Raw genomic sequence first — 72089 nt, forward strand, 5'->3', positions numbered from 1 at the left:
CACTATTGGAAGCCTGTAGACCCCACTGTGGAGCATACAATTTACTTTTTGAGGGGCAAGTCAAAGCTAAATAGACCCCACTGGCTCCGAAAAGTTCTAGCAGAGGAGCCAGGAAACACCTTCATAAATGTGTCATACTTGTCATCTTTTATGCTTACAGTATTTTAACTACAGTATTACAATCAATTTTAAAGGCAGAATAAGGTGTTGGCAGATGTCTACATTAAATCTAAATTCTAAATTGTGGAATTATCATTGAGTTGCCGTTTTTCTCCTGCCACCTTATTCTTTGTTTTCTGGATTCTTCTACCACAGTTAGTAAGACTAATGCAACAGAGAAGAGAAAGTAAGGGGGAAAAAACCTGAAAAAAAATATATATATATAAAAAGCTACAGCCAAGCTAAATACAAAAGCTGCACACAGATTACTAATAAATATATTAACAAAATAAAAAAATTTGTTAAAAAACAATTGACAACACCATCATAAAAAATGAAAAAGTTTAAAGTATGTGTATTTTTGTAGATATATGAAGCATATCCATTACGCAATCAAAGCCAAACTTTTGCAATTATTATTATTGTTATGCAGCATACGAGGTTTCTGAGGTGCACGGTTTATTACTCAAATCTACCCTGGAGGAATGCTCACCAAAGCCAAGGAGGGCTAACATGGCTTCTTCCCACAATCAAAACAAATAAAAAAATAAGCGACACCAAAAAAACATAATGTAAGCATCACTTTTCTGCTTTAGGTCTTCTGGATAAAGGTCAACTTAAATTCACGGTATTCTCTCTCTCCCCACCAGATCCCTCCGCCAAGTCAGACTTCGCAAGCTCCTTTCCATAAAGGGTCAACTGGCTCATTACACACCTTTAAATATAGACACCCCACTTGTCTGTCATTGTTTCCCCAACGCAGAAAGGAAACAGAAAGGAGGCTTCTTCACCTACTTCTAGGTTTCTGCCAGGGCCTCAGAGGTGCCTGACCCACGCTCCAAATAATTTTGAGAGCTGGAGATGTCAAAGTCTGTTTCACCTGTTCCCTACACCTGAATCAAAATTTGGGGGAGTTTGCTGTCAGAAGGACAACCTTGCCTCCCCGCCTAAGCAGCCTTCCTTGAAAAGAGTTTTCACTAATAGCTACGGCTAGACAACTGTGTCCGAACCAGAAAGGGCCCAGCTGTGCTCGAAAGGACAAGAGGTAGACTGTGACGCACAATTCCCGGCCGGCCATTTTTCCCTTCAGGTTCTTGCCCCTGCTCTCCGATAAGTCACGATCCTGCCCAAACATTCAGCTGTTTAATCGTTGTAAGCCTTAAATATGGGGACTCACTGGCCCAGACACAACATAAAACTGCAAGGAGTTACTTCTGCCAAACCCCTCAGCTGAGCGACTGCAAGCTGACACACTGAATTGGGTTATCGTACCCCAAAATATCCCCTAACTAGAAAATGAACAACCCCTCCCACCCCCCCACCCACTACCAAACTTTCCTCGGGCCTGATTCAGAGAAACTACTGTTTAACAGGACCTAAGTGACAAGGTCAGACTCTTAGCGTTGTCACATAATTTTTCCTTCAAATTTTCAGCCGCGTACTCTGAAAATAAAATGCTACAGCACCATCTTCTGAAAAGGCACTTTCTGAGGGCAGTCTTGCTTTAAGAGGGGGGAAAAAAAAAGACAGGGCTAGCTTTTACAATCCCTCCAAATTCTAACATCTGAGCTACTCCAACTAGCAGAATTAGGATTTGGTTATTACACACAGTACTTTCGCAAAGGATGGGGCACACAGCTAGAAAGGGAATATGTCTGAGAGTCGAGGTTTACAACCGATGGATCCAAAAACCATTCCTCTGGGGATTTCTCTTGCTCTCCTCACTCCACAAGCTTGGCCTTCCTGCCACAATACCATTTTTTGACCTTCCAGGGTAAGAATTCTTGAGACTTTACTAACTAGCCCCCCACCATTACCACCCTCCCCCCCCCCCAAAAAAAAAATCATCTTAAGGTCCTATCAAGCCCGGGTAAAGTTAACTAAGAACTAAGATTCCCTTGCAGAAATCATTTCAACTAACACAAGCCTTAACTAGGTCGGTTATATAAAAAAATATTTAAGCAAGCTAATTTGCTGATGAGTGAAGGTTTGAACTACAGATCCACTCCATGTTTGAGAGTAGCAGAAGCAACTTCAATTCTGAGTACCGTTTTTTGAGGCAGAAGGCAAGGCAGAAGAAATGTTTTCCTTTGCCCGTCAACTTCGTCGGTCGGGGGAGGCCGCAAACACTCCACAGTGGCAGTGACGGACGGAATCCGCCACTGGCCCAAAGAGAGAACCAGACGATAATTTACAAGTTTAAAAAAGGAATCACTTTGCCTTGAATTCTGTGGCTTGTGGCTTTTAAAGATGCACTCCAGGCTTGTTTCCTGACAACTGCAGGGTTACCCACAGTGCTCTGCTTATGTCCCAATGTCAAAAGATGTACACGCTTTATGGCAAGTCCTAGCCATGGAACTCAAAAAGGATTTCTATCCAAGGGAAGACTTCTATCTACCGCCGACGTTCGGGAATTCTATGAATCTCAGAACTCCAAGGAAACAACAGAACAGTTCAGAAAAGGGGCATCATTCACAACAGATAACTGATGTCTAAATATTCCTATTTCCCAAAAGTATGTTGCGCTGACAGTACAAAAAGCAGCATGGCCTGCTGGAAAGAGCACAGGCCTGGGAATCAGAAGGACCTGGGGTTCTAATCCTGGCTCTGCCACCTGTCTGCTCTGTGACCTTGGGCAAATGACTTCACTTCTCCGGGCCTCAGTCACCTCATCTGTAAAATGGAGATTAAGACGGTGAGTCCCATGTGGGACATGGATTGCATCCAACCTGATGACCTTGTATCTACCCCAGCGCTTGGAACAGTGCTTGGCACATAGTGAGTGCTTAACAAATACCATAATTTTTATTATTAAAATAAACAACCAAAAAAAGGAAAGGAACATAGGGTCAATGATATCCTGAAACAGCTTGCCTGATGACTCACAGGGACCCATTTTAAACTGGAATGGTTCAGCAGGAACTCACTGCTCTCCCGCCAAAGTAGCCCAGAGCAAAGAAGTGGAAAAAGGAGTTGCTGCAGCAAATGTTTAAGACCGGTCTAGAATCCTGAGTAAAAACGCAACCGTGCAGAGTTGTCAGTTTAGCTGGTGGGCAAAACGTTATTCCCAGGTTTAACACAAAACTCCCACCAACATTCTCATTCATTTTCTTTCTCAGATTGGACCGACTAGCCTTGCCTCAAGTCAGAATACTACCATAAAAATCCAACCCCTTTCGACCCCATTTGCTCTTAAAGGGAATCCCTGGCTCCTCTGTTACTAGGAATATGGGTCTCCACGCTGGCTCCTCTGGATTTTTATGACTAGGCCCATCATCCCTTCTCCTTTCCTCTTTCAAGAAAAGCTGCACTCCTCTGAACCCCTCTGATTAACTAGCCAGCGCTTAGGACAGTGCTTGACACACAGTAAACACTTCAATACCACAATAAGAATAATGATAATAATAATAACCACCTCTGATTCCCCTAGGGGCATTCTGATCCATAGCGTGGACCAGACGGTTCTGGGTGTCAGCAGACCAGGGACTCCTACGGAATATTCACAAAAACGGGAGACAACAGATAGAAAAGAGGTTTTTAGTTTAGAAAACTGGGAGAGCTTCTCTGAAGGCGGGGGGATGACCCCGTTCTAGAAAGCGAGGATGAGCCGATCAGGTAAAACTCTCCACCCTGGCTGGCATGCCTCCCTGACTACATCCAAGATAACTCCCAGAAAGGGAAAGAGATGCCCTGTATTGCCTTAAAGAAAATTCTCACAAAGGTACATTTAAAAATCTCAAGCGACTTCTCTTTAAAGGAGAGCCAGTATAAAAATAAAAAGAACCCATGTAGTCTTGTGAAAACATACTGCAAACTCCCACTGCTGATGAGGTACCTTTTTTTCCCAATTGGCCAACAGCAAAAATGCATGTCTTCACGGGTCTTTAAATCAAAGGAAGAATCTCTGGATAGTTAATATCGGCTAAAATGGCAGCACCCTTTGTTACATTTGCTATTTCATCCCAACAATTTTCATTTTAAAAAAGAGAAGAAAGAAGAGATACCATTTCTAACACTAAGCCATGATTCCTGCTCATCTCCTCATTCCCTAGTGCATTAACTGTCCATCTCCGTTTAAATAAATATAGCAGCTACGGTATTATAAATGTGTGGCCTTTAATGCCAGTAACTTGATACTGTAATACAAATATGTGTATCGGCACTTCTGACATATTTGCTAAACCAAGTATATATACTCACTCCCGACTCCCCTTCCCCTGAAAACCAATTACACTTTGGAGCTGACATTTTAAAAATTGCTTTTCCAGTGGAAAAATGCTTTAAAAAATATTTTTGATGAAAGCAGCAGACAAATTTAGGAGCATTAAAAAATAATAACGAGTCAACGAGTGTGGGCCAAGGAAGCGTGGAGGGTCTAAGGGACAATATTGAAAAGCATTTAAAAAAAAAACAAAAAACTCAATGGTGAGAAACGCCTCCCCCAAAGGGCTGCGGTAAATGAACTAAGTTTCCAAAAAAGACTTGCCACCTGGCCTAGCAATTTAAAACACTCAGCTTGATCTTCATCAAGTTTCCGAAGTCGTCACCTGTCTGGAAAGCGAAACGCGAACAAGTATGCTAGAGGAGCATGGTCCTGACTTTTCCCCACCTCTTGACCCTGGGGCCGAAACTGCATCCGATCTGACCATCCTGTATCTACGCCAACGCTCAGCACAGTGCTTGATAGATTACCTCGTCGTTCTTATTACTGAACGCATGGATTCGGGAGTCTCCTTGAGTGACGGATCTCGAGCCGGCAGCGGCACGAAGGGCGAGAGCACCTCTTAAGGGAATTATTCAGAAGGCAAAGATCGTGTGGGGGGAAAAAAAATAATCCCAAAACCCCGACTTCCAGAATAGAAATGTGCTTCCAATCGATTGAGAACGGCCAGCAGCTCTATGCTGAGAGACTGAGGGCAAAGAAAGTGAAACGAAAAGCTCCTCTCATATCGACCCCTTCACCCAGGAACCTAGAGGTCACAGGGGTGCAACTATCACTGATACGGAGGAAAGCGAGTCAGCCCCGGAGGAAAGGAAGGAACCCTTCCCACTTGACCATTTCAACCGTCTGCTTCCTTGCTCGCCCTCTCTGTGCTGCCCGCTATCCTGACTAAAAATCCAGTGCAGTTTCAAATCCTACGAAGAGAAAATAAAAACCAATTTATTTGCCGTATATATTTTTCTGGGAAAATGGGAGAAAAATATATAGGTATATAATGTATATACACCACCTGTTCCGTGAAGCGCTTTGACACAGTGTTGTGAAGAGCACTACATATATTTCTTACAATATACAAATGCACAAATACAGTACTTTCTTGGTTCTCCGGCAGAAAAGAGGGCCAAAGGATTTTACACCTGTTGGAGCAAAACGGGCTCAGATTTTAAGCTCAAAATACAGTAAATTGGCAAATATAGTGGATTTTGTGGAAATGAGAAGAGAGACAAAACGGCTAAACCCATCGGTTTTCATGTGGAGAACGGGTGGGATTCATAAGGACTGGGATAACAGCAATGCCCATGATCGACAATCTGCAGCAGACTTTGAACCAGTGCAAATAAAACAGTCAAAAATGCAGTTTTCATGAGTTACAAAGTGCAAGGCTCCCCTGACTCCCTGTTATTACTGAATAAATGCTCCGCTCTGACAGCTCTAAAGTACTCTGTTCATTTTAAAGTGGAATGAATGTACTAAGGTTCATTACTTTTCTTTTTATTTTCACATTTCAGTGATTTAACTTGTTTAATATCCCAGCCCTCACTTCCTATGCATTCCGTAAAGTGAAATGAAGGGTTTAAGTTACCGACACCTTAATTTTAAAAGGAAAGTGGCACAATAAATAAGCAAAATACGCTTTGGAAACGATCGCCTCGCTAAGACGCTGTCACCATTCCTTTCGGCTAAATGAAAACGGGCACCTGGAAACCCAATTCCGCCCTAAGAGTTTCCCATCTTCAGACAAGTTCAGCGTCTTCGAAACCAGAAATGCTCACGGTCCTCTGTTAGCCCGAAGCATCGCCTCATTTCTAATCTTAAAGCTCAAAGCAGGGCAGCTCAGACAATTCCATTACCTTTCGCTGCCATCTTGATTTAAAAGAGGAACATCCTCTAGACCCCTTGTGGATTACAAAACTTTCCTTTTGAAATTAAGGCTTTTTTTTTTTTTTTTTTTGACTTGGTCTCTTAAAACCATAGAGGTGCCCGTTCTCCCACTGCCAGTGGGACAGGTGCTGCTTCTGTTCAGCTAAACGGACACAGCTCTCCTTTAGAACGGCTTATTGCACTAAAAGATAGCAAAAACAAGTTGTCAGTCCTTAAAATAAACATGGTTACCTTTCTAAAAACAAAAAGATGTTGCCAACATGGTCTGTAATTATTAAATTAAAGCATTATTATTACTCTAATAAATATAAAAGAAAAGGAAGCTAAACTTCAAAACAGACATATATATTTGTATATACACACACACATATATATAAAAATATATATGAAAATCACATTAAGGTGAGCGGCAGCAAGTAAACTAGCAAAAAAAACCAAACAAAAAAACAAAAAAAAACCCAAACCCAAAAACCTCCCCATTTTGGAGATCTCAACTCTAGAGTTCTGAATGTTTTAAATACTTGCTCGGAAAATGCTTCCAAAGATTTTCATGTGAAACTCACAAACGCACACAAAAAATGTGTTCTTACAAGAAGCTCCCAAATACCATTTGTCAGACAGAAACCGTTTCAAATTCTGACACGGTAAAACAGCAGCTTTAGTAAATTTACTAATGAGAAAGGACAGTTTCAATTGCTACTGCTTATATGCCTACTTTGCATCACTGGCAAATGTAAATTTATATATATATATACATATACATATATATGTATACAGATATACACACTCACAGAATCATATATGGAAATAGATATAAAAATCACTTTTATCCCCTCTAAAAGAGCAATTTCTAGAGTTGAGGGCTCCAAGCGGTGTAGAAAGATACGAAAACAGTGGTTGGCTAACCCAATGGAGTAGGGAGTGCAAAAGAAATGTAGTTAGCCATGCTGCACATTCAAATGCACGGGATATGTGAACATTTGAATATCACTGATAGCATCTGGAAGTGAAAAAGGCAACAAAGGGAAGAAGAAAACGAGTGAGGGAAATTAAGAGAGAGAGAAAAGGAGAGAAGAGGCAAGCCAGCGGGAGAGTGAGCAAAATAAAGAGATAATTCTCTAATGGAGTGGGTTATAAAAATATATATACACAGACAGGTATATATCTATTATCTCTTTAGATACAGATATATACTCAGGTACATAAAGTATGCATGTGTATATTTCGGAATATATACATGCACATTTTATACAACAGGTACACTCATCCGCGCACTTTTTTGCACACTTTTTACCAACAATCGTCGATTGTTCCTATAGGTGTTGTGTTTTTTTTTTTTAAACCATCTTTAAATTTACTTTTTTTTTTTTTTGCAAAGATAGTTGTGCTGCCAAGCAACTTGAGGTAAAGGCATTAAAAGGGTTCAACTACAAGAAATAAAAATAATCAAATAAAATGACTGCGATACTTCCTACAGGAGACCGCACAAAAAAGCAGTTGGCTGGTTTCATATTGCATAATAGTGCTGTGTTCCTCGATGAAGTAAACAATCTTCCTTGTATCAATTTAGGATAAGCCCCTGGCCTCCGCACAGTGTTGGATTCTGCATGGCTGGAGGCATGCCCCCTAAACTGACCCCACTGGAAACATACGTTGTATGTGGATTTGTTTTTCAGTTCTTCCTTAAGTGTATTCAGGCTTTTTTTTTTTTTTAAGCGAAGTACATCGTGCGTAAGGTGTCTTGGTGAATCTGTACGGCCTTGGCAAGAGCTTGTGGGTCTCGCCCATTACTCTGTCCTGAAACGTGACTTCCTTCAGCACTGAAAGAAAAAAAAGTTAAAATATAAATGCCGTCCAGAAATTGGCTTGCCAGAGATGATCGCGTTCAACATGGTAAGCCTCTTCCTGGTTAGATCTGCTATGGTAGAGTCCTGTATATTTTTCCAGGATAAATTACGTACCCCACATTCATGTGGTACAAATACCAATTATTTGTATTCCAACCCACAAGACATCAACTGTCCGTCTAAATTAAGTATTTAATTGTCCATTCATTTTGAAGGGCAACAGGGAAGACAAGCAGAGAAAGGTGATAAAACGATTTCTGATAAAAGGAGTAGTAACCTCTCCAATCAACTTATTCTGGCCTTTACAGAACTGTAGAAGACCTCAAAATGAACACTCCAACACATACTGGTTATAGATTTTTACAGGTAGGAGTTTCCAATCTGCTTTCTTGAAACCATTTTATCTATATTTTACAAGTCCCCAGCCTTCAATGGTATTCACCTTCTCTCCTGCCCAGAGAGCAGGCCAAGAATCAAATCAGTGGAATTTAGTGAGTGCTTACAGAGTAGTGAGAGTACACAAGAGTTGGTAGACATGATCCCTGCCCACAAGGAGCTTAAAGTTTAGAGGGAGAGGTTACGTCAAAGATTTGGGAAACGGGAAAGAATAAGGATACTTTCATTAGGGCCGTGGGGCTGAGGGTGGGGTGAATATCAAGTGCTTAAGGGGAACAGCTCCAAATGCTTGGGAGGTGCAACGGGGAAGAAGGGGAAGGGAAATGAGGCCTCTTGGAGCAAAAGAGCACAGCTGGATCTTACCAAGAGCCGCTTGTACTGTCATTTTTTTTTTACCTGTCATGCTCTTTGTCCACAAGATGGTACCTTGCTCTGAATGCTACTAGGTGAGCGTAATACGCTGGTGCGGGTATAGAAACAGATCGTGTGCAGCGCACATACGTGTGGCAGAGCTGGTAGGTCAGCAGCTGAAGTTCATCAGCTGTAAAGCAGTTATCATCCCACAAAACGTGATAGTGCGAGGGTCGGCTGGTACCCTAGGAGGAAGGGGACAGCGATTCCTTTGGTTTCTTGTCTTCTGGATTAACCTCTCCAATATACGTGTAAACTGCAGCAGAAACCACCTGCCTGCCTTGTTTGAGAGCAGATTTACAGCCACTTTGACCACTCCAACTAACTTTATGTTTCCAGCAGGTTTACCCTGGCTTGAGAACAGAAATTTAACCACACCTTCCCCGGAATGAATAAGAAAACCATCTTCAGAGTGTTTAAAAGAGAACGGCACAGTAAGCTGAAGAAAAAATAGACTGCTTTTGTGTGAGTGTGTGGTTTTTTTGTAAGGTATTTGTTAAGCACTTACTATGTAACAGGCACTATATTAAGCGCTGGGGTAGATGGCAAGGTTGTTAGTTTGGACACAGTCCCTGTCCTGTATGGACACCGTCTTAACCCCTCGTATGAGGGAACCGAAGCACAAAGAGGTGAAGTCATTTGCCGAGTCACACAGCAGACAAGTGCAGAGATGGGATTCGAACCCAGGACCTACTGACTCCCAGGCCTGTGCTTTATCCACTAGGCTGCTTCTCTGAGTAGATGTCATCACACCTCTTGTAAAAGCAAGCTCTCTAAGAATCACAGCCATCAAGGTCTCACACTTTGAGACTGAAAGGGGTAATTACAAGTCCGCATCAAACCACTTTTGGTTTGGGCAAGTTTGGGCACTGTGGGCAAGTCACTTAACTTCTCTGTGCCTCAGTTACCTCATCTGTAAAATGGGGATTAAGACTGTGAGCCCCACGTGGGACATCCTGATTCCCCTGTGTCTACCCCAGGGCTTAGAACAGTGCTCGGCACATAGTAAGCGCTTAACAAATACCAACATTATTATTATTATTACTTTTGTACTATTGCCAAAACAAGGTTTAAACCCCAAATTTCCAACAGGTGCTTTTCAGACCCCAACTGAGGTTTTGTATATCTTTTTCTCAGAATTAAGACAGTAAAACATGCTCCGCATAAACACCCCTATGTGGTTGCCTTTTTGAGAGGTGTAAATAACCTGTTACTTGGACTAATAGTACATCCTTAAGGGGATGTTTATTTAGTGGGTGTTAAGCATCTTAACCGCCTGGGCACTACCTACACAGAATGGGAGAGAGAATTCCTGGGCCCTTATTTTACTGTAGCTTTTTTGGTTCATCTCAATCTGTAGGTGAGTGAAGGCGAAGAGATTTCTGTCGATAAAATTCTGTCACACAAAATCAACTGGATCCACACAGGAACGGAAAACTCACCTGTATTCCAGCATGGCTACAGAGGTAAAAATCAAACTCGTAGGGGTGCGTAATGTCTGTATCTACTGTGGTTCCAGCTGGGATATTGCCGCTCCTTCCCACCTAATGTTTTTTCGGGGAGCGGTGGAAACAGACGAAATGTCAAATTCAGGTGACACCATTGATACATTACAGATCAAATGCATTTGTCTGACTGCCTTCCAAAGCCAATCGAAATGCCATTACCCCCTGGACTACATACCCCCACACGGACAATGACCTAAGAGACGTCCCTGCCTTTGAAGACAAGCACCGTTCGGGAAACGGTCTGAATATACTGCCTTTTTCTCCAAGAGGCTGAACAGGTTTTAAGAGTAGTCGGATTCTAAGACTGTCGATCTATTCTTATTTCATCCTCTTGAAAAGTCGAAATAAACTTGGACTTGTAACATTTTTCTGGGAATGTTGAACTTGGAAAATAAAAACTGCTCCTTATTTTCTTGTCCCCAAAGTGTCTTTGGCTAGCTTGGTCACCATCCGGCCTGTCATTTAATAGGCCTCTGCCCTCACTCAAGCAGCTGCCTGAATAGGAGTCCATCTGTTACAGGTGTGTGTGTGTTGGGGGGGGGTGGCGCAGGAGGGGAAAGGGAAGAGGAGAAGGGGAGGAGGGGATCAATCACAGCTCCTAAAACAATGACTGGGGTCCCACCAACCCCTCCCCGGACCCCCCGCCCGTTATTTTGGGAGCCATGAGTGGTCTTTTGGCAGGTGGGCCTCATTTATAGTATTGCAGTGGACTGAGGATTACCCTTTCGGTTCGGTCGGCACAAAAGAGTCGAGTGTGATGTCGTTTCTGCACCACTATATAAGTTATTCCGGGTTGGTAGTCTTTCTCCAAACTGATGCAGGCCTCCCGAATTGCCAGCAGTTCATAATACAGTACCTACAATGAATGAAATGGACAGAGCATAGAATTCAAATTTTTTGGATGCTTTTTTGTTTTTTTGGTATTCATTAAAATCCATCAAATTTATTAAAGTCTAAGATACTCAGGTGGGATTCAGTCCAAGACCCACATGCTCACAGTAGTAACCCCCATTTTACAGATCAGGTAACTGAGGCACACAGAAGTTAACTGACCTGCCCAAGGTCACAGAGCAGACAGTGATGTTGCCAGGATCAGAATCCAGGTCTTCTGACTCCCAGGCCTGTGCTCTATCCACTAGGCCACACTGCTGAGCCCACTGGGTAGGGATTGTCTCTCTCTGTTGCCTAATTGTACTTTCCAAGTGCTTAGTACAGTGCTCTGCACAAAGTAAGCACTCAATAAATAAATAAATACAATTGAATGAACAGTTCTCAGTATATTCTCTGAACATACACCCTGGCATGTTAAGAGTTCCTCATCATCCCAATCCACTTTATATTCTTCTACCGTCTTGCTTTTTCCTCTCTCAGTTTATTTCTACTGTCTCACTTTAATTACATTTACCACACTCATTCAATCAGTGGAATTTATTGAGAGCTTACTGAGTGCAGAGCACCAAAGGAAGTGCTTGGGAGAACACAAAAAAGTTGGTAGACACGTTCCCTGTCCACAAGGCGTTTACAGTTTAGAGGGAGAGCCAGACAGTAAAATCACAGATGTACATAAGGGCTCTGCGGCTAAGGTTGGGGTGAATTTTGAAAGCTTAAAGGGTACAGATTCAAGTGCATAGGGGACAAAGAAGGGAGGGGTAAGGGAAATGAGGGCTTAGCCAGGGAAGGCTTCTTGGAGGAGATGTGATTTTAAGGACTTGAGAGTGGTGGTCTGGAATATATGAAGGGAGAGGGAGTTCAGTCATATTTCCTGAGTGCTAACAGTATTGTAAGCATTGTACTAAACACTTGGGAGAGTACAATATGAAAGTTGGTAGATATGTTCCCTACCCACAAGGAGCTTACAGTCTACACAGCGGGAAGGAGGCAGACATTAAAACAAATTATATATAAATATATATATAACATATAAATATTGTGGGGCTGAGAGTGGGAAGAATAAAGGGTGCAAATCCAAGAGCAAGGATGATGCAGAAGGGAGAGAGAGTAGAGGAAATGAAGGCTTAGTGGGGGAAGATCTCTTAGAGAGATGTGATTTTAGTAAGGCGTTGTGGGTGAGAAGAGTGACTGTCTGTTGGATATGAAGGGAGATGGAGTTCCAGGCCAGAGGTAGGGTGTGGGCAAGAGTGGGCTGAGAGCCCGAATAGATCGAGGTACAGTAAGTAGGTTGGCATGGGCGGGGTGATGTGTGCAGGCTGGGTTGTGGTAGGAAATCAACAAGGCAAGACAGAAGTGGGCGAGCTGACTGAGTGCCGGTCATTGTACATTCCAAGTGCTTAGTACAGTGCTCTGCACATAGCAAGCACTCAATAAACACTACTGAATGAATATCAATCCATACCTCAACACCTGGTTAGGTGGTGCTAATGAGGCTGTATACACCTCTAAGTAGTTGAGAGACCCAATTTTAAAACCCACCATTCCAACTGGATCCTTTTCACAAAAGGGAAATGAACAAAACTACAAAGGAATTGGATTCGCCAAGCGCTCTTCTGAATGCAGCCCTTGAGAGGCAACATGGCACAGTGGATAAAACATGGGCTTTGGTGTCAGTCGTGGGTTCCAATCCTGGCTCCACCACTTGCCTGCTGTGTGACCTTGGGCAACTCACTTCACTTCTCTGTGGCTCAGTTACCTCATGTGGAAAACGGGGATTGAGACCGTAATCCCCATCGAGACTGTGTCCAACCTGATTTGCTTGCATCCATCCTAGTCTGGCACAAAGTAAGTGCTTAACAAATACCACAGTTATTATTATCATTACTACATCACAAGCCACACTGACCTGCCGGAACTGCCCTTCGGAAACGCCATCCCGATAGAAGATGATCCGTGTGGGTTTGAACCTTGTCGATTTATAGAACTGGATGAGGAGTTCGCGAACCATGGAGGCCAGATCCTGGATGATCTCCTGCCGGGGTCTCTGGACCCTTACTGTGGCACAGTATCTGCTTGGATGGGCATCCATACTACCTACAACCTAGAGGAAGGATATGAAAGAGAAACTGGCGAGGAGTGTTTTCCAAAACTCTGACAAATTGTGACAAATGAATCCTGTACCATGACAGATGTCAGTTTTTCTGTTAGAAGCAAAATCAAATCACTTCCACTGGACTGGAAAAGCAACGGACTAACTACAGGGAGAGAGTCTAGCTGGTTGTACATTGGCTGGACTTTGTTTCTCTACAAGCCTACATGGTAGAATCAAATTTTTATTCCTAATGGTGTTAACATCACTTGGCCCTTCCTGTCCACCAGTTTACATTTAAAAGAGGTCCTTTAGATCTACTACTTTAGAATTTAAAAATAAATTTTTAAAAAACCCCAAAAAACTCACAAAATTCTCTGCTTCCTACTTTGTTGGGTTTGGTCCAGCTAAAATGACCTCAAATGGACTTCTTGCATCATCCCTCACTTCCACTTGGGGAATTTTTTTTTTTTGGATTCCCTTTCACACATCTTCTGACAATGTTCCCTAAACAGGACTTCCTAAAATGTGGTAGAAGAGGGCAACAGTTCTCCAAAGAGTCATCCAGAGTTCTAAATACTCATGCTTTCCCAAATTAGGGTGATAAACCCAGAAGCAATAGTTGCCATTTACCTTTTCCTCGCTGCCAAGTTGTCTGGAGAATGGGTGCGACAGATCAGATCTAACAGATATAACTTCTGAAATGTAAATCACCAGAGTGCACTATAACATTTTAATTGTTTTTCAAAAAAGAAATATCACTTACCAGCATAAATGACAATTCACGTCACGTCTGCTAATGAAAATGCTTTTAGAAGCATTAAGCAGATAGCTCAAATGTCACCCCCCCGCCCAACTTTTAAATGTGTGTAAGATTTATCTGGCAATTAAAACTTTAGGGCAGAACCCAGATGACCAGAATGTATGGTTGAAATTAATGTGAAAGTAAGACAAGTCTTGCACGGTTTCTGAAATGTATCGCGTCTGCCTGTAAATTTTGAGACTTCGATCTTTCTAAAATGCTGGAAAGGGGGAAACTTACAGCAGCAATAGAAGGCTTCTTTCCATCCCCAGCGGGTGGATGAGTGACATCTGCTCCCAAAAAGATCACTGGTTGCTGGAACACAGACGGTCTTAAAAAAAAAAAGAAAGAAAGAAAGAAAAAAGAGTACAAAACTGACACGTTTCACCAAGCAACCTTCTTCATGCCTGAATCAATGGTGGGCTGGTGCTGTTCCCAAAACTCATACTGGAGCCCAGTCCTCAATCGACCTGCAGTAGTTGGGAGGGCCTGCTCAAAAAAATTGACAGTCAAATGTCTTGCAGGACTGATCTACTGACTTGAGGTGCTCAAAACTACACGTGATTAAGCCACATTCAATTACTGAGGGCAGAAAAAACACCACTCCACCAGATGCAATAACCGCCAATTCTGAAAATCAATCCAGGCTGCCTACTATCTAGAGTTTTAACTTGATTCTTAGGGAGGCAGTATGGCCTAGTGGAAAAAGCACCTGTATGGAGAGTCGGGGGTATATAGTTGCACGTTATATAGTTGCACATTCCAGCTTTGCCACTGGTCTCCAGTGAGACCGTGGATAAGACACTAAACCCTGCTAGGCCTCAACTTCCTCATTTATAAAACAGATCATCAGTCCCTTGTGGGACAGGGACAGTGCCCAATCTCATAACTCTGTACTTAGCATATGGGAAGAATTTAATGCAATAACTACCATCCCTCTAAATTTCACTGGCTCCCTCCCCATCCTCTCAAAATTAAGAAAAAATTATCTCTTCAAAAATCAAATGGACAGGACATCTAGACTGTGAGCCCCATGTGGGACAGGCACTGTGTCCAACCTGATCAACCTGCAACTACCCCAGTGTTTAAAACAGTGCTTGGCACATAAGAGCTTACCAAATATTATAATTAGATAAAACCGGCAAGAGTTTCCGTAAAATGTTTTTTGCACGAGGGAAAGGTTCCACGATCATTTAACTCGCTGGAAAAAAAACTTCCCAATAGAGAAATTATCTTCAGCACTTATACAGAGCTCTGAAATACGCATGTCCGGACCAGAAGCAGGAAGCAAGAGGGTTTTTTTGTACACCAGAATAGAGGAAAAAAAAATTTCCGGGTGTTATCCTCCAAAACATCTGTCATACTATTAGATATCTGAAACCAGTGTCTGAGTAGGGACGCCAGCTCAGGGAAATAGTGTGCCAGGGAGGGCTGGGGGGAATCAACCTACAAAATTTGGAATTCTGGAGGCAGGATTAAGTTCAGCCCCCCACAGGCTTTGGGGCTTCCTGTACTACACTGTTCAGCAAAAGGGCCCCCAAGAACCTGGAACTGCCACCAAATGCCTCAGAGAGGAAGGTGGGCTCCTGGTCTGACATGGCCCCGGGGTCTTGACATGTCCTGCCCATGATCCCTTTGTCACCCGAGCCCTCTGGTACCTGTCCCCAGCCCCACACGTGCCCATGCCGATGGCTTTCCCCGAGTCCTCTCCCATGGACCCTCCCCGCCCTTGGGAGGCCCACCCCAATTTTGCCCCCGTCCTCAAAATGAAAAATTAGTACTCCTGAATGAGTTACTACTGATGCCTTTGGAATCAAATGAGGCGAGATGCTCAGTCCAGTATAAAACCAATGCCTAACAATGTCTGGCACCTGACGCGGCAATACGCTCCAAACGGGGGGATGACAAGACAGAAACAAAATCAACGGGCTTTTTCTTGTTGTAAATGGTGAGGGTGTCTTACCTTTGATGAGGTACAAGGATATTATTGATTCCCCCTAATTTAACATTAATCTTTAGGCACAGGTTTGAGAGGGTTTGAGGAGACGTCTTTATTACGTTCTTCACTTGAACACATTGAGTCGCCATCCCCAACAGTGTGTCTCCTACGCGTTTCACCTCCGCTGGGGAGCAAATGCAAAACACTTTTACTTTGGGAAAACCTTCAGGCTCGAAAACTCACGCTGAGATTAGGCTAGGCCATAAGCTCATTGTGGGCAGGGAATGCGTCTGCTTATTGTCATATTGGACCCTCCCAAGTGCTTAGTTCAGTGCTCTGCACATAGTAAGCATTCAATAAATATGATCGATTGCTAGTCAGTGCTATCCAGGCAGCGGACATTTTTGTGTTCTATTCCTGATTACCCCGATGGGATGGCGGTCCTGCTCCATATTATCTGTTACAATTTCAAATTCATTCAATCATTCAATTGCATTTATTGAGAGCTTACTGGGTGCAAAGCACTGTAGTAAGCATTTGGGAGAGTACATTATAAGGACACATTCCTGCCCACACCAGGCTCACAGTCTAAAGCTCTTGATTGTAGATCCCTCAAGCTATTACCCCGCCTCATCAGCAACATTTTAGGGGAACCCGAAAGGGTCAAGCATCCTTAGCAAAACTTTTACTTCTGATATAAGCTGCTCACCGTAGACGGGGGTTTTCCCCGGAAGGATGACAATGATGAGCTGGAGGCCCGAATAGGTGTTCTTTAGATGGCGGAACATGGGCTCCACGCTGTCGGCGCCCTGGGCGTATTTGCAGAAGCACGGCTGGCCCTGGATGGGCATCCCCGCGTCCTTGGAGATCTTGCGCAGCTGGTCCGTGAAACCCCTAGGAGGAGACCCTGATAAGAACACTTCTCTGGGCCTCAGTTCCCTCATCTGCAAAATGGGGATTCTATACCTGTTCTCTCCTACTTATGCTGTGAGCCCCATGTGGGACAGGGACTGTGCCTGACCTTTTTGATTTGTAGCTATGTCAGTGCTTGCTTGCAACAGTGTTGACACATAAAAAGCGCATCGCAAACGCCATAAAACAACAAAAATACAAACCAACCAACCAAAAAAAAACAAGCCCAGAGACTGTCTCCAGCCCTGATATCCTGGAAGGGGACCGAGATGGAGGGAGGGGGAAGTAAAATATTATCTGCTCTGCGAGCACTAACTGTGGGACTTGTTGAGCGCTTACTTTGTGCCAGGCACTGCACTAAGCGCTGAGGTAGATACAAGCTAAACAGGTTGGACACAGTCCACTTCCCACATGGGGCTCATCCATTTTACAGATGAGGCAACAGGCAAAGAGAAGTTAAATGACTCGCCCAAAGTCACACAGCTTCAAAGAGAACTAAAGAAAAGGCCCCAAACCTAAACTAGAACATGCCTTACTTCAGTATTTCTTCTCGGCACTGCCTCTGGGTGGCAAAACACGCAATAGCCCACATCTTGATTTCCACTCCAGTGTGGAATTGCTTTCCTCGCATATCCCATACTCCATGGCTTGGGGTGGCTACTGTTCGATTCTACAGAGAGAGAGAAAACAGGCCCATTTGGACAGAGCAAAGAAGAAAACGTCCCTCCTCCGCCCTACCCTCCATCTCTGCCCCAAAATCATATAGTGAGCTTCTGCTAGACGGTTCATGAGCATATCTGGAGAATACCATTGAAATGGGGAAGGGAGAGGGGGAGGGAGAAAGAACAACATGAGGCCCAGAGAAGTAAAATGAGTTGTCCTGGGTCACACGGCAGACAAGTGGTGGATCTGGGATTAGAACCCAGGTCCTTCTGACTCCCAGACCTGTGCTCATCCGCTAGGCCACGCCACTCTTAGTGGGCTCAGAACAGGTCTACTGACTTCATTGTGTTGTTCTCTCCCAAGAGCTTAGTACAGTGCTCTGTGACCATTAAGTGCTCAATGACTGAGCTGGGGAAAAGCCATCTGCGTGGATTCTAAGCTGGCAGTGCTCCAGGAGTACTGCAGCTGGCCTGACTCCCACTCCACTCGACACGCCCCTCTCCAGTACGCTGTCACAGCCCCTCCGGTTGCCAGGCAGCCGCGGCAGAGTGGTTAGAAGCTCAGTGTGATGCTTAAAGGACTCCAGATCTCCACCAGCCCAGGCGAGGCAAAACGGACTCTGGGCCCAGAAGCTGTTCCCTCATTCCTTGCACTTCATTCTTCCCCCCTGCCTCCGGGGCAGTGCCAAGGAGGGAGTGAGGCAGCGAGGTTGAGTCAGACGAGAGGTGAGGGTTCTGGGGAGAGGAGCCAAATGTACCGGCCTGCCGACTGATCTCCTTCCCTGCAGTCCATACTTCATTCTGTTGTCCGGATCATTTTAGACGCTCTAGAACGTCATCTCCCCCTTTTCTCAGGAGCCTCCATTGGCTGCCTGTTCTTTGAATCATACAGAAATTTCTCCTCATTGGCTTTCAGGCACTCCATCAGCCCTCTCCCCACTACTTACCCTTACCCCGCTCCCACGACACCCCGGCCCTCTCAAGTCAGCCTAACTCACTGTGCCTCATTTTCATCTCTCTCACCGCCGACCCTTTCGAAGTCACATTCCCTAAGGAGCCCTTCCCTCACTAATTTCTCATCTCTCTACCTGCTTTATCCAACCCTCCACATCACCTGAGAACTTTGATACATCTCCCACAGCCTCGTCACTGTACCTATGTACACACCTTTGTACTCTATGGCTTCCTTTGCCTCTCCGATTAGATTGTTCACTCCTTGAAGGCGGCAAATGTGTCTACTACTACAGTCTCCCAAGTGTTTACGGCTGAGCTCTGCACAGAGTAAGCATTCGAATACCATAGATTGAGTGACCACTTGGAATGCACTAAACTGGGATGTCCTGTCCTAATGATTTCTACATCTTGGGTCAAGGATAGGTATTTCTGTTTAAAAGAAATATTTCTTCTTTCTGACCGCAGGTGGAAAGACAAACCTTTAAACTCCTTTTAAAGATATTCTAAGAATCACCATTTTACCGTTTCAATATGCTAAATCTAAATATTTCTTCCCAAACAAGACCAAGCCCGTCCCCCTCCTTACCTATCTACCCTCTTCCCTTGTTACCCCTCTAACTTGCACTCTTGGCTTCTCCCAAGCTAGTCTAACTGTACTTCGTTCCTGACTCTCCCAATGCCTACCTTTCCCACTGCGTGGAATTCCCTCCCTCCCCAATGTCTGCCAAACCACACCAATCCCAATCTTCAAAGGTCCCTCGAAAAGCCACCTCCTTCAATTACACCCCACCCTCCTTGGACAGCTCAATCCAGCCGGGATCCTCAGCATCTGTGTGGGTCCTCAAATCCCGCTGAAGATGGAGAACCCCACGCCCCAGCCGATAAGTATCTCAATATAGAATATGAGAAGAAAGAGGATTTCTTACCCGCCCTCCATACTGCAGCATGGGAGCTGGAAGTACACGTCCTGTCACATGAGCCATTTCATCCCGAACCTTAAACTGAAACTCCTGAACAAAAGGGTCTGCATCGTAATTTGCACTTCTTACCTAAAGACACAGGAAAGAATGTTTAGTTACTAAAAAAAACCTAATTGCCCATTTAGTCTTTTGGCTCTCCCTCTGGAGTCAACTTTATTTGCTTTCGCTACGCTCACCACACTTTCACTGTATCTTGCTTTAAAAAATAGAACTGCACAGCCTAACAATTTATTTGCATTATTGATGCTTAACAATTGTAGGCTTTCGCTACAATCAGGTGTTCATTGTATCTTGCTTTAAAAATAATATAATTACACAGTCCACTGACAATTTAATTGCATTATTGAGGCTTAAGAACTGTAAATAGATGCCCTCATGCAACTGCTGTTCATAACTCTATCCAACCTCCAAGAATTCCCCGACATTCTCTGACCTTCCCCAGTACCTACCCTTACTACCCAACTGATCTCCAAATTATTTTGGCAGCTTCTCAGACGAAATGCACTAGACCATACCCTGTTTCTTATTATGGCACACCAAGTTACATTTTCTGTTCTTGCGATGGGTCAATGGGTCAGATACGGATTAAACATTCTGTTTCTATGCTGAAAGTATTTCCTGGTCAATCATGAAATTTTACAAGTTCAAACAGAGCAATCACTACAATCTTATTCTACCCAGCAGCGTGACCTATTGGAGGGAGCATGGACCCGGAAGTCAGAAGGACCTGGATTTTAATTCTGGCTCCACCACTTGGCTGTGTGACCTTGGGCAAAGTCACAACTTCTCTGTGCCCCAGTTACCTCATCTGTAAAATGGGGATTCAGACTAATTCTGTTGTACTGTACTCTCCCAAGCACTTAGTACAGTGCTTTGCACATAGTAAGTGCTCAGATATGATTACTATTTCAGAAAGAATGACCAAAGTAAACCTGGACCTCTTGGAGCTTGTGATTCACTTTATTATCTTTAGACTATAAAGCTCGTTACAGTCAGGGAATGTGCCTACCAACTCTGTTACCTTGTAGTCTGCTAAGCATTCAGTAGAGTGCTTTGCACACAGTAAGCGCTCAATAAATATGACTGACTGATCTATGTGCTTTTCCAAACAAGCTCCTTAAAGGCCCAACAGTGGAGGGCCAACCACACTGTGAAAGCCCCACTCTGTTCGGACAGTGATGATGATGGTATCTGTTAAGTACTTACTACATGTCAAACACCATTCTAAGCGCTATGATAGATACAAGTTAATCACACTGGACATAGTCCTGCCCCTCATGGGGCTCACCGTCTGAGGAGGGAGGACAGGTATTGGATCCCCATTTTAGAGATGAGGAAACTGAGGCACCGAGAAGTTAAGTGCCTTCCCCAAGGTCATACAGCAGGCAATTGGCAGAGCTGGGATTAGAACCCAGGTCCTCTGATTCCCATGCCCTGTGCTCTTTCCACTAGGCCATGCTGCTTCTTGTTTTGGAGCCTTATGTCAGCATCCAAATAAAATTCCAAACTGTATGATCTGTGGAAGGGGGGAGGGGGGGCCTTCAAACCCTCTCCCCCCATGGAGCAGGAACCAGATGAACTTTAGGCAAAAAGACTCGAGGAGACTTGAATGCTTTTCAGAACCATTAAAATAGTTTCAAAGGTATTCATCTGTATTTTTAATGCTTTTCACATCTTTAAGGCACTTCAGAAGAAGAACCATTTTAATATTTTGAAGAGTGTTTTCTTCTGCCAGACAAGACAGAAGGGAAAGAGATCACAACAGTTGTGAAATGAAAAGGGGGAGGGACACTCTTCCCAGTAGAACCCTCCTTTGGTAGCTATGTTTTTATTCAAAAGAGACTAACCAATCTGCTAATTTCCTCTTGTCTATCTGGGGCAGATCTTGCTGTTGCCTTGATCATCGTGGATGTCTGATTGTCTGTTAGCTTCTTGATACATCGCTGACCTGCCACAATATTACACACCTACAAGAGGAGAAAAGAAATCACATTAAATATCACTTTAAACTATTCTTTAAAGATGCGTTACACATAGTCACTGAAACAATACGATCAGCTCCTATAAAACCTCTAACCCCAGAGCCGATTTTATTCTAGTTTCAGAATGACTATCACATAAGAATTTGTCCATTTTTCAATAGACCATTTGATTTAAATTTTATCTTGCCTTGCAGTAAGTCTTTACAAAGAAGTTTTCCGAGGAATGCATAAAACATTGCAACTGGGACTCCATTTGCTACTTATAAAATGAAAAGTCCTCAAACAGAGCTAAAAAAACAAAAGGAAATACTGAGCAGCTTTAATTCATTACTTCTAGAGGCAGGTAGGTGTGTTTCTGCTCCTGTCCCACTTGTAGACAGGGAAGATGAGGATATTTCAGCTGGAGGTTGTACTTCTCTCTGAAATACTGTGCTACTGTTCTCTCTACAGTCTGGCCATTTTCTAACTGTAAAGGGAAGCTGGAAAAAAAAAAAAAAAGAGGAGGATTTTTATAAATAAAAATAGCCCTAAAAGTATGATCAACTATCATTACACTGTGATCCAGTAAAGTACCCAGCCCATTAATGAATTTAGAGTTTCCACAGGCTGCTTCATTATCTCGGCTCTTACAAATACCAACTTTTCTTACGTTTGATGACTGGCGGGTCTCCTTGTTACATTACAAACACGATATTTCCGTCTCATTGTTCCACAATGAGTCACTTCAACCTTTAGACCTGTACCCAACAAGAAAAACTGAGGTCACAGAGCTGACATGTAAACTAGGGGATGCAATTTAATGAACAAAACTAAAGAGAGGCTGACTCCTTATTAAAGAGCTAAAATCAGCCACTTCTGAACACTTGGTGAAAAAGGAATAGAAAATGGACAATGCAGTTTGAGAAAAGAATTTTCCCTGAACATATTTCCAACAAAAGTTGCATTCTTCAAGATCTCCAAGGGCTCTAGCCATTGTGAATAGATGGTGCAGTCATCAGAAATGCAGTAAGAGTGCAGGATGCCTTTAACAGGACAAGGGAAGATGGCAAAGATTGTCATTATAAAATAAGGGACAGAGGAAAACTCAAGTTCAGATGTATGGAAGCAGAGGAGAAAGGGGTAAGAATGAAGTGGATGAGGTCTACAACTTAGGGCATGTACACATATTATCCACTGACATTTTTATCATTGTATTTTTTTACCTGGATTCCTAATTGGACATGCTTGTGAGCTGACATTTCTTAAAATAATAATAACAATGATGGTATTTGCTAAGTGCTTACTATGTGCCAGACCCTGGGGTGGATACAAGCAAATCGAGTTGGATATTGCCCCTGAGCCATGTGGGGCTCACAGTCTCCGTTTCCAGGGTATCCGTAAAGATAAGGTAACTGAGGCATAGAGAAGTGAAATGACTTGCCCAAGGTCACCCAGCAGACAAGTGGCAGAGCTGATATGAGACCCCATGTCCTTCCGACTCCCGAGCCCACCTCCATCCAACTACACCGTGCTGCTTCTCTAATGACCCGTTCCGCCTGGAGAATTACCTATACTCTTCGTTCTAAGGGAAGACTGCAGCTCTAATAAGCACAAATCGAGTGACTCGATGGAAAGACCCCGGTTCTTTCCACTTCCAACACGATGTTGGGGACCCAATCCGAATCCACCAGTTCCCCCCACGAAACATATCGAAAACTACTGGCTCTGTTGCCTATGGATAACCCCACCCAGCTCCAAAGCAAAACAATACAACTTGTGTCTCTGTTCCACACTCCCAAGGCATCCTCTCAGAAGCCGTCCCAAACTGAGTCATCTTGGAGAATGAATTGCTCTGTACATCAAGAGAAAGGTGACCACCCAGGGGAAAATGCCAGCCGTTTTATACCTTGGGCGTCCCGGGAATTTCAGCTCAATTAGAGTGAAATGCATACCTCAGGGCAGGAACATAAAGGGAGAAGAGGAAATTAGTCTTAGGGGGATGAGGTGATAAGAACCTCACTAGGATAGGGAACCCGCCTACCATTTCTGTTATACCGTATTCTCCGAGGCACTTAGTATAGTGCTCTGCACACAGTAAGTGCTCAGTATATGCAATTGATTGTCATTAGAAAAAAAGACTACTTCTGGTCAGATTTTTTAAGAGCGTACTGACCACCTAGGGAAATGGTACAATTGAGAAATCTCAAGAGGGCTTGCTCTGTATTATTTGAATAAAATGCCATTATTCATTGTTTGTTAGTGACTTGAACAGTCCTCCATTAATAATGCAGAAAGATCACTCAAACAAGTCTCAGGTTTTAACAAGAGCACTAAAAGCGCCACACTTGATTTTCACCCCACCCAAATTCCACAACACTTATGTACCTATCTTTAAGTCAAATGTCATACATTACTTAATCATATTAATGCCTGTCTCCCCCTTTAGACTGTAAGCTTCTTACGGGCAGGGAACGTGTCTGCTATTTTTGTTGTACTGTGCTCTCTCAGGCTCTTAGTACAGGGCTCTGTGCGTAGTAAATGCTCAGTAAGTATGATCGATTGATTAAAAAGATTCTAGATGTTTGGCTGTAATAGGTAGCAAAATGAAGCAACATAATGTTTAATAAGAAGCAGAGTGGCTCAGTGGAAAGAGCCCGGGCTTGGGAATCAGAGGTCATGGGTTCTAACCCCGGCTCTGCCACTTGGCAGCTGTGGGACTGTGGGCAAGTCACTTAACTTCTCTGTGCCTCAGTTACCTCATCTGTAAAATGGGGTTTACAAGTGTGAGCCCCACGTGGAACAACCTGATTACCCTGTATCTACCCCAGCGCTTAGAACAGTGCTCTTGCACATAGTAAGCGCTTTAACAAATACCAACATTATTATTATTATAATCTAAAATAACAGAACTGTGGGGAAAAAAATTCAAAAGAATATCAGGAAAACCAGACCTGGGGTTTCTTCTATATGCATGTATGTATGTTTGGCATGCCTTACGTCAATATATTAAAATCAGTCATCAGGACCTTTGGAATAGCATGCAGACTCAAATTAATCATGCTTCGCTTAATTTGAAATTATATATTTTTTTAATATTAATGTCTATTCCCCCACCCCAGACTGTAAATTCACTGTGAGCAAGGAACAGGTCTAATTCTACTGCACTGTACTCTCCCAAGTGCTCAGTACAGTGCTCTGCACACAGTAAACACTCAATGAATACCGCTGATTGATTTCAGGAGCAACACAAGTTACACAACACAAGGGAAGACACGCCTAAAAATGTGTTAGCTCTTCAAAAGAACCATGGGAAGCAATGTGGTCTAGTGGAAAGATCAGAGGCCTGGGAGTCAGGGGATATGGGTTCTAATTCCGACTCTTCCAAATGCTGGCTGTGTGAACTTGGGCAAATCATTTAACTTCTCTATGCCTCAGCTTTGTAAATTTCAGCCACCAGGTAAACCAGTGGTCCTCAAAATTGGTCAGACTTCAACAGACCAATGGTCAATCAAGTCACCCTACTCTAATGTTGTCAGTTTACAACATTAATTAAAGGGTAAGTGAAGCGGTCAGCTCTGGCTGACTGGCCAGATGCCTTCAAATGAAAAAAAAATACATATAGTACACCGAGAGTTGAGATGAACTGGGTCTATTTTTTAAAAAACCAAAAAAACCCAAAATCCACAAGTAAACAAAAAAAGAAAAACACTCCAGCAGGCCTGTACCCCAAAAGCAGTACAGATGACCAACTTCCTAAACCACTTAGGCAGCCAGCAAGAAACAGGCTGGTACAAGTTATATTTTGCATGATTTAAGCAGGTCCTCGCCATTTTGTAGTAGCACAGAGGATTTTCATTTTTCAGTCTTTTGTTTTCTTGAGGTAACATGAAACAAAGCCCCATCCAGCCAAGATGCTGTAGTTATGGCTCTTTTTCAGGAAAATCTGTTGTCACAGATACTCTTACCAGCAATGCATGTTGCCAGAACACCAAAAAGCAGGAGGATCTCCACAAAAGCTCGTAACAGAAGTCTTTCATTACAGTCCATTATTCACAAACTGCTTCACAAGTATTCCGACTACTCACCCTTTATCTCTTTGGTGAATTTTACCCGATGAGAATCAGTCAGAGGTCTTGGTTGTTCATCAATATTATGAATGTCGAGAACTTCACACATGAACTGAATTACAGGTTGTGCTTTGTAGAAGGCAGTGGCAGAAACTAAGAAGAGAAATAACAAATATGAGCACTTCTCGAAGGATCCAAAGAGATCTTCCTTGCCCCGAAAACCATCGCACTTCTGTAGTGTTCGCATCGACTTCAAATACATTATTGCCTTGGGACAAAAAAATAGCCATCAATATTATTCTACAGCAAAATTGACCACTACTCTCGGTCAATCAATGATCTTTAATGAGTGCTTACTTTGTGCAGATCACTGTAGTAAGCACCTGGGAGAGTTCACCACAACAGAATTGGTAGACACATTACCTGCCCTCACGGATCTTACGGTCTAAGCCCGGGATAGAGAGGCAAATAATGAAATTACGGATGCGTACTTAACGGCCTCGGGGCTGCGTTTGGGGTAAATATCAATTGCTTAAAGGGTACAGATCCAAGTGCATAGGTGATCCAAGTGCATAGGTGACGCAGAAGGGAGTTGAGAGAAAAAGTGCTTAATTGCGTAAGGCCTCCAGGAGATGTGATTTTAGGAGGACTCTGAACGGGGAAGAGTGGTGGACTGATGTATAGGGATGGGGAGACAGTTCCAGGCTAAAGGGAGGACGTGGGAAGGGGGTCAGTGGTGACACAGATGAGTTCAAGGCACGATGAATAATAAGCTGGCAATAGAGGAGTGAAGTGTGTGGGCTGTGCTGTAGTAGGAAATCGGTGAGGTAAGGTAGGAGGGGGTGAGCTGAGTAATTGCTTTGAAGGCAAAGATAAGGAGTTTCTGTCTGATGTGGAGGTGGATGGGCAACCACTGGGGGTTCTTGAGGAATGGGAAGTCATGGGCTGAACCATTTTTTTTTGGAAAATGATCCTGGCAGAGGAGTGTAGTATGGGCTGGGGAAGGGAGAGACAGAAGAAAAGAAAGTCAGCAAGAATAATCAAGGCAGGATAAGGTGACTGGTTCAGGATAGTAGCGTTTGGGATGGTGACGAAAGGGTGCATTGTAACGATGTTGTAAAAGTTGAACAGTCAGGATTTCATGCCAGATGGAATACGTGGGTTGAATGAGAGATGAGTCGAGGATAATGCCAAGTTTATGGGCTTGTGAGACAGGGAGGTTAGTGATATTGTCTACAGTGATGGGCAAAACAGGGGGACAAAGGAGGGTTTGGGTGGGAAGATGAGGAGTTCTGTTTTGGACATACTTAGTTTGAGATGTCAGTGAGACAGCCCGGTAGAGATGTTCTGAAAGCGGAGGGAAATGTGACACTGCAGAGAAGGAGAGAGGTGAGGGATGGAGAGGTAAATTTGGAATCATCTGAGCAAAGACAGTAGTTGTAGGAGCAAATGAAATCCCCCAGGGACTGGGTGTAGATGGGGAATAGAAGGGGACCCAGAACTGAGTCTTGAGGGGCCCCTGCTGTCAGAGGGTGGGAGGCAGAGAAGCCTACAAGAGAAACTGAGAATGAGACCGGAGGAAAACCGAGAGAGGACAGTGTCAGTGTAGCCAAGACTGAATAATGTTTCCAGGAGAAGTGGGTGGTCCACAGTGTCAGAGGCAGCTGAGTGGTCTAGGAGGATTAGGGTGGAGTAGAGGCTGACAGATTTGGCACGGAGAAGGACAGGTAGGGAGACAGGTGCCCGAAGGGCTTCTCCTCACACCTCTGAGGCTACTGTCCAGGCAGTAAAAAGAGTGACTACTTTGGTACATGAGTTTACAAAATATTACTTACCACTACTTTACAAAATGTACTTACCACTACAATAGACAGTGTCTCACCAAAAGGCATAAAGCGTGTTACATCTATAGTGAGTGTTTTTGCAAATAGGTCCAGAAATAAGATGAGTGTAAGGTACAAACTTTTAATTTCATTAGTTTCTTATATTTTCGTAGGTTTGGGTTTCTAGTGTCTTTAAAAATCAGGAAATCACAGTCCTGTCATCATACTGCCTATAACAAAGGCCAATAAGATTCTGCCAGTGAAACGGCAATTCCAACACAGGCTTAGGTTATATTAGCGTCTTCTACAAACATCTACTCGTGTCTTGTGTAGAAAGGTCAAACAGGTCCCTTATCTTGTTTTCATTAGATCACGGACCACAGTTCTTGTCAACGTTTTTCAACTAAAGCTCTCATTCCTCCTGGATTGAAGCAGGTGCTGTTGGTGAACTAAGAGGGCAGGCGACCCTTAAAACACGCACCAACCACTCTCCTAAACGAAAAGTACGACAGGGAGGAGCCACTCAGCTGGACCGGAAAAATCCTGTCTCCTTGTCTTCATCCAGCAGAGAGGCTGGAAATGATCTGGAGTGAGGCTGCACTCACTCCATGGTCTGATTTGGTGGCTAACCGCTTCGAGAATCCTCCACTTCAAGACCATAAACTGATGAAGTTTTCGATTACAAAACTTTCAACTTCTGCTTAACTTTATTTCAATGGATTGGAGCAATTGTAAAAATCCAATTACAAAGCGACTTCCCCTACAAACAGGTTGGCTACAACTACCTCAGTGAGCACTTTTTACAACTTATCCCTAGTGCTGAAATGAAATGATCGATCCATTCAGAGAAGCCAAGTCTCTTGTAAAAGTTGTTCCCCGATGAACTGAATTAGTAAGGAACCAGCACATCTTCTCCAAGAGGTTTTCCCCCATTAAGTCCTCATCTCCTCTCCTCCAACTCCCTTTTGAGTCACCCTTGCATCTGATTTACCCACTTTATTCACTCCTTCCTCAGACCCACAGCACATATCGTTTAGACTGTGAGCCCGATATCGGGCAGGGATGGTCTCTATCTGTTGCCGAATTATACATTCCAAGCGCTTAGTACAGTGCTCTGCACATAGTAAGCGCTCAATAAATACTATTGAACGAATATCCATAATTTATTGATTTATAGGAATGTCTATATTCCCCTCTAGACTGTAAGCTCATTGTGGGAAAGGAACATATCTACCATCACTGTTATACTGTACTCTCCCAAGCGCTTAGTACAATGCTCTGCACACAGTAAGTGCTCAATAAATACCACTGACTGACTGAGCAGCACTGACTGGGAACCAGGAGAATTGGGTCCTTATCCCAACTATGCCACTTGCCTGTTGAGTGACGTTGGGCAAATCATTTCATTTCTGTGGCTCAGTTTCCTCATCCGTAAAAACAGTGATAAGATACTTGTTCTCCCTCCTCCAAAGACTATGAGCCCCATGTGGGGCAGGAATTCTGTCCGACCTTTATATTGCACCTACTCCAGACTGTAAGCTCGTTGTGGGCAGGGAATGTGTCCGTTTATTCTTATATTATACTTTCCCATGTTTTTTGTATAGTGCTCTGCACCCAGTAAATGCTCAATAAATGCAAATGAATGACTACAACGCTGGAACATAGTAAGCACTGAATACCACAATTAATATTACATTAGTAATCTAAGTTGTCCTAACAGAACCACGCTAAAGAGCTAAGTTAGCCGTTAAGCCTGGTGAAAATTTGTTGTTGGGTGGTTTTTTTTTTCCTTCTTTCGAATTTAGACTATCTGCAAGATGCTAGTGAGGTTCAAATGGGAGAGGTCTTCTCACCAGGCTACATGTAACTTCAGGAGGATTAGCCAAGCCTCGCGTTGCAGAAATGTCACATCTCTCATCCCGATCTTCCTGGCTCTTAAAATTCTGCTCTATGTTCCCCAAGGATTTGGTACAGTGGTTCGTAAACAGTAAGAACTCAAAAACCTTACTGATTTTAATTTTCAAATTTAAAGGAGCTGCCAAAAATTAAAATGGTTTCTGAATGCACAATGTAGTATTCCACTTTCAGATAACCTTTCTAGTTTCTTCACCAGGAATGCCAATAATGTCCTTCCATCTCTAACTGGACTTTTTTTTAATTGTTGCAAACTACAACAGTACTCACTCACAGGATATTAATAAATGCCCTCCACATTTACATAGCTTTCTGATGGCTCTATGCTCCAAAAGTTAAATGGAGCCTTGTCCTAGATTAGAATAAGCATTAATAAATTAGAGCTAACAACTTTACAGTAAGGCTACTAAAATGTCTTGGACACACATGGTTAACACCTTTAAGGAGTTTCCTGGCTTTAAGAGGCTTGAGTGAAAAAAAAATCTTTTAAAAAAACAAACAAAAACAAAACATTCTTCGATCATGCGTCATTCCATCAGCCCCACCAATTCCAAATGACGCATGCTGTAGCCAACGCCTTCAGAAGAAGTCGATTTTCTGAATGAACACAAATAGCTGACACCCCCAACAGTTGGCAATCTGAAGTTTCGGTCTCCTTGGTAACCAAATTTACGAAACAGAAGAAACTAGATATTTGATAGCCTACCTAGTGTGAGGTAAATGATCAAAATCAAACTAATAATGTGAACTCCATTTTAGCTTTTCGAATCTGGTTTGAAATTTTTCGGCACCTTTAAGTCATTTCAATTCAGGAAACTGAATTTAGTATTGGCTTCATGTCTTTCAGGGTCTCCACTTAAGCGGAAGGATTCTCATCCTATGGATAAATTAACATTTTTTAGTTTACACGAAAAAGCCAAAAGAGGAGGGGAAGCAATCTTCTCTAAAGAATACTGGAATTCTCCAAAGCCAACGATAAAATATTTCTGCAGGAAAAAAATGAATCCAGGGTTCTACTAATATTCCTCCCTACAGCCCACACCAATTTTATATCCTGCTTAGAACATTAAAGCCATTATTCAAGGTATTAATTGATCGCCTCAAAAAGGACTTTTTTAAAAAAAAAGGTTGAGGCAGATTAACTGGGCAAAAACAAAACAGGAATGGAAAAATAACTCAGTCTCAGACTCTCCTGGAGTGCCAGAATAAAAGAACATTTAGACATACCTGAACTCTCATCTCCATAATAACTACCCAACTTAATTATGCACTGTGCACAGTTTGTTTTAAATAAAATAGCTTGATTCAGCTACTTAATAAACTAGCTTAATGATGAGGAAAAAAAGACTACTTGAGAAATTCTCATTACCACAGAAGTGACAGGTACTAATGGGTCTCTGCAATATTTCCCACTTTTAAATGAGGCAATCTGCTCTCCTTTAGACAATTTGGGTTAAAATTGCAAAACTTTTCTGAGCTCAAGAAAGTTTAACAATGGAAGACTTGAGAACATGTGCCTTGGATACCTGAATCAATAAATGTATTACTCATCAGCAAGGGTGCTTTCCAACTAAAAGACCTTTGGGAGCCAGAGGGTTATGCATTCCTACTTTTTTCTAGGAATACATTAAAAAACTTTTTCTAAAGAGCTGCAATTTAACAAGATCTGCCTCCTCCCTTCCCCACCAGAATGCTATATATTTTCACTGAACTAATTTCTCAAAACAGAACTGCCCTATTTCCTTCAGTTAGATTTGGTTCATTTTGCTTCACTGAGCCTAAAGATTCCTCACTTCCTAAAGTCCAAGAGGCACAAGCTGAATCAAATGTTCTAATCCCAGCTCTGCCACTTGTCTGCTGTGTGTCCACGGGCAAGTCACTTAACTTCTCTGGGCCTCACATACTTCCTCTGTAAAATGGGAGACTGTGAGCCCCATGTGAAGACAGGGTCCAACCTGATTAGCTTGTATCTACCCCGGCGCCTTAGTAACTTGTACATAGTAAGCAATTAACAGATACCTTAAAGAGGTTAACCCCTAAAAAACTAAGTACTCTACTGCTAAGTGCTCTTATAATTTCTGAATGAGAAACTATAAGGAAACTCATCCAACATGGACACAGGCAAGATGGGGGGAAAAGAAGGCTTTAGCAAAGAGTCTATATCTACAGACAGTCCTTATAAACTTCTTAAGGAGTCAAAATTAAAAGCAAAGCCAGAAAAGGAATAGGAAGTGAATGTGTACTGTCAATGTAATTACAATGCTTTGATTATTCTGCTACCAACTTCGGAAATTTTGGAACACCAAGAGTCACATAGGCTGGCTTCAAAGATATCAGTGTAGGCTTTAAAAATAATTACATCATTAGGTTTACCTTTTGACTAGATAACCTATCATCTTAAATTTAAGAAATTCATTTAATTCCTTGATTATTTTCTTTAAATATGCTTGCAAATGTAAACGCTGAATTAACTTTAGTGTTTCCCAAAAATTGAGTTGGTGGGGACAGTAAGGCTGGGGTAAAAAAGAATGATCAAGAGAAGCTAAAACAAATTGTTTCCTTCTTTGATTCCAAGAATTGTCTAAGGAAAATACAGCAGATATAGAAATTTAATATCATCAAGAGTTCACTAATAAAAATGCTTAATGGTAAAAAGGTGCATTCATAATACTGGCAGTCCTCCTCAAATTACAACTTGGAGTTACAATGGACAACACTTCCAAGTTTTTTAAATGAACACTGTTTCAGGTTTCCAACGTTGGGAGCGATTTTATGACATGTGTCTCCATTATGGCACTCAAGCCAATTACAAGAGACAAAATGGATCACTCCCACCTGCCCCCCAGTAACCCGACCTCCTGTTTCCCATCTGCCCACCCGACTCCGCCTCCCATCCCTCTTTAAACTTTTCCCCCATTCCTCTCATTTCGAGTCCCATGACACCCCCAGAGACAATTACAGCTGCAGAAACCAAAGAGAGATAGGGAAGGGCAGCACCAGGCCTTTCTGAGGTGTCACCCAATCCGACTGTGAAACAAATTAAAAAGAAAAAAATAAGATCACAGCAGGATGGGGAAGCCAGGTGAGGTACAATGTGGGAAGAAGTTCAGGATGGGACAACTGAAGGCACATCTCTTCCAAGAAGCCTTCCCTGACTAAGCCCCCATTTCCTCTCCCCCCACCCTCTTCTGCGTCGCCCTGATTTGCACCCTTTATTCACCCCTCCCTCAGCCTCACTGCACTTACATATCCATAATTTATTTAATGTCCGTCTTCCCCTCTAGACTGCGACGGGGAACATGTCTACTAGCTCTGTTATACTGTACTCTCCCGAGAGCTTAGTACAGTGCTCTGCACACATTAAGCACTCAGTAAATAAATACAATTGATTGTTGATTGAATGGTCGTGTGAGAATCAGGTTTAAAATCTTTACGTTAAGCAGGGGAAATGTGAAGGCACCATTCCCCCATTTATAACAGTACTCATATAAGAAGGTTGTTTCCAAGTTTCAGTGTTCCAACTTGACCCAGTTTTCAGAAATCAAGTGTGGCATAACTGTGATGATTCCCTTAACTGTCAATTGCTTTTAGTTTCATTAAGGAGAGGTATGCCTATACGTAATAGTCTATAGAAAATGAAAATGAGCATTTAAAGAGTTTTCTTGCAAATCTTCTAGTAAATCTATAGTCCTCAGAGCAAAGGGAAGAGACCCAGTGTGGCCTAGGGGAAAGAGCACAGGCCTGGGAGTCAGACCTGGGTTCTAATCCCAGTTCCGTGACTTGTCTGCCATGTGACTTTGCGCAAGACCCTTCACTTCTCTGTGTCCCAGTTACCTCATCTGTAAAATGGGGATTAATACTGTGAATCCCTTGTGGAATATGGACTGTGCCCCCACCTGATCAGCTTGTATCTTCCCCGGCACTTAGTACAGTGTCTAGTCCATAGTAAGTACTTAACAAATACCACTTAAAAAAGGTAAAGGAGATCTAATTATCCACCAGTAATATTTTAACTAGGACAGTGTAAACAGTAACTGTCATCTTTTTATCTCAACTACATCCAACTGAGTTTCTTTCATAAATTAAGCAGCATATTTCCTGACTCCTTTTCCTTCTTCCTCCTTTTTTGCATGTCTCCCATTATAGAGCATTGGCTCCCTGAGGACAGGGGTCATATGTTTACTAAATCTACCTTACTCTCTCAAGCACTTTGTTCAGTGCTCTGCACACAGTAAGCGCTCGATACTGTCGACTGATCGTTCTGGTTTGATTATATGTCACAATGTGCTGGGTTTCGTTGGGTTCTACTAACAAAGTGGGAATCAATACAGACAAGGAAAAGAAAACCTACTGAAAAAAAAAATCAAAGTTATCATCAAGGTTGTCTTTGCATTCAGCTGAGTTTCAATCTGTATTGGAAACATCTTGCGCTCTGCTGGGTGCAAGCCAACTTGGAAAATCTCACAGTTGTAAATCTGGACTTGCCATCAAATTAAGCAACCTGCCAAATTAATGGTTGTTACAGTCAAAAAGGGAAAAGCTCTTAACATCTGTTTGCAAATAAAGCATTAACTTTAGCTTTTCCCTAAAATTGGGTTGGTGGGTTTGACAAGCCTGGAATAAAGAAGAATTTCAGCTTAGTTACGATTCGACTTCTCATTTCAGCACACCCTCCTGTTGGTCAGTGCCAAACACTGTCTCTTTTTTCGCCTGCTGGTAAATACTGGAATGGAATTTGAACTCCACCCCCTTTAAGTGTCCAAGACAAAAACTGCTTATTTGCTCTCTGAAGAGAGATTCATTCCACACGTGTAGGTCTATGAATCCAGAGCAGAGCTGCAGCATGAAGGAAGCCATTGGTCTTCCCTCTGTGTTCCTGGCACAACTGAATGAAATCGAGGATGCAAACTGTTCTCTGGGGATGCTGCAGTGCTGCCATTTCTTCCCTGTTTCTAACCTTGGACTTGAAGGATTTGTCTCTTAAGCTCCTGGAGAAAAGTTAGAAGGGGGAGGGGTTGCCTTGACTGGAGCCACTGAGGGGAGGGGGGGTGGATGGGGAGAGCTGTAGCTCCGTCTAGGACCCTTGCTGTGCTCCCCTGGAGACATCCTTTTGCAAGAACGTGTCCCAGAAGCATCTGGGAATAGACATAGGAAACCAGTCCATTGGGAGCTTCTGTTTTACTGGGAATGAAAGTGGGCGGGGTGGAGAGCCCAGCCATCAAGGAGGGCTACCATCAAACAATTCCACCCAGCCCCTGTAGCAGGCTGTCAGAGCCAATGTACTCAGCTGGTTGGACTGCTGGTCTGAGCCACTGAAGACATGTCCACTTCTTAAACCTTTCACATCTTTGAACCACCTCATTTTCCCACCTCTAATTTCTACTAAACAATCCAACCTAATTAATTATGGTATTTGGTAAGTGCATATTGTGTGTCAGGCACTGTACTAAGCACCGGGGTGGATACAAGCAGATCGGGTTGGACACAGTCCCTGTCCCTCATGGGGCTCACAGTCTCAATCCCCATTTTACAGATGAGGTAACGGAGGCCCAGAGAAGTGACTTGTTTAGGTTACATAGCGGAAAACTGGCAGAGCAGGGATTAGAACCCACGACCTTCTGACACCCAGGCCCAGGCTCTATCTACTCTACCATGCTGCTTCACCCATAGTTAGATTCTTTACTATCAAAATGTATCCAGTGTCATTTTAAACCAAAACTCCGTCACTTCTTAAAAACAACATTTTCACTGAGGGCATCAGTTCTATGACAGTGTTTTAAAAACAATAAGGGTACGTCAGATGAATAAGCTTAGCCCCGGATGGCAACGTCTAACCATCTTGACGAGTTATTTCCACATTCAAGAAAAAAAAAAAAAGAGGCATGCACCACTTTAAGCAATAAAAGCTAATATGAACTGAATGACTGGCTGACCGGCTAGAGTGAAAGCAAAACACTACGGCTCACAGGAGGCAAGTTCAAAGATGGCTAAAAACAGAAGCGCTTCTGGTTGAAAACAGCACCATATTAAGCATCATCAGCAGGCGTAAGGTCTGTGGTCACCATGACCATTCAGGTTACTGTTGCTTTAAAAAAAAAATGTATTTCACAATGAAATGTCAGTTTCTTCAAGTTAAAAGGACAGAAATGAGTCATACGGGAAATACTGCTCAGATGATAAAGCCTGTGTTTGATGTTTCCCTTCACAAGCTTTCTTAGTTGCAGGGTTTAGGCCTCAGGCGGGGCATTCGTTCATTCCCGGTGGTGCTTTGCTTAAAATATTTCAAAATGATGTGTTTTTTTAGGGCTTCTCTGGCTTGGGGCTATAGCTAATTCAACCCTAGTCAAATGGTTGTATATTAGATCTTCAACACCTCTATTGCCCAAGAATAGTATTCTCCGTGAAACCAGTTTCTTACCATCAATATTAAGCATCATTTTCCACATGGCAGGCCGAACAGACTGATGGAATCCAAACCATACCTCTCTGCCTCCTCCCAGAGGGTGATCATATCCTTCTGGAGCGGAGAAAAAGGAGCGACCCACAGGAGTATATCTAGAAACGAAAAACAGGCCATCTGCGATCACCGCTACCTTTCTCACGTGAGTTTTTAAATAATCTGCACAACACTGAGGTTTTAATTGTATCGTATCAAATTAAATCATAAGAATGCTGCAAGGGTTTTTTTTCTTTCCCCCAAGTTTGACACCATTCAACAACCAATTCATCTGGAGGTAATTTATCATCATCCTTTGTGACAATTGGCAATTTTAGAAAAATCACCAGTTGAAATTTGAATGCTTTATTTTGCTTGAAAAGCTCCTTGCTTCCACACCTTTAAAGAAAGAGAGCCAGCTGCACTATGTGAGCGATTGGTGGGATGCTTTGACAGAAGAAAGGATTTACCGTGAGTTGATGGTATATTTCTACATGAGCAAACTGGTCCTTCAAGTAAAGCCCAACAGAAGCACGACTTAATAGAAGCATTTGAGATCAAACTATCACTATTTAAGATGTTACTGAGTCAATCAAATGGTGCTTATAAAACAAAGGCAGTTCATCTTATAGATGGAAAATAACAGTTTGATCTAAAACTACAAGGACAGATATTTTACCATGATGACGCCTATTTAAAAAAAACACCTCTCAGAAAATACAAACCGATTCTTTGAAACATCTGAATCCCATCATTTTACCTCTTTATCATGGATGAGCTAGCATGCTCAGAGGAGGCAAAGTAAAGCCAAAGGTCTATAGCACAATTGTGTGAATTGCAAATTGGTATAACAGTCAGAAGGAATGCCTCGTACAGAGCAAAACCACGAGAGGGACCTACTTCATGGAGGGAAGATGTCGTAGCACCACATCAACGGCATGAACAGGGTTCGTGCTGATTGGCTTGTCTAGTTCCAGAGGCTCGGGCAAGGTCCTTCCTGTCAGAACTTCATGGAGCAGGTGCCAACTCACTCGAGATACAAATTTTATTGACACCTTGAAGGGGCGATCTTTTCCACCTTCTCCTGGCAATGTTACGTCTAAATCCACCTGAGGATCAGAGGGGAAGAGCCGGCCAGAAAATGTTCAGCATAATGACAGACATATATGGCTCCCGGTCTTTATATTCCATAGCAAATAATGAAAGGTCCATTTTATTCTCTAGTCCATTTAAATAGTCCAAACAGAAGAGATGCATTCAAGAAGTCTATCTTGCAGTTTACAACTCATAGACCCTGAGAGTTCTGCCTACCTTGTTGAGTCAACGGACTTTAAAATTTTTCTCCCAGAGACGCAGTCGCATTTAAACCATTTCAGCAAACATGCACATCTTACCCCAGTAGTTGCTACAGGGAGTGGATTAGCTGTATAAAGGCTTCTTTTCCCATCATAAACTGGTCTGCGGTCCCCAAATATTGTTACTTTAAAATGCTGAACCATTGAATCCACCACCTCCCTGAAGATCGGAGGAAAAAAAAATGAAAATAAAACGTGCACTTCTACATAAGGTGGAGAAACAAGCAATTATTTGAAAATGACCTCTTCACATACAGTCATCCTATTTTTGGCCGAATCAGTTTTTGGTAAAGGTTAATTAAGGCCCACTGGAAATTCTGACAGGGGTCAATACAGATTCACATAACTGGGATAATATCAAGTTTGGAAGTGCTGATGGTTCTGCCATGACACCAGATAACTGCCTCATGAAAAACTTCACAAATCATCCACTTTTAAGTACTTCTGGCAACATTATTGAAAAAGATCTTACCCATTTGTTAGATAAGCAAAAAAGGGCATTACTTTTAATATTATACAGTAACCAAATATGTTTTATACCATATTTAGACAAAACTCCTAAGGAAAGAGGGACTAGTTATACAACATCCTGTGCAATTTCAACGTTCAACCGGTATTTCAATTCACAAAAGCTTCACCAAGTCAGTACGCTAGCTGTGTTTCACTGAAGAGTGTTCCCCAGGATAATGGATTTGTTCCATTTCCTTTCATTTTAATCCTTCACAATTAACAGTGTGGGAAAGCAGCGTGACTTAGTGGAAAGAGCACGGGGGCCTGGGAGTCAGAGAACGTGGGTTCTAATCCCAGCTCCGCCACTTGCCTGCTGTGTGACCCTGGGCAAGTTGCTTCACTTCCTTGGGCAAGTTGCTTCACTTTCCTGGGCCTGTTTCCTCATCCATAAAATGGGGATTCATTACCTATTTTCCCTCCTTAGACCATGAACCCCGTGTGGAACAGGGACTGAGTCTCATCTGAAGAGCACAGTGTTTGGCGCACAGCAAGCACTTAAATAATACCGTAATTATTCTTATTCTTATTCTTAATTATTATTATTAACAGTGTGGCATCTGGACTTAATAAATTTAAAGTTTTTCTACAAGCCAAGTCAAAACTTACCCAAATTAAAAGTCAGTTGAAAAAACAGTTATTCAAATTTGTTGCTTCAAAAGGAACTTTGGAGGAGGGTAGATTACAAGAAGGGTAGATTATAAGGAGGGGTCTCACTCAGGCTGTAGCCCTAGAGAAAGGATTTAACAAACCCCAGCACTCCATCTGTGGTACGGTGCAGACTACTCTTAGATCTGCTTACTGGGTGCTGGAAAAGCTACGAGTCAGCGAGTTCACTGGCGACTCCTTTCCTCAATTTCCTAAAAATCATCCACTCGCAGACAGCCACGTCCAAAAGGTATTTTGGCTAGTGTCGCTGAAGAACGGGAAAACGTGGCTGACGGAGACGCAGTTGTGACAGCCTACTGCACCACCCTGCTGGGTTGATGCACAACGCAGTATGGGAGGGTGTTTGGGGATGCAATCTTTCCAACCTAGTAAAAACAATGAAAACAATCCAGGAATGGTTAAAACTGACCTCAAGAAAAAAAAAAAGCACGAGAGGATTTGTCCTGGCTACTCATGTAGCTGGAGCTAATATTTTACAAAACTCATCTCTTCAGACGCTTTCAGAAAGGAGCAGGAAAAAAACAGCAGCTGTGAAGCCTAATCAATATTTTCCTAACCTACAAAATACTACGTCTTTTATTACAATAACAAGAAGAAAGCTACAATCCCCTTTTCACATTCACAAAAACAGGTTTCCAAAGGCCCTGAATTGGAACTGGGGAGCCTGTTTTTTTTATTATTCATAATAAATACGCCACAACAATGAAAATCCATAAAATAATTTAATTTCTGAAGTGGTACCTGGAAAACCTTTTTTGTGTGGGAAAATAAGAGTAAAAAGTATGAAATTCCCTCAAATGTCTGAGATGTTTCCATTTACTGATTCAATCCTTCTAGGAAAAAGAGAAAGAGAAATTCTTACAAGTGAACTAGAATGTGTTTCCCCTTCCCCGCCCAACTTCTTCCGGTGCAAATCCTTATGAAGGATGCATGCCCCCTCGCTTATTCATAAAATTAAGCCTACCTGCTTAAAGTTGTGACTTCCTTGCCCAGTTTAGGAATTAAAGGGCTAGAGACTATCTTCTCACTCCTGTCTTAATCACTACTGCATCTTGTCCTCTACCTGATTTGTGTTCTGGGTGCTCAGACTGAAAAGTAGCCAAATAAAGAGTTAAACTTGGCCATGGGAAGGAAGGAAGGAAAGAAGAGAGAAGGGAGGGGAAGGAAAAAGGGGGGGAAGGGAGCGGAAGGAAAGGAAAAGGAGGGGAAGGGGAGGAAAGCTCAACTGGGAAAAAAGGTAGGAAGAGAAGAAAGCACCTTTCTACCAAGCACTCCTTCCGCTACAGTACGGCTACCACCAATAAACTCTTCACCCTCTGCTTTGACGTTCAAAGGAATCCCATGAAAATCCAAGAAGTCCAAACACCCGCCCACACTCCTGACGATTAGTTAAGGCTGTTCTCCTGATCCTGGAAGGATCGGGCAAGCCCAGACCATTAGCAGGGTTCCCTCCACCTCTCCCCCCAGCTGGAGCACTTCGCTGCTGGATGTGGTGCTTTGAGGTGGGAGGGACCTCGCTGCCATCCCCAGATGCCTGCAAAACAATGGGGATTCAATCCATATTTTTAATGTTTTTATCTATGTCAGGAGCCTTAAAATCCTGGCAAAAATGTGGAATGCGACATTCTGAAACCCTTAAAATACCCCCAAATGGAGCTGATCTATGAAAGGGGAGAGCTCTGTGAAGGCCTATTTCCTCTGGAAATAAATAATACATTTATAATAATAATAATAATGTTCTGCAGGAGTTAAGTACTGGTCTGGTTTGCCTCACTCCATTTCAACTTTCTCAAGCCACAGGAAGATGGCGGCCGAGCTGCCCATGGTGCTCGAGTGAACAATCATGCACACACAGAAGTTCCAGGGCCCTCACCGGGACCACTGCTTTCAACATCCGCTGAGAAAACCATATACGCCTAACTGCCCTGGCTGGCCCGGTCCCTTCTCTGCGGAACAAGCTCTGACCCAGCTTCGAGGAAGTGGCAAAAGGAAAAGAAGGTGGAAAAGTAATTTCAGGTAAGAGTTTAGTCCGGTCATAGATGCACGTCCTGCTATCGCCGCCAAAGGGAGGCACTAGGAAAAAAAGAGTAAAAACGATTCTTCTTGAAAAACGCTCTACTCTGATGTTACTCTAGAGAAATTTCAAACCATGTGCAACATTCAGACACCATCTGTAAGCTTTCCCACCTTCTAAGTGAGATAATTAACTAGAAATACAGTTTATTAGCTGGGGCATTTCGTTTGATGTGGTTTCCCCAAGAGAGCTGAACGTTCGCAGCTGCAACTGAAAGTACAGCTTCTCACAGGCTGGGTTTTCTTGGGTTCTCCCTCCACCGAATCCCAAACAAAAGCATTCCTTCTCCGCACTGGAGCAACTAGCCAACCGCGGCACTCCGCCACGAACATCCCTGTAATGATCTGAGCGGAAAGGGGTTCACATCGAGGCCGTGCCAGCAGTCTAAATCTAATTAGTGTCTCCGTTACACCACCCCCCTCCCCGTTTTGAGACAATTAGCATTTTTCCCTTGAAAATTAAAAAGAAAAATAGCCACTACCTAGTCCCTTCAAAATTTGCATCTGCCTAATCGCCATGGCACCTAGACACTATCATTTAGTCCATCCCTTGCAGACGGAGGAATGCTCGCATCACTTCCAGATGAGTAGCTATGGAACAGAACGGTTCAGTGACTTGCCCGTGGCCACACGGATCAATGGCGGGGCCCCAGATGGGAGCCTTTGGATTCCTAGAAATTACACGGTCTCTCTGAAATTAGAATAACGCCTAGCCCAGAAAGAACTCAGGATCGCATAAAGCAGGAAGGGAAGCAAGTGATCTATTTACACAAACCCCAATTTCTCCTCTAAAGAGAGGGTTGCAGTTTTGCAATTCCCTACCTTCAAGTATGCACCGCATTCCATGCCGAGGGCAGCCACACTTTGACCTATGCTTTTCTTCTCCTATCATGCTGCCCTGTCTCTACGCAGGCTTGTGTTGTTGGAAAACCACTCCTCCATTCCCTAACAGTTTTCTAGCCACAAAGGGTAGTGAAAACACAGATTATCCATCCATCCATCCATCAATCAAAGGACAGTTTATGTGCAGAGCACTGTACTGTGCGCTCGGGGGAGTACAACAGAATTAGCCAACGCGTTCCCTGCGCACAGCGAGCTTACAGTCTAAAGGGGGAGGCAGATGTTAAAAAGAATAAATAATTTATTACATATAGTTTAAAGATACATATATAAGTGCTGTGTGGTTGAGGGTGGGGCGAATATCAACTGTCCCAAGGTCACAGGTCCAAGTGCATAGACAACACAGAGGGGAGAGTGAGCCAGGGAAAAGAGGGATTAATCGGGGAAGTCCTCTTGGAGGAAATGAGAAGGGAGCTTATTAACAAGACAATCATATTTGGAAAATCTACAGGGTTTGAGCTTGGGTTAGACTTCATTTATTCTTGCAAGACGTCCTATTTTAGAACTGATAATATGTATGTGACCGATGCCAGGGTAATCAAAGGGAACACATTCACTCCAAATGACCTCCTCCCCAGTGGGAGATTTGGGGGTTTTGTTGGTGAGTTTTTGTTTTTTTTTTTAACTGGGAGGCGGGTGAGACAGAAAGAAGCAAACAAGTCTGAAAAGTGAATCTGGGGGAGATGACGAACCAGAGGATGATTCATGAGCACTTGCTGGCACATTTAAAACCAATCAGATTCCTTCTGACTAAAGGGGAAACTTATTAGGCGTGCTAACTCATTCAACTAGTAAAAATATTGCAATAGTGACAAATACCGGTGCTTGCTGCAGACAGAGGATAAAGCTCACGTGAGCTAAATTTTCAGTAGACGTTAGTCACTTATGGTGAATCATCAGTTAAACGTACTATTTCCTAAAACTACTAAAACAAATCTTCCTACTAACCACCACCACCACCACCACCACAGGTGGGGAGGGAGGAGACTAATTTTTTCCCCCCATTTGACTACCCTGGACGCGTTAAAACTTAACCAAACCATGGTTGCCGGGCTCTTTACTCATGGCAGTTGAGTTAATATTGGAATGGTAATTACGGATTAATTGGAACACCTTCCCCTGGTTTTGTAAATTTGTTTTAAAATAAGAAGAGCTGGGGCTGTACAGGAAATTGTCTTCTCACTGAACCACAGACTTCAGAAATTAAGCAGCTCACCAATGACTTAACTGACCCAATCAGGCAGTAACACTGTGAAAACCAAAAACAAAAGCAGCTCTTTGAGGGAGGAGAGTAAAGAGAATATTTACAAAGAAGAAAAAAAGAGACAGGTCTAATTTAAATTTAGCTGGAAATCCCCAGATTTCAATTGTTCGAGTCATCTGAAATTTAAAAATGGCGTTTATTATGCTGCAAATGAAGATGGTTGACACTGCAGCTTAAAGTTCCAATCCGAGAAGGCTCCACGGCTTTGATGGTGAATGCCTAAAACTTTTTAAAAATCTGAGGATAAATCGCTGGACAACTGAGTTCATCTAGATGGATCCTTTGCTCCTTCTAGGCAGTAATGCATTAAGACAAGGCAACAAATGAGAAGGCTGTCAAAACTGCAAGATAAAAATTGGACTTTAACAATGCATTAACATGTTCTAACTCCTCCAGGACCTGTGCCATAAAGATTATATCCCCGGCAAAAGGAGGGGACAAACTAGAAGCCGTGGGCAGAAATGAAGGAAAGGGAACAAAGTAAAAGAGAGGCAGCAAGGCCTGGTGGAAAGAGCATTGGCCTGGGAGTCAGAGAACCTTGGTTCTAATCCCAGTTCTGCCAAACTGCTGGCTATGTGACCTTGGGCAAGTCACTTTGCTTCTCTGTGCCTCAGTTTCCGTGACTGGAAAGTTCATTCATTCATTCGATCACATTTACTGATCGTTTACTATGAGCAAAGCACTGCGCTAAGCAATTGGGAGAGTACAATATAACAATAAACAGACACATTTCCTGCCCACAATGAGCTTACAGTTTAGAGGGGGGAACAGATATTAATATAAATCAAATAAATGACAGACATGTACAGGTATACACTCTTCCCACATGGCATCTCCCTAGAAGAGTTGACAATTTGCAATCACCTTTTGCCCATCTTCACCTGTTTCGAAATCAGAGGTGAGCACAAGCAGCAGGTAAATCCCAGAACCCTGACGACCGAAGGTGCCGGTTCCCCTGGTTTCTTACCTGTTCACCCTCCGAGGACACTTATCTGGTTTAATATCCACCTCATAGAGGTAGACGTCAATCTTTGGGATTTCAACTTGGAAGCAATTGGCCAGCAGTTTAATGGGTTTGCCCATGGTGCCATAGCCAGGACGTCTTGGCACCATGAGCAGGGGCTGTGCCCCAACGGGTCCTGTAAATAGAGAGAGAATATAGGATTACGACCCATATCGAGTTTGCCACCTTATCACTGTCGATGAGCACAATATGCCGGCAAGTATCTACGAGCTGATGCCTCAGGAACAGAAATAAAGGGAGAGTTCTATCTTGACGCAGCCTAGATTAGGGTGAGCGTAAAATTAGGCAACAGCAACCACCCCCCCAAAACAAGAGAACACTTAAGTAACAATGAGGAAAGAGGTGAAGGTAGGGGGGAAGGGAACAGAAGGGGATAAAGATGAAGCAGCATTATCTTCCAAAATAGATTAGGGAAGGGTAGGGAAAAAAAGCTGCAATGATACGGCTAAAGATTTTTAAGCTTGTGAAACGCCACCCTTAGAGGGGAAATGTATTCAACAAACTAGAGGGAAGCTAAGCTTTCAGAGTTCCCCAAAGGGGAAAACTGGTTGGTTCATTCAATTAATTGGCATCCATCCAAAAGACAGCCTCCTTCCTCCCACCCAGCACTGCAGGAGACCCTCTATCTCCTGAAAGAGCAAAGGGTGGGTAGAAGCCAAGACCCACGCAGGCCAGAGCCTCCTTCCCATCAGAGCTCCAGGGTCAGCAAGGTGGGGGGTCCTACCACTCTCCTCCCTCCTAACTCCAAAAAACGCAAAGCTGAAAGAAGCCGCCGTCACCCAGTATAGGACGTTGGGAAGGCTGTGGCAGTAACCGAAGATGGTCTGAAGCAGGAAAGGCACCTAAAACGGTCTCCTCCGAGTGTGCTTAGCTACCTGGCTTTGGGATTTCTACTTGCTTTCACTGCTACACTACATTCGACTCTCCTCTAACAAGGGGGTTACATTCTTGATGAACTCCACGTTCAGGAAAACTTGTGTTAGAGTATATGCGCCTTAATCGATTCTGCAGACACACACACAACTATTTCTTCTGACATCACACTGCATTCTATCCAGATAGATTCAAGTTGTTGGAAGGACATTCCCTTTTTCCCCAACAGCCTACTACCCAAAACACATAATGAGAAGTCCTGCTGTGAAAGAACCAGTGAATATTCTTTTTATTAGTTTACGAAACTGCCCTCCCCTTATAAATTGGGAGGCTCCTTGTGAACAAAGGATTTTGCCTCAAATGATTTTTTATGAACTCACCAAAAAGCTGAGCACCTGGCTTGATATATTCTAAGTGTTTAATAAATGTTAGCAACAACAACAATGACTTCTGATTATTATTCCACGTTAGGCGATACTTGAGCTAGGGACAGTTTTGCCTCAATTCCACTTTTTTTATGGTATCTGTAAAGCACTTACTATATGCCAGGCACCATTCTAAATGCTGGGGTAGATACAAGCTTAATCGGGTTGGACACAGTCCCTGTCCCACATAGGGCTCACGGTCTCAGTCCCCATTTTACAGTTGAGGTAAATGAGGCACAGAAGTGAAATGACTCACCCAAGGTCAGACAGCAGGCATGTGGTGGAGCCAGGATTGGAATCCAGGTCCTCCGACTCCCAGGCCCATTCTCTTCCCCCTAGGCCACGTTGCCTGAGACCCCATGAGTAAAAAATCTCTGAGGAGCAATTACGGATAGGTATATACTCTTTCCAAGGGAAGACGAGTTACACCAGATACTCCACAGAAAGTCTCCTCAACCAAAATAAAATAAAACCTTACAGTTACTTGAAATAAGCTAATACGAAAACTCCAAAATATTTGTCTTTCTCCATGTAACTGGAAGGGGGCCCTCTTGGCGATCAAAACGTTAATCATGGAGATGAGTTCATCTTAATTTTCCAACTGAGAAAGAACAGAGGGCATGGGCTGTTTTCCTTGTTCTTATTCAGACAAGCTGGTAAACGGGGCAAGTGTTGCTGTTACCCTTAAGTGTTGTTGAACATTCTCTGCAATGTTCCCAATAATCGTGCAGGCTTAAGAGTCTCTGGAGTTGGAAACCAAACTTTTCAGAAAGACAACAGAACACCTGCATATGTTCTCTCTCTCACGTTCCAAGCAGAGGCCTTGCATTCTTTTTTTAACCCTCTTCTTTAAAAATTCAAATATTGATCTCCTTGGCACTCCATTCCCCCTCTATTTTGATTTTCATTTGGTGCATCCATGTGTTATGTTAAACTGCACTTAATAGCATCCTACAGTATGGGATGAAAGCCTTCCATTAGCAGCTTGCCATCTACAAACCCAGGGAAATTATCTAGGTAAATAATTTACCATGATTGATTTGGGAGGACTTGCTCTTTAAACCAAATAAGTTAATCATTCAGCCCCCACGAGTTCTTAAAGAAATACGCTGACTAGAAGCAACAAGAGCAAAGTTGCTTAATGAAAAGAAATTTGAACATACTGCACCGTTCTCCAGAGTCAAATCAATATTAACCGAAAGTTGTAAAACATTTGAAACATTTGAAAATTTGAAAAATGAGAACAAAAAGTGAACCGACAGAGCTGGGAGAAAACTTTCTTGAATCCCATGGGACTAGACAACAATTATTTTTAAGAAATCATTAAAACCCAAAACTAGCTCAAGGGCCTAGTCAATTGACAGGGGGTCCAAGGAGTCACAGGGTGGGCAGCTCTTAAGGGAGTAGTGACAAGAGTAGTTTGGGGAGGGGAACGGGGCGAAGACTGCCAAAGAGAGCTTTGGGGTGGGGAAAAAACCTTGGCATAGGGAAATTTCCCCCTGGCCCTACCAAGCCAGGAAGAAACAAATATCTCCACAGCCAGGTTAGTCTCAAGTCCGCCTTCCTATATTCCTTGGTGTAGCCTCCTCAGATAAACTCTCTGCCTGATCCTACTGGTTTTCTATGATTGATCAATCATATTTATTGAGGGTTTACGGTGTGCAGAGCGCTTGGGAGAGGACAATATAACAATATAATGGAGTTTATGGAGATACTACGATGGACTGGGGAGAGGCAAGGGGAGAGGGTGTCAAAGGAGTGTGGGTAAGAGGAAGAAACTCCCAATACATGTTCTGGATTTTCTGGTAAAGCACGGATGTTTCATCAAAATAAATACAATTCAATAGTTTAATCCCTTGGAAAAAAATGTAGATTTTTAGAGTGTTAGTATGTAAAAAGGGCTAAACAAACTGAAGAGGGTTCTTTTTAGGTTTGAAAAAGGATGTTACAAGAGTCAACAGTATCATAAATATACTGAACACAGTAGATGAGTCCTTTTAGATGAACAATGAAATTGGCAAAGAATGGTAGTTGAGAGCTAAGGGAGAGAGCTGAAGTTTCACTTTTTAGAGTAAGGACAGAGAGGGGAAAAAAGATGAGCTTTCACTGTATTAAATGGCAGAGTAAACTTCGGGACTGTTGAAAGAAATCTGTACACTAAGATGCTAAACTCGGGGTTTCTTCTTGCTTAAATAATCGTGCTTTGAGAATCCAAGTCAGTGATTATTGCAAGGCTCGGCTTCTGTGCTTACTTACTGCCTACTGGCAAGGCTTTTGTTCTTCGTCCTCTGGCTGGAGACATGGAACAAGTTTGCCTCTGAAATCACTCATGGGTCACTGCCTTGCTAGAAGCTTTCTGACATTCAATGATTGGGAACTTTTAGATTTTTCAAATTTATGAAGGCATAAGTACTCTGCAAGTTATACCAGCAAGGGTGAACCTGAGTACTCCGTGGGTAAACTGATGGATTTCACGCTATTTAAAATGAATGTAGAGCATTTTAGCCAACTGACAGTACCTACCTCCAGAGTAAAATCTAATGGCTAAAAACCCATTATCAACTACTGAAATTGATTTGGGGATCCTGAGGTTTTCTTTTCTTTTTTTTTTTAACGGCACTGAAGTGCTTACCATGTGCCAGGCACTGGACTAGTGAGGATGGACACAGTCCATGTCCCACATGGGGCTCGCAGTATTAATCCCCATTTTACAGATGACATAAATGAGGCACAGAGAAGTGAAGTGATTTGCTCAAGGTCATGAAGCAAAAAAGTGGCGGAGCTGGGATGAGAACCCAGGTCCTTCTAACTTCAGTGCCAGTGCTCTATCCACTAGGTCATGCTGTTTTTGTTGAAGCCATACAACTTTTGCTTTTATTGAAGTTTGCTTTTAGATCAGTAATTCCTTATAATTAAAGCCACTGAAAAGGAGTTTTGCCTTTCCCAAAATTAAAGTGATGAAAGGCATCTTCAGAAATTACCTAGTTCAATACTCTTTCACCAGGAAGACTTCTACTTAAACTTCCCCAGATGGAAGGGCATGGGAGCACATTTAAAGGTTCCTCAGACCAGAGGTTCTAAAACTTCCTCCAAAGCTGACATTAGCATCCTATAACCTTAACAGATAGTTGTTTGGGCTTAATTTAGATTCCTCCTTCTGCGGCTTTTGCCCATTTCCAAGACTGTAAACTTGCTATGCATACGGAATCTATCAACTTTGTTACACTATACTCTCTCCAAGGCTTACTACGGTGCTCTGCATAAAGTAAACGCTCAATAAATATGATTTCCTCATGGAGTGTCAAATCCATGGTTAGCAACTTTTTTTAAAAAAGGTGGTGAGGCAACCATGGCTTCGTGATGCCACTACCCCTTACAGAGTTTTAGTAGTATCGAGGTTCTACTCAGTATTCATACAGGGAGGTGATCAACTTGCCATTGGTAACCACAAGACTGCCATACTGAAAAAAGACCACTCGCTTTGTAAAAGGATTAACCAAGTTTTCTGAAAGAAAAGGCAGTAAATGGGCTAATTCAGGCTATATATGCAGTAAGCGCTCAATAAATACCACACTGTTTGACTGATTAGCAACACCCTCCACACATAGATCTGGGCAGAAAGGTGAAACCCCAGAGCTGCAAAAGCTGCAGACTCCAAGCCCAACCCTGCTGGCTCCTGCTACCCATTAGGGCCCACTGTAGGCCTCCGTTCAGGTGGCCAAGGAGGCCACAAATTTGGAGGGAGTGGTCACATGAATGGCTTATGAGCATAAATGGCTGCAGAAGTGGACTCTAAACTTGTTGTGGGCAGGGAATGTGTCTGTTATTTAGTTATAATAACAATAATAATGGTATTTCTTAAGCGCTTACTCTGTGCCATGTACTGTACTAAGCGCTAAGGTGGATGCAAGTAAATTGGGTTGGACACAGTCCCTTTGTCTTTTGGGCTCAGAGTCTGAATCCCCATTTTATAGATGAGGTAACTGAAGCATAGAGAAGTGAAGTGACTTACCCAAGATCACATAGCAGACAAGTGGCAGAACCGGGATTAGAACCAAGAGCTGAGTCCATTGTTCTGCACAGAGTAAGCACTCAATAAATACGACTGAGTGACTGAGAAGAAGCATGGTGCAGCGGATTGAGTACGGGCCTGAGAGACGGAAGGACCGTGGTTCTAATTCCAGCTCTGCCACTTTGCCGATGGTGAGGAGTTTCTGTTTGTATGACTGTTTGTATGATTAGATTGTATGACTGTGTATGACTGTATGATTAGACTGTATGACCGTGTTTGGCCATAATAGGTTAGTATTTTCAGAATTTCAGCAGTGACCACAGGTCACAGGATAGAGAAGCAGTGTGCCTAATGGATAGAGCATGGGCCTGGAAGTCAGAAAGACCTTGGTTCTAATCCCGGCTCCACCATTTGGCTGTTTTATGACCTTGAGCAAGGTACTTCACTTCTCTGTGACTCAGTTATTGCACCTGTAAAACGGGGAATAAGACTGTGAGCCCCATGTGGGACAGGGACTGTATCCAACCTAATTAACTTGTATCTACCTCTAACACTTAGTACAATGCCTGGAGCATAGTAAGTGCTTAACAAATACCATTAAAACACTGTACTAAGCTTTCCTCACCATTGGCTTTAAAGCACTCAATCGCCATGCCCCCTCCTATCTCACCTCACTACTCTCCTATTACAACCCAGCCTGCACACTTCACTCCTCTAATGCTAAACTTCTCACTGTACCTCCATCTCATCTATCTCACCGCCAACCTCTCACCTACGTCCTGCCTCTGGCCGGGAACCCCCTCCCTCCTGACAGACGATTACTCTCCCCACCCTTCAAAGCCTTACTGAAGGGACATCTCCTCCAAGAGGCCCCCCCAAGACCTGCTTTCCTCTTCTCCCACTCTCTCTGCATCGACCTGACTTGTTCCCTTTACTCATCCCCCCTTCCAGCCCCACAGTACTTAAGTACATAACTATAATTTATATATATTAACGTCTGTCTCCCTGTCTAGACCATAAGCTCGTTGTGGCAGGAAATGTGTCAGTTTATTATACTGTACTCTCCCAAGTGTTTAGTACAGTGCTCTGCACCCAGTAAGCACTCAATAAAAATGATTTGACCGAATGACAGACTAATCAAAGCACATACTTGAGCAATGGCCATCCATATATATGTGGATATATATATTCACACTAGCAGACCCTAAATAACGAGGAATACTACTGACGTATGCTGATGCAGTATGGTTTTTCAAACTAACTGGCTGTCAAAAGCCACCCTTATATATACACACACACACACATACCAAGCAGACACTAAACTAGGAATACTACCAAGATTCACTGATGCAGTATGAATTTCCACTAGATACCCCATTCATGGGACTTGCCCTGAAGTCTCATATCAAACTGATGGAAAACAGGCTAGCTTTTAAAAGGGCCATATTTACCTGTCATTCATAATTATAATCATAATTATTATTATGGCATTTGTTAAACGCTTACTACGTGTCAAGCACTGTTCTAGGCACTGGGGTAGGTACAGATTGGATACAGTCACTGACCCGCATGGGCCTCATGGACTAAGTGGGAGGGAGAGACAGACACTGAATCTCCATTTTACAGCTGAGGAAACTGAGGCACAGAGCAGTTAATTGATCAGCCCAGGATCCCACAGCAGGCAAGCAGCAGAGCCAAGACTAGAACTAGGTCCTCTCCTGGGCTCTTTCCACTAGCTCATGCTGCTTTCAGTTGAGAGACCTTAAAGTTAAAGGTCACAGTGGGAGGAGTTAGATACCCACTCTACAATGCCATCTCCAAAATGCTCTGGCAAGAGTGAGATCTCCTGTCTCTATCTGTTGCCGACTTGTTCATCCCAAGCGCTTAGTACAGTGCTCTGCACATAGTAAGCGCTCAATAAATACTATTGAATGAATGAATGAATCTCGAGTCTCTGAAACATAAGTAACATGACTTGTGACACTGTAACTCTCCCAAATGCTTAGAACAGTGCTTTGCACACAGTAAGCGCTCAATAAAGGCGACATAGAATGAATGATTTGACCCAGTTAGCAATAGGTACAGTTTAATGATTCTGAAGTTGTTGCAAATAGAAGCCCTACCACCAAGGTCTCCTTTCAGATTTACCCACACAGATCTCAAACCATAACGCCTAACTCTTTTGACATCTCCCACTTTTAAAACCAAGCCATTTGAGTACATCATGCAAAAAAAAAAATACCGTCCACAGAAACCGCATGCCCAACTCCACCAAATGCTTCATTAAACTGATATTCCAGACTTGCGACTTCCTTGATGGTAACCCTTTTAACTCAAAAAGCACTTAAAAGGTGGAGAGTAAGCTTTTGCCGAGAGGCTGCTCTCCGTGGTTCCCTTTAGAAAGTCACTATTATTGACAGAGATAGCAGAAAACCACAAAAAACCCCACCAATACAAAAAGGTTGTTAAGGTAGCCTGACTCCACGATATTACATTAGGTTCCTTCCCGACAGTTAAAAACCACACACTAAGCTTTCTCATGTCTGTTTTGTTTATGAGCCAAGAAAAACGGGTCTATTGAGTATCCTAGACAACTGAATTAGAAGTAGGCATGACTGAAGTGCCACCCATACAAGTCAGAGACATTACAGCAGCCATTTCTATTACATCTGAAATTTGGGAGAGACTAAATTAACTTTTGGATAAACCTTGTTAATTTTTACCTTTCCAATGGCAAATGGCATCAATGCCTACTGCCTCTCCCCCAACAATACCACCCCCTCCTCAAATAATTACATAACTGCAAATTAAAGAGACGTAGTCAGGTCCTAGTAAATTGTCAAGTATCCTACATTGTTTTTAATCGGTCTTTCAAGTAGAACCTTACATTCTCTATCCTGACACAGTGTTTTAATAAACTGTGAGAAAAGGCTTTTTTAAAATCAAGTAAAATACTGTATTACTCAGCTAGAGTTTAACACCTCAGGGGAAATTTTTTCTAGTAGATATTCTACTCTAAAATGGGGCTTTTTCCATGTACAAGAACTCTCCTAAGGAAAAAAAATCCCCTTTCACAGGGCCCCAGGCCTCTGCTTGGACTCTGAGGCCCAGCTTGTGCAACTCAAAGGGAATCCTATCACTCTCTCCAGAAAATTCGAGCTAATTCTACCTTAATGAAGGCACAGAAATAATAACAGAGCAACATCTAAAAGTTCTGAACTTTCTTCTTTCTAATTCCTTCCCGACATCTGTAATTCCTTATCTTTGAACGTCCTGTTTAAAGGGGCAATTTATCCTTTTTTTCCAGGTTTTTCTCTCGGGTTTTATTTACCCAATCTCCAACGCCACAGCTCTTATGTACATATCTTTAAATTATATATTATAAATTATTTATGAAAACATCTGTTTCCTCCTCTAGACCGTACGCTCATTATGGGCAGGGAACAAGACCGCTAATTCTTTTGTACTCTCCAAAGCGCTTAGTACAGTGCTCTGCACATTGTAAGTGCTCAGTAGATATCATTGATTTATTATAAAGGGATTACATAACTGCAGGTCATTTGATAGAAGAATGAAATCCTAAGTAAAATACGATCTTTTTCACTTTAAATGCTATCACTACGAATTTTCACCTTTTGCTGTTTTACAATGTAGTGGAGCCTTTCAAAGTTGAGAATAATCAATTGGGCTCGATCAGAGTTCCCCAGAATAATTTCAGGATTCCTCTCAAATAGAAAAGACATTCCCTAAGTTTCTCTGTTTAAGTCTACACATCCTAAAAGGTGGAACTATCTGAACACATTAAAAAGTACCGAAACAGCTCGAGACTGTTAGCTCGTTATGAGCAGGAAACGTGCCTCATTCTGTTGTTCTCTCCCAAGTGCTTACGACAGTGCTCTGCACATTGTAAGCGCTCAATAAATACGATTGAGAATATCTTGATGGTAAAGAGGCTCTGGGCATATATGGGTAGGAGAGGAAAAGGGGTGATGTGGCCTGAGATGCAGATGGATGGAAGCCAGGGGCAAGTGGAATCGGGGCCCTTGGTGAGCGTACGCAAAGCGCCGAAGACTAACAATGATGCCAATGAGAAAGTGGGAGAGGAGGTGGGGAACAGGGTGGAAAGGGTCAGGGGGAGGCGTACAAGGGCCCTGTCAGACGTGACTAATGTCAGGAGAATTAGAGGCCAGTGTTCATGGCTGGGTAGGGGGAGAGCCTGCTCCTAGGGCCAGAGCGTGAGACACGGACAAAGAAATGGATGCCAGCAAGTGGTCCCAGGTCAGGCAGTGACAGGAACAAATGCCAAAATAATCTGAAAATAATTTACAGGCATCAGTTAATAAGTCTTAAATGGACTGTAAATAGAACACATTTTGGCTCCCTGCAGCAAGCAAAAGTACTTTTGTGGTAAGCATGGGCAGGGAATGTGCCTGTTAATTGTTATAGTGTATTCTCCTAAGTGCTTAGTACAGTGCTCTGCACACGGTAAGCCTCAATAAATAGGATTGACTGACTGACTTCCTCTGTGTGTGCCATCTTTTAGCTTATTTTTTTGTTTCTTTGAGGCCTTATCTTATCTCCATAGCTCTGCCTCCCACTTCTAAGTTGCTGACTGCCCACTGGATTACCTGTTTGTCAACCTCACCCGCTCCAAAAAGTTTTCCCTATTCTTATAATCCACCCCTAGCCTTTATGTATTTATATCCATCCTCAGGGCATACATATATATATGGAAATTCTATAGTTCATTTATTCTGGTATCTCATCCTGGCATATTACTGTAATCAACTGAATTACATTTACTAGAAAGGTTGTTACTGTTCAGTAGTTTCCTGTTGCTGGAGTAGATTAATATTTGATTTTTTTCCTTAGGGAAGTTGGCTTTAATGTACAGTCAAATTCTGGATTGAAATTACATACCACCTTAAAGTCAAATCTAACTGGTTTCAAGACTGAAAGATTCCTCAAGAGAGTTATGTGTGAACAGTTTCCAAAATAGCATGTTAATATTCTTGATTCTGTTATAATTCACAAATCACAATAACTACCCATACCCATAAATCTCCTAAAAAGGAACTCTAAATTGATTTCATTTCTGCAAAGGAATTTGTGTTTTTACTTCTTTTGATCTGGATCTTTTTTTCCATTATCCATCTTCAAGTCTGGCTGAGTTCCTCCTTCCCATACACTCAAACTATACCGAGTTTTCCCTAAGTTTGGCCTCAAATACCTTCTGCTTATTTTCATCATTAAAGAAATGCACACTTCTAAAAAAATAAACAATGCCCGCAAAGAGGAAAAAAAAAGGGGGGGGTTTCATAGTCTCTCTAAGATAAAACGAATTTTGGTCAAGAAGATTTATACAACTATAAATTACATTCCCAAAGAGCCCAACATGATATCTTTAAAATATACATTTTGTTACTGTCTTAAGCAGTATCTCAGTAACTTGGGATCGAGGATAAGATTTCCTTTTTTTATTCCTATCTTAAGAAGACTCACATTAATATAATTTTGGTGTGGACACAATTCATGAAAATTGGATCTGTTTTACAAGCGAACTGAACTTTAAAAAAAAATACTAAAGTAAATCTAACTTACAGAACTATACTGACCATCACAAGAACCACCAGAAACCAAATCAGTAAAAAACTAAGCATTAGTATCAGTTTAGAAACACTGTATCTTTATATTTAATATTGTGATGATATATCCATTCTCTTTTCAAAATGGTAAAATCCCTTTCAGCCTTTTTCTTTCTTGCCAAACAGTACTTTCTGCTCTCCGTTTTAGGTAGTTCTAAAGACGTTCTTGACTGAGGGGCTGTCTTTTCCCCGCTCTTTTGGAGCTAAAGACAATTATGTTGGGCAAAATTTAGAGGCTTCTCCAAAGGAAACCGGTCTGGGAATTTTCAATAAACCAAAAAATTAGCGTGCTAATTATTTACGTTCTTCTCTGAATCCACAAAGCCAATAAAAGAAGAGCTCTAATATTAGACATGGCATCACTGAAATGTACTTACCACTTTTTACAAAGAGGTTTGGGTTTCCATAGTCCTCATTAAACTAGGACTGAAGCCTAACATTTCCTGAACTTTTATCCAAAGTGACCATAATTCTTCAAAGATTATTGCACATGTTTGAACAGTAATAAAGAAGTGGGGAGTAAAAGGGTTCTTGTTTTCGCTTGGCACACAACTGGGGCTCGATATGATTGATCCTGATTTTTGAATTCTCCATTTTATTCCCAAACTTGTACCAAGCACAAGATTAATCTGCACAGAAATGCCTTCCTGCTTTAAGATCACCAACAAATCCATGAAATGCAATACTCTAGTTAGCCCCATACGTGGAATATCTTGATCCAACTCTCCTCCTACCTGCCTTCGCAAATGCTCTCCTGCCTCCTCCCTCCGCCCCATGATATTTGTTACACACTATGTGCCAGGCACTGTATTACACGCTGGGATAGATACAAGTTTATGAGTTTGGATACTCACAATCTTATTCTCTATTTTATATTTAAGGGAACTGAGGCACAGAGAGGTTAAGTGACTTGCCTAAGGTCACACAGCAGACAAGTGGCCGAGTCAGGATTCAAACCCAGGTCTGTGTCTCCCAGGCCCCGTGCTCTATCCACTAGGCCATGCTGCTGTCCCCCCACCCAACAGCTTCAACCCCACCTGATGATAAAATCACTCCAAAAGGCTAACTACTACTTGACTCTCCATTGAAACACAAAGTTACTGCTTAGCTTGGCTGCATTTACATCCGGAGGGATGAGAGACTCATTAGAAATTCCCCATCAGAGGCGTCACCGGCAGCAGTAAATACCATATCCAAAGCCTTCACACGGACTAATAAGTCCCTGAATGTCACATTTCAAGAAAAAAGGTCTTTCCCTGAAATCAAGTTTCCAGAATCCGACAGCATTCAACAGTTAATACTACCTTGGGCATCTCAGGAAGCCTTTATTATTGGTTAAGTCTTTCTTCTAATGTAAAAGAAGGTTTCAAAACTAAATAATTTCATATTGACGAGCAAGGTCCCAAGATCATCAGCATCACTCAGCAGCTTTCCTCATTGCAGACTCAGTTGACTCGAACACTGTATGCAAGTGTGTACCATTATTAAAAGCCCTATACTTTGTCTTAAGATTATCTCCACGAATTTTATTTGGGTGGAAAGTTCACTATAACTATATGGCTTTAGTTATATGATTAAAGCGAACCAAACAGAATGTCATATCAGTTTCCAAAGCTCATCTTTCAGTATCCGAGTGAACATCTGCCTCAACATCCTTTTCTCAACTACATCATTACGTTACCGTGCCCTATACTGGCAAGGCACTCTCAGACAATGAAAGACTTTTTTCTATTTGTGGTAAAGAATCAACCCTAGTTACGTCGAGTTACTGGGCTACAGTCCAATGGTTTATCAGTTACGGCACGGATGAACTTTTTACTTTAAGACACCAACACAGATATGCTACGTGTCAATACTGTCGAATGAAGCAGTTCAGCAATAGGGCAAGAGAGGGGTGTTACAGTCATTTATCCTTTTCTGTGCCTCAGTTCCCTCATCTGTAAAATGGGGCTGAAGACTGTGAGTCCCACTTGGGACAACCTGATTACCTTGTATCTACCCCAGCGCTTAGAACACTGCTGCTCGGCCCATAGGAAGCGCTTAACGGATACCATAATTAGAGAAGCAGCGTGGCTTAGGGGAAAAGAGCACGGGTTTGGGAGTCAGAGGACTTGTGTTCTAATCCCGGCTCCACCACCTGTCTGCTGTGTGACCTCGGGCAAGCCACTTAACCTCTCTGGGCCTCACTTACCTCATCTGTAAAATGGGGATAAAGAGTGTGAGCCCCACGTGGGACAACATGATCACCTTGTATCTACCCCAGCGTTTAGAACAGCGCTTGGCACCTAATAAGCACTTAAATACCATTATTACTATCCTCATTATTTATAAACCTCAAAAACGCGTCTACTTATTCCACGTCGCGGATGAACGGGATGTATCTCAGTCATCGACGGAAACCGAGAAGTGAGATCTGCCACAGATCACGCCTGATCACGTCTCTTACCCCCCTAGGGAAACCCAAGAACGAAAACTGGGCAAGGCCCACGGGAAACCATCGGTGAACCTCAACCAGGCTGAGCCACTAATTCTGCGGAGAGCATCCGAAGCCCCGCCGAGGTGACACTGCCAGGCAAATAAGCCCGCTCCGTCAGGGCCCGCGACAACTCAATGTCAACTGAGGGAGGAGGAGAGGAGGAACACACAGCCTTGTGGAGGCACACACAGCCTTGTCTCAGGAACAACTATAGCTCCCTTTGAGAGGAGTCGAAGGCAAACTACCTCCCAAGCCCGAAGTGTTCTCTAGGAGCTAAAACACGGCCTTGTATTTTCAATTTGACAACCAGCAACCCACAGTCATTCATTCATTCATTCAATTGCACCTACTGAATGCTTACTTTGTGCAGAGCACTGTACTAAGCGCTTGGAAAGTACAATTCAGCAATAAAAAGAGACAATCCCCACCCACAACGGGCTTACAGTCTACAAGGGGGAGAGACAGACATCAAAACAAGTGAAAAGGCATCAATATCATCAATATAAATAGAATTCCCACATGCCCAAACCCCGACCTGAGCAGCGGCATGGCCTAGTGGAAAGAGCCCGGGCCTGGGAGTTAGAGGACCTGGGTTCTAAACCCGGCTTCACCACTTGTTTGCTGGGCCATCTTGGGCAAATTCATTCAACAGTATTTCATTCATTCAATAGCATTTATCGAGTCCTTACTAAGTGCAGAGCACTGTACTAAGCACTCAGAATGTACAAATCGGCAACAGATAGAGACAGTCCCTGCCCACTGCTTACAGTCTAATCACTTCACTTCTCTGGGCCTCAGTTCCCTCATCTGCAAAATGGGGATTCAATATCTGGATCTTCCTCCTCCTTAGACGGTGAGCTCGTGTGGGGCCTGATATCTTCTATCTACTACAGTGCTTAGTACAGTGCCTGGTACTTAGTAAGTGCTTAACAAATGCTATTATTAGTAGTAGTCCCCAGGGAATGGGGATGCAGTCCTTCTGCGGGGGGGGGGGAGGGGGGAGATGGAGGGGGAAGGATGGAGAGGGGAAAGGAAGGGGTGGGGAGGGAGGGGGGAAAAAAGCTAGTCCTGCCAGGCAAGCACTGCCAGGAAGGGAAGAGGGTGGCGCCCACCACAAAGGGGCCGTGCCAAGGGGGAAGATGACACACACACACTCCCATAAACGAGGTTCATTCATTCATTCATTCAATAGTATTTATTGAGCGCTTACTATGTGCAGAGCACTGTACTAAGCGCTTGGGATGAACAAGTCGGCAACAGATAGAGACAGTCCCTGCCGTTTGACGGGCTTACAGTCCCCTTGGGGATGCCCAGGCCGGGAAGGGGGAGAGGTGGGGGCCGAGACCAGGGGTTCCCACGAAGACCCAGCTGTGAAGTTGTGGAGGGGGGGAAAAAAAGAGAGGAAATCCCCCAAGTCGGTGACACATTCGGGGGGGGGGGGGGGGTTACCGGCAGGTCCGGGTCGCCCCCACTCCCGTCCCTCACGCATTCAATCCTATTTCCTGAGCCCCAACTGCGTGCAGAGCACTGGACTAAGCGCTTGGAAGGGACAAGTGGGCAACAGATGGAGACCATCCCTGCCAGTGACGGGCTCCCAGTCCAAACGGGGGCGACGGCAAAGCAAAAATTCATTCAGTCGTATTTATTGAACGCTTACTAAGTGCAGAGCACTGGACTAAGCGCTTGGAATGGACAAGTGGGCACCAGATGGAGACCATCCTTATCCAAGGACGGGCTCACTGACTAAACGGGGGAGGCGGCAAAGCAAAAATTCATTCAATCGTATTTACTGAATGCTTCCTATGTGCAGAGCACTGTGCTAAGCGCCTGGAATGGACAAATCGGTACCAGATTCATTCAATCGTATTTACTGAGCGCTTATTATGTGCAGAGCACTGCACTAAGCGCTTGGAATGGACAAATCGATAACAGATTCATTCAATAGTATTTATTGAGCGCCTATTATGTGCAGAGCACTGCGCTAAGCGCTTGGAATGGACAAATCGGTACCAGATTCATTCAATCGTATTTACTGAGCGCTTATTATGTGCAGAGCACTGCACTAAGCGCTTGGAATGGACAAATCGGTACCAGATTCATTCAATAGTATTTATTGAGCGCTTATTATGTGCAGAGCACTGTGCTAAGCGCTTGGAATGGACAAACCGATAACAGGTTCATTCAATAGTATTTATTGAGCGCCTATTATGTGCAGAGCACTGTCCTAAGCGCTTGGAATGGACAAATCGGTACCAGATTCCTTCAATCGTATTTACTGAGCGCTTCCTATGTACAGAGCACTGTGCTAAGCGCTTGGAATGGACAAATCGGTGACAGATAGAGCCGGTCCCTGCCCTTGGACGGGCTTACAGCCTAATCGGGGGAGACGGACAGACAAGAACAATAGCAATAAATAGAATCAAGGGGATCTCATGAAAACAATAGCGAATAAATGGAATTAAGGTGTAGGGAGGAGGAGACCCAGGCGGGGCCCAGGCCGGGCAGAGGCCCGGGGCTCTCACCCACCTGCGGGGCCGATTTCCATTCATGGAGCTGGGGGAGGCTGCTGTGAGACAGCCCGGGGCCCGGTGCGGCGGCGGGGGGTGCGGCGGGCGGCGGGCGGCGGCGGCGGCCCAGGGCGGAGGAGGGAGCGACAGTCCGGCGGGGCTGAGGCGGCGCCCGGGCTGAGGCTGAGGCTGAGGCGAGGCGGGATGGAAGGAGCCCCCGAGCCCCGGACCGGAAGTTGCGTCGTCGGCGGCCGCGCGCCCTCTGACTCCCTCCCCCGCCCGCCTCCGCCCCCCGGAAACCGTGGCGTCACTTCCGCCGCCCCGCCCTCCTCCCCCGGCCAATGAGAGGCGGGGCTGGGCGCCGGGCCAGATGGGGGGGGTGGAGGGGGAGCGGAGCGCATGCGCCAACCCCGTCCCCGAACTGAAGGGGGGAGGTGAGCGGGGCCTGTTGGGGGCGGGGCCTCGCGGGGACAGCGACCAATGGGAAGGCTGGGAGCGGGGGGGGTCTCTCGAGGGGCAGAGACCAATGGGAAGGCTGGGGGCGGGGCCTCTAGGGGGGAGAGACCAATGGGAAGGCTGGGAGCGGTGCCTCGCGAGGGGCAGAGACCAATGGGAAGGCTGGGGGCGGGGCCTCGCGAGGGGCAGAGACCAATGGGAAGGCTGTGGGCGGGGCCTCTCGAGGGGGAGAGACCAATGGGAAGGCTGTGGGCGGGGCCTCTCGGGGAGCAGCGACCAATGGGAAGGCGGGGGGAGCAGGTCTTCTTTCCTCCCCTCTTGGGCGGCTGGCGCCTACAATGATCATCGGACCGTTATTATAAATAAATAATATGAATTATTTATTTATTGCTATTGTTCTTGACTGTCCGCCTCCCCCGATTAGACCGTAAGCCCGTCAAAGGGCAGGGACCGTCTCTATCCGTTACCCATTTGTCCATTCCAAGCGCTTAGTCCAGTGCTCTGCACATAGGAAGCGCTCAATAAATACTACTGAATGAATGAATGAATACTATTGAATGAATGAATGAATTATTAACTCTTATTACTATAATTAGCATAATCATATTACAGTCATTATAGTTATTCATTATTATAATTACCATGATTTTAATTGTATCATGATTGTTCATCATTATAGTTGTATTCCATTTATCAATTATTATGATTATGTTGTAACTATTGTTCTTGTTCGTTATAATTATTTAAATTATATTATACCTATAATAATAATAATAATGTTGGTATTTGTTAAGCGCTTACTATGGGCCGAGCACTGTTCTAAGCGCTGGGGGAGATACAGGGTCATCAGATTGTCCCACGCGGGGCTCACAGTTTTTAATACCCATTTTTACAGATGGGGTAACTGAAGCTCAGAGAAGTGACTTGCCCAAAGTCACGCAGCAGACAAGTGACGGAGTCGGAATTAGAACCCAAGACCTCTGACTCCCAAGCCCGTGCTCTTTCCACTAAGCCACATTATAGATGTGTTCCATGTATTAATGATGTTGCAATTATTAATTATATTATATGTATTGAGATTATTCATTATAATTATTATGATTGTGTTGTGACTATTGTACTTGTTTATTATAATTATTAAAATTATAATAATAATGTTGGTATTTGTTAAGCGCTTACTATGTGCCGTGCACTGTTCTAAACGCTGGGGTAGATACAGGGTCATCAGGCTGTCCCACGTGAGGCTCACAGTCTTCATCCCCATTTTACAGATGAGGGAACTGAGGCCCAGAGAAGTTATGTGACTTGCCCAAAGTCACACAGCTGCCAGGTGGTGGGGCCGGGATTCGAACCCATGACCTCTGACTCCCAAGCCTGGGCTCTTTCCACTGAGCGACGCTGCTTCTCATTATTATACCTATAATATATTGTAATTATATTATACATAATGTAATAGAATTATATTATACATATTGTACTTATTCATTCTAATTATCATAATTAGATTACAACTATTGTACTTATTCATTATAATCATCATAATGATGTTATAGCTATTGTACTTATTATATTTATTATATTTATATTATAACTATTGTACTTATAATAATCATTATAATTATGTTCTAACTATTGTACTTATTCATCATAGTTATTATAATTATAACTATTGTACTCATTTATTATAATTATATTATAACAGTTGTGCTTAGCATTATAATTATTATAATTATATTATAACTATTACAATTATTCATTATTGTTATTATAATTATATTATAGCTGTTGTGATTATTCATTATAATTATCATGATTATATTAGAACTATTGTAATTATTTATTATAATTAACATTATCAGGTTATAACTATTATAATTCTTCATTGTAATTATTATGGTAATATTGTAACTATTATAATCATTTATTATAGTAATCATGACTGTATTATAACTATTATAATTATTCATTATAAATAACATGATTAGATTATGGCTATTATAATTATTCATTATTGTCATAAGGGTTGTTATAATTATAATGAATATAATGACATTATAATTGTGAATTATCAGTAATTATTAATGGTAAAAAAGATTGAGCCTCAATGCTCAATAGTATTTATTGAGTGCTTACTGTGTGCAGAGCACTGTTCTAACCGCTTGGAATATACTATTCGGCAAAGATAGGGACAGTCCCTGCCCAATAACGGGAATGATGTTGGTATTTGTTAAGCGCTTACTATGTGCCAAGCACTGTTCTAAGTGCTGGGGGAGATAGAGGGTAATCAGGTTGTCCCCCGTGAGGCTCACAGTCTCCATCCCCATTTTCCAGATGGGGTAACTGAGGCACCGAGATGTGAAGCGATTTGCCCAAAGTCACACAGCTGACAGGCGGCGGAGCGGGGATTAGAACCCATGACCCCTGACTCCCAAGTCCGGGCTCTTTCCACTGAGCCACGCTGCTTCCCTATCAATCAACCAACCACCCAAACGCCGTCGCCTAGCGGCTAGAGCCCGGGCCTGGGAGTTAGCTGGTCCTGGGTTCTAATTCCACCCCCGCCACGTCTCTGCTGGGTAACCTTGGGCGAGTCGCTTCACGTCCCTGCGCCTCAGTGACTTCATCTGTAAAATGGGGGTTGAGACTGTGAGCCCCAAGGGCTGTGTCTGAAATGATCAGCTTGCAGGCATGGCCTAGGGGAGAGAGCACGGGCCTGGGAGTCAGAAGGTCCTGGGTTCTAATCGTGGCTCCACCACTTGTCTGCTGTGCTGGGTAAGTCACTTCACTTTTCCGTGCCTCGGTTACCTCATCAGTAAAATGGGGATCGAGACTGTGAGCTGCATAAGAGACAGGGACTGTGTCCAACCCGCTTTGCTTATATCCTTCCCAGCATTTAGTATAGTGCCTGGCATTTAACAAATACCCTAATTATTATCTTGTTATGATTATTATAATTATTATTACTATCTCTAGACCGTGAGCTCATTATGGACGGGGACCGTCACTGTTTACTGTCGTATTGTTCTTTCCCAAGCGCTTAGTACAGCGCTCTGCTGTAACATTATTACAATAATGAATAGGATTAATAAATAGGATTGAATGAATATTATGATTATTATCTACCCCAGCGTTTAGTACAATGCCTAGCACATAGTAAGCGCTTAACAAATATCTTAAAAATTGTATTTACCGAGCACTTACTGTGTGCATAGCGCAACGTGGCTCAGTGGAAAAAGCCTGGGCTTCGGAGTCAGAGGTCATGCGTTCGACTCCCGGCTCTGCCACTTGTCAGCTGTGTGACTGTGGGCGAGTCACTTCACTTCTCTGTTACCTCATCTGTAAAACGGGGATTAAGACTGTGAGCCCCACGTGGGACAACCTGATTACCTTGTATCTACCCCAGCGCTTAGAACAGTGCTCTGCACATAGTAAGCGCTTAATAAATACCAACATTACAATACAACAGAGTTGGTAGACCCACATTTATCATCCCCGCTCCCTAGTACCTCCAAACCCCAGTGGTGGTTGTGACGGGGAGATGCGGACAGTATTAGGAGGCATTCTGGAGTCAGGATGCCCACCTACCCCCCCGCCCCCACCAAGCCCCTTCTCTTTGGGCCTCTGTTAATCCCCTTGTAACTGTTGGAAAGCGGCCAGCCCTTCTCTATTCTCATTTCCCCTCCCCTGGAAAGCGATAGGCCGAGGGACCTTCCCGACGCTTTGAGATGTTCAGAGAACTGGTTGGGGGCGGGTAGCGCTCCCTCCTTGTGCCAACGACCCGCTCCCACTCATCCCTGGCACCTCATCCTTCCCCAGACTGTCTCTGGAGGGGCAGGGTAACAGCCCTCCCCAGTCCAACCCGTCTTCCCACCGAAAGGCCGGGATGAGAAGGCAGGGAGACGGGGGCAAGCACTTGCCCCAGGCAGAGCGGCCAGCGGACAGTTTTTAACCCCAGCTTGGGCACGGCCATTGGGAAGATCCCCCGCCACCCGCCGCCCGTCCAGGCCGGGCTTCCAGGGAACACCCAGGCGCTCCTCAACGAGGCATTCATTCCTCAGGCTCACCACAGAAAACATGCCTGAAGGGCCACAAGACTTCCTCCTCTCCCTTCCCCCAGACCCCAGGCAGGCAGCTGGCCCCAGCCTGTTCCCTAAACCCTTCTCCCCCCGCTCCATTCTCTCCTCTCCCTGATTCCAACTATAATCATTTGTCCCCTTCCCGCTGCCAGCATCGAACTTTCCCCCCTCCCCACGCCAACCTCCCCGTCCGTGCCACCCGCCCGGAGCCCCTCCGCCAGGCCTGGCACCAAGCCCCCTCACAACCTCTCCCCACTGACTCGGGGCTGCCAAATTAACTGGTTTTTTTTTTTTCCTCTGGTTTTTTTTTTTTAAGGGAGCAGAAGGAATTTCTGAGAATCGCTTTAAAAACTGTTCTTGGAACGAAGGAGGATGAAGCTTAAAAAAAAAAAAAAGAAAACAGCTGAGAAACCCACCCCGTCCTCGTTGCTGCTGAGGGACCGACTCGGGAAAACTGCCCATGCTGAGCGAATAAATGGCTGGGGGGGATTTAAAAAGAAAATCTCGTCCCTTTGCCAAAGCCGGGCCTCTCGCACCAAGCCAGTCAAGTCGTGGCAGAAGAAGCATCTGATTTGGATCACACCACAGGCAGACAAGTTCCGCTCCAGCCTGTCTTTATTCATCAATCCCCTTCCGTAGTACCAACTCCAGGATCTGCCCTCCAGCTCTCACTGACTTTTGATTTGCTCTCTTTATAGTCCTCTCTCCCTCCTCTCCTCCCCAACACTGGCCTCCGCTACACACATTCCCCCTTGGGCTCTCAGAGAGAGTAGTGAGCAGACCACTTGGCTGTGGCCAACCTCCCCAGAGTCTCTTTTGCTGCATTTATAACAGTCCCTGAAATAGCTCCTGCCAAACGGGGAACCCTGATGATTTTCTGTAAGGCCTGTAAGAAAGGTTATGGAGTTGAAGGGTTAAGTTTTCAGCCGCAGTATTGAGGGAGGAAAAGAAGTTGAGATTTTTCAGCCCCTAAATGGCTTTCCCAGCAGATTTAAATCATCCCAGGGGAAGGTAAAGATGGAAATGGTGTGAAGCAGCGTGGCGTAATAGAAAGAGCTCGGGCCTGGGAGTCAGAGGACCTGGGTTCAAATTCTGACTCCACCACTTGTCTGCTGTATGACCGGTGGCGATTCACTTAACTTCTCTGGGCCTCAGTTACCTCATCTCTCAAAGGGGGATTAAGTTGTCTTGTTTTTGTACATCTCCCCCGATTAGACTGTAAGCCCGTCAGTGGGCAGGGATTGTCTCTATCTGTGGCCGAAATGTACATTCCAAGCGCTTAGTACAGTGCTCTGCACATAGTAAGCGCTCAATAAATACTATTGAATGAATGAATGAAAAACTGGGAGCTTTATGTGGAATAGGGACGGCGTCAGCCTGATTATCATGTATCTACTCCAGTAGTTAGTACAGTGCCTGGCACAGAGTAAGCCCGTAACAAATACCGTAAAAAAAAAAAGATGTCTCCAGGCTGATAGAGTTAGGAGGGTCTTTTCTTCCACTGCCTGATCTGAGGTATGGTTTGGGCAGCTTGGATACAGCCACTTGGACGACAGGCTGGCTCCTGCTAGGCTGATCCCATTTCAAGCAGTTACCATACTGCCATTCTTGCGGATATCTGTCCCCATTTCTGATGACACTCGCTGCCTCTGGGCAAATAGAACTAGAACGGGAGAAGCGAGTGGAGAAGGTTTCTAATGCCTGTAATCTTTCCTCCAATCTGCAATATACTTTCTTGTCTGTTTCCCCTTCTTCATAGTTAGCTCCTCGAAGGCAGGGATCCTGCCTATTCATTCTTTGATACTGTCTCAAGCACCTAGTACAGGACTCTGTATATTCTGTGAAAGTGATGGAGGGAAGATAGCCAGCTCTCGCCAACACCGGTAGGTAGGTAGGTGTCACCATTAACTATGCAAAAACCAATAAGCAGCGTGGCTCAGTGGAAAGAGCCCGGGCTTGGGAGTCAGAGGTCATGGGTTCGAATCCCACTCTGCCACTTGTCAGCTGTGTGACTGTGGGCAAGTCACTTAACTTCTCTGGGTCTCAGTTCCCTCATCTATAAAATGGGCATTAACTGTGAGCCTCACATGGGACAACCAGATTGCCCTGTATCTACCCCAGCGCTTAGAACAGTGCTCTGCACAGAGTAAGCGCTTAACAAATACCAATATATCCCTCTCTCTTCACTCTTGGACAGTTCTACATTTTTTCTAAGTGCTGGGGTAGATAAGCTCATCAGGTTGGACAAAATCCATGTCCCACTTGGGGCTCATGTTCTTAATCCCCATTTTGCAGATGAGGTAACTGAGGCTCAGAGAAGTGAAGTGACGTGCCCAAGGTCACACAGCAGACAAGTGGTGGAGCTGGCACTGGAACCCAGATCCCTCTGACTCCCAGCCCCATCCTCTATCCGTTAGGCCTCGTTGCTTCATTCAGAGACTAGGAGCCAGAAAACCTGGGTCCTAGTCCCAGCTCTGTCATTTGCAATGGGCAAGTCACTTAACTTCTTTGTACCTCAGTTTCCTCATCTGTAAAATGGGGATAAGATACCTGCCCTCCCCCCATCTTAGACTGTGAGCCTCAAATTATTTAGTGTCTACCCCACTGCTTGGCACATAGTGCTTAATAAATACCATCATCTCTAGCTAGTGTCGTCTAGAGGACCAGCCCTCCTGAGGAGGACAATCAGATAGAGTATGATGATCATGTATCTACCCCAGTGCTTAGTACAGTGTTTGGAACATGATTAGCATTTAACAAATACAATAATAATACTAGTCTCCTAGAAGTAAGACTAGACTGGAAGCCCTACATGCTAAACATGCTAAACCTCTGAACTTGATCTCCCCTTCTTTCTCCCGACTACATGGGCATTTATTGAGAATAGCTGGGGTGAATCGATCAGTCAATCAATCAGTGGTATTTATTGAGCGCTTCCTGTGTACCGAGTGCTGTAGTAAGTGCTTGGAAGAGCTCAGTACAATAAAAACCAAGGTGAAGCTCCACATTTCTCTGAAGAAAGACCCTGGATACATTCGGAGAATTTATATTCTACCTAGACAGGTTGCCAACCACCCGCATACAGCATTTTCTACTTGCTTCAGCTTTTCTCATAACAGTCCAGGAAACTGTTTTCCAAATCCCGAAACTGTTTTCCAAATCCCAACCAACTGTGAATGCCACCTTGTATTCTGATGAGCTTCTTAGCTCTTTCTCCTTTAGTCTTAATAATCCACAAAGCCCCAAAGGGCAGGAGCCACTCTTCCCATTTCAGGAGAAGAAAAAAAAAAAAAAAAACAATTAAGGCCCAGAGAAGTGAATTGGTCCAGGGGGCAGCCAGCAGTAATCAATCAACCAAAAGTCTTTAACGAGAACATACTGGCCACAGAGCACTGTACTAAGCGGTAGAACAAGAAGCTGCCAGGAGTAGACCCAGGAGCTGCCAGTTTGGCCATCCTGTCTTGACCCAGGGACCAAGGAACAAAGGGAGGCTGGTTGATATGGGACCTGATTGTAACTTGGGAGACAGGGAAGGCAGTCGGGTAGAGAAATTCCATCTTTCGCACTCTGAGAAGGGACTGCAGCTAGGCAAACTTGCAGCATTTCTTTCTCTGAGCTTAGGAGTCAGTAAGCCTTTATCACACACCTTCAGAGTCTTGTTCTAAGCCCTTGGGGTCAATGTTAAGAGAAAAAACTGTTCTAGCCTATATAGAGTCTTCCCTTCTGGTCCCCTGGTAATTTGCATTTCATTCAGTCTTTCATGCCTGCCCATCTCTCTCTCTCCTCCCCTTGGTTGCTGAGGGACTGGATCTCCTTTTACAAAAGCCTACGAGTACAACTTCCCATATAGGCTAGAGAAGGGGAAACACTTTCATTCATTAATTAATAGTTTTTATTGTCTACTATATGTAGAGCACTCTCTAAGCACTTTGGGAGAGTAAAATAGGTAATAATAACGATGATAACAATAATAGTACTTGTTAAATGCCTACTAGGTGCCAAGAACTGTAGTAAGTGCTAGGATAAATACAAGATAATTGGTTTGGAAACAGTCCCTGTCCCACATGGGGCTCGCAGTCTTAATACCCATTTTATAGATGAGGTGACTGAGGCACTGAACAGTGAAGTATCTTGGCCAAGGTCATACAGCAGACAAGTGGCAGAACTGGGATTAGAACCCAGGTCCTTCTGACTCCCAGGCCCATGCTCTATCCACTAGGCCACGCTGCTTCGCACGTGGAGGCACACGTGAGCAGTAGGAGAGAGCGATAGGAGGCTGTGTAGCCTAGTGGAAAGAGCATGGGACAGGGAGTCAGGAGACCTATATTCAAGTCTCAGCTATATCACTGGCCTGCTGTATGACCCTGGGCAAGTCACTTAACCTCTCTGGGACTCACTTTCCTCATCTGTAAAAAAAAATGGTTGAGTCCCTACTGGGACAGGAACTGTGCCCAATCTCATAACCTTGTAACAACCCAGAGTTTAGCACACAGTAAGCACTTTGTAAAAGTTAGAAATATTTTATTTTAGGGGGAAGTGGTCAATTAGCACAGTATGTATAACGTTGTGTACAAAAGTGCATTGAGAAGCAATAAGTGCAAAAAGTGCTGAGATCATAGTAGGGAGGATGTGATCTCCCAAAAAAGAAAAGCAAGTGCTCAGTAAATACCATTGATTGATTGATTGAGTGGTTGATTAATTAGGGCAAGTTTTCTGGAGGAGCTGGAATTTCAGAACTATTTTGAATCTGGTGAATTTGAAAGGGGAGGCAGGGGAATTCCTTATAAGCAGGAATCATGTCCACTTATATACCGAAATCCCCCAGCGCTTAGTATAGCACTCTGCACACAGTAGGTGTCCTATTCATTCATTCAATCATATTTATTGAGCGCTTACTGTGTGTAAAGCACTGTTCTATGAAGCTGGGAGAGTTCGATACAACAATAAACACATACATTCCCTACCCACAATGAACTTGCAGTCAATAAATGCTATTGACTGATTGTAAGTCGAGATGGAGGCATGGCGAGGTTAGCTTGGGTGGAATGGAGAGTGTGAGCGGAGGTATAGTAGGAGATGACAGTATAGAGGTAAATAGGTAAAAGGTGAGGAGAGTCTCAGCAAATGCAACTCGATCCGTGGTATTTATTGAGTGCCTACTCTGTGCGGAACACTGTACTAAGTTCTTGGGAAAGTATGATCCAAAAGAGTTGGTAGACAATCCCTGCCCACCAGGAGCTGATAGTCTTTTGTGCCGTCGAGTTGTCTCCGATCCATAGCGACGCCATGGACACATCTCTCCCAGAACACCCCACCTCCAGCTGCAATCGTTCTAGTAGTGGATCCATAGAGTTTTCTTAGTAAAATTACGGAATTGGTTAGCCCTAGCCTCCTTCCGCGCAGTAAACTAGGGTCTCCATCCTGGACTCTCTCCCATGCCGCTGCTGTCCAGCACTGGTGAGTTTTGACTTGTAGCAGATTGCCTGCCACTCGCTAGCCACTGCCCACACTAGGAATGGAACAGGCAGGCCTCTGCTTGACTCTCCCTCCATAGTCGAGACTAGTAGAGTACTGGAAACTCTCCAGGTGCGACCCTGATAAGCAGAGAAGCGGCATGGCTCAGTGGCAAGAGTCAGAGGTCATGAGTTCTAATCCTGGCTCTGCCACTTATCAGCTGTGTGACTTTGGGCAAGTCACTTCACTTCTCTGGGCCTCAGTTCCCTCATCTGTAAAATGGGGATTGAGACTGTGAGCCCCGTGCAGGACAACCTCATTACCTTGTATCTACCCCAGCGCTTAGTACAGTGCTTGGCACATAGTAAGTGCTTAACAAATAACACCACCCTTATTATTATTATTAGTGAGTCAATATTCTTTTGGAACCTGAGGCACCTACCGGTTTTGCTCCTGATCCTACAGGATCATGGAACCTCTTGTGCTTGTGGGATTCCCTCTCCTCAGCTCTTCTCTGTGAGCAAGGACTATGTCTACCAGCTCTGTTATATTGTACTCTCCCAAGCGCTTAGTACAGTGCTCCACATGCGGTAAGTGCTCAAAAAATACAATTGATTCACTTCACTTCCAGTAATGATGATGATAGTACTTGTGAAGCGCTAGATGCCAAGCGTTGTTCTAAGCATTGGGATAGTTGCAAGTTAATCAGGTTGGACACAGTTCCAGTCGCACCTGGGCTCACAGTCTGTATGAGTAGGAGGCACAGAGAAGTTCAGTGACTTAATCGAGGTCACACAGCAGACACGTGTCAGATCCGGGATTAGAATCTAGCTCCTCTGACTTCCGGGCCCATGCTCTCTCCATTAGGCCATGCTGCTTCTTCACCGTTCTGCCATGCAGCAAGAGGAAGAGCCTCAGGGAACCTTCAATCTCAGTAGAACTCACTTCATCAGTAAAATCTCACGGTGTAAGGTTCCTCCCCAATCCCACCCCTAGAATCCCCAGAAATTCTGTTTGCTGAGGGTGGCGGCATCCAGCAGCAGCAGCAGCATGGAATAAGAGCAGAACATAATGTTCCTTTAGGGTAAACCACAGCGGCTTGTGGTGCGTGGTGAATATCCCAGAGGAAGGCCAAGAGGCAAGGCAGGGGGAACAAGGAAGGTAGGAATTGCCTTTCAAAGGGAATTGGTCTTCGCCGTCCCTAGCAAAGGCTGCTTTAAGACACAGACCCTCAAGGCAACTTGAAAGCTTGCCAAGCCAACACTGCCCAGATTTTTCCATCTCACTCTCCCAAAGACCTGGGAACTTTGAAAATGGATTTTTAAAAAAGAATTTAAGGTTCCATATCACAAAGGAGGGCAGTTCTTGGACTCTTTCTGGAGCCGGAACAAGATCTGCTGATGGGGCTGGAGGTTGGGGTTCAGGGCTTGGATGTCTTCCCCCATTGTCCTCTGCTAGAGTTCACAGCTACCTGGGCTCTCTGACTGTCACTCTCTCACATGGGATGTAAATTATCCAGATCTAAAGAGGGCCCTGTGGAAAGAGCACAGGCCTGGGAGTCAGAGGATCTGGGTTCTAATCCCTATTCCTTCCTCGACTTGCCTGCTGAACAAGTCTCTTAACTGGTTGATGACTCAGTTTCCTCATCTGTAAAATGTGGATTAAGACTGTGAGCCCCATGTGGGACAGCAGGGACTGTATCTATCCTATCTTGCATCTATCCCAGTGTTTAGTACAGTGCCTGGCAGATAGTAAGAGCTTGATATATATATATATATGTACACATATACACACACACACACACACACACATATATATATGTACACATATATATACACATACATACATATATAAAGAGCAAACTTAACAATTTCCATTTAGCCCCAGTTCATCTCCTATCCCTGTAGAATGCCCTAAGACCCTCCCTCTGTGCCCAGGCCATACTGCCCATCCCTCCACGTTTATTATCATCCTGATTCTCTCTCAAAGCCCAGAGAACCAAATCTGTTATCATGAAGAGCAGCAGCAGCCCCTCCCAGAAGCAATTACTACTTCGTTCATTCCAGCAAAGCATTCCATCGAAGGGGGCCCAGTGCCCCCGAAACAGCCCAGCTGGCCCATCCTCTGAGACCCAGGGATTGGGGGAGGGGAAACGCCAGCGTTGGCGTTCAACTTCATTTCGAGGTTCACATTTCAACTGGGAAAAATTTCTTCCAGGCTCCAACTTGCTCTACAGTTTCAGCCAAAGACAACCGCCCCCATTCCTCCCTCTCCCCTAAAAGGAGTTTGGCTCTGGGGGTTATTCTCAATTTTTTTTTTTCCAGCAGAGTTTCACCAGCTATGTTGCCAAGAGGCAGATGAGAGTGTTGAGCTTTTTTACTCCTGTTGAAATTCTCCACCCGCATGCCACCCTCCATCAGTCCTAAATTCCCGTCAACCCACTCCCCCCTCGCCACTCCCCAAGTTCCACCTGTCTCAGCAATGATCTGGTTCTCAATGCCAATACCCAGGACTGTTCTAAG

The 72089-nt window shown here is 43.8% G+C and overlaps 1 protein-coding gene across 2 annotated transcripts; it reads right to left on the minus strand.

Annotated features, from left to right (window-relative positions):
* Nucleotides 1–5300: 5300 nt before the first annotated feature.
* LOC100079273 (protein argonaute-3) lies at nt 5301–59670 on the minus strand. Of its 2 annotated transcripts, XM_029080887.1 has the most exons (19): nt 59604–59670; nt 43590–43761; nt 37249–37369; nt 36755–36963; nt 35837–35973; nt 25700–25834; nt 22285–22372; nt 21967–22114; nt 21501–21620; nt 19600–19722; nt 17594–17727; nt 16855–17039; nt 16170–16329; nt 14447–14537; nt 13222–13416; nt 11146–11280; nt 10359–10460; nt 8902–9101; nt 5301–8082 (listed from the first exon to the last, which is right to left on the minus strand). In XM_029080887.1, exons 1-19 carry the CDS (start codon nt 59620–59622, stop codon nt 7974–7976), a joined length of 2583 nt encoding a protein of 860 aa, XP_028936720.1. In that variant the 5' UTR covers nt 59623–59670; the 3' UTR covers nt 5301–7973. The 2 variants fall into 2 exon arrangements, with proteins under 2 accessions (XP_028936720.1, XP_028936721.1); XM_029080888.2 differs by lacking the exons at nt 35837–35973; nt 36755–36963; nt 37249–37369; nt 43590–43761; nt 59604–59670 and adding an exon at nt 30125–30328.
* Nucleotides 59671–72089: the final 12419 nt, after the last annotated feature.

This window comes from Ornithorhynchus anatinus, chromosome 16 (genome assembly GCF_004115215.2).
Source record: "Ornithorhynchus anatinus isolate Pmale09 chromosome 16, mOrnAna1.pri.v4, whole genome shotgun sequence".
NCBI classification, from domain to species: domain Eukaryota; kingdom Metazoa; phylum Chordata; class Mammalia; order Monotremata; family Ornithorhynchidae; genus Ornithorhynchus; species Ornithorhynchus anatinus.

What these genes read in the sequence shown, in the direction of transcription:
- LOC100079273 (XM_029080887.1), bottom strand. An exon ending in AGAAGCCTTCTATTGCTGCT is followed by an intron (nt 13,417 to 14,446) that starts GTAAGTTTCCCC and finishes TCCTTCCTCTAG; the next exon opens with GTTGTAGGTAGTATGGATGC. An exon ending in GTGCCGACCGAACCGAAAGG is followed by an intron (nt 10,461 to 11,145) that starts GTAATCCTCAGT and finishes AAAAAACATTAG; the next exon opens with GTGGGAAGGAGCGGCAATAT.